Source organism: Esox lucius, chromosome 22 (assembly GCF_011004845.1).
Source record: "Esox lucius isolate fEsoLuc1 chromosome 22, fEsoLuc1.pri, whole genome shotgun sequence".
Classification (NCBI taxonomy): Eukaryota; Metazoa; Chordata; class Actinopteri; order Esociformes; family Esocidae; genus Esox; species Esox lucius.
The window spans coordinates 9,353,737-9,424,085 of NC_047590.1; the positions used below are offsets into that span (position 1 = coordinate 9,353,737).

Below are 70,349 nucleotides of genomic sequence, written 5' to 3' on the forward strand. Positions count from 1 at the left end.
ACTTCCTTATTTTGGTTTGCTGTGTCAACCGAGTATTTATTGAAATGAGCATGCCTTCTGGTTATCCTTTTGGTACTTATTTTTAAACCCCTTTCTGAGCTGTCACTGGTATCTACTGGTTTTCACCCGTACTTACTGGTTTCTATATATATAATTCTAACAGTTTAAATTTTTCTTTTGTCAGAAACATCTTTATTTTCACTCAGTTGTGGTCTCAATGTACCTGTCTTTGATGATAGTATTATTATTATTGAGGTCTGCTGATATCTTGTTTGATATGCCTCAGGAAGCTACCCTCCTGCTACTACCCCCTGGTCTGTCTAGTCCCCAGCTACTACCCCCTGGTTTCTCTAGTCCCCAGCTACTACCCCCTGGTCTCTATAGTCCCTAGCTACTACCCCCTGGTCTCTCTAGTCCCCAGCTACTACCCCCTGGTCTCTCTAGTCCCCAGCTACTACCCCCTGGTCTCTCTAGTCCCCAGCTACTACCCCCTGGTCTCACTAGTCCCCAGCTACTACCCCCTGGTCCCTCTTGTCCCCAGCTACTACCCCCTGGTCTCACTAGTCCCCAGCTACTACCCCCTGGTCCCTCTTGTCCCCAGCTACTACCCTGCTGCTTTGAGATGTGACCTTGCATGCAACTACTCATCCTGGTACCATCTCACCCAAACAGACACAATATTAATTCAGGGGGGCAGCATTACTACTGTAGACTCTGGGCAAAACAAGGAATTATCTCTGTTTTTCCGGAATTTGATTTTATGAATGTGTTCCATGGTTTTACAGTTTATTCCATTTTATAGCTTGTATGACCTCAGCTTTTTCTTCTGAGTGACATCTTGGCATTCTTTACTTCCCTTTTCAGACCTAGTCAGTGTTTTAACTGGAACTCCAACATCAACAACGTTCAGGGATTCTATACTATGCTTTTCTAAGTTACAGCAATTAGTATATGCAACCAGTGCGGAACAGCGCAAGCTGGTTACATTGCGCTGCTGCAAGATGGACTTTTACACAACTGTAGCATTTTTTAAATTGTTAACCTTGTCTATCAATGATTTATTTGCATAGCAGACCTGAGCTTTTGAGAAGAGCTGGTGGGCAGGTGCCAACTGAAACAATAACATGACAGATGGTGGAAGGGACATGGAGAAGACCTGACTGTGTTGTTATATTGTGTCTACTCCTGGGGCTGCAGTTGGCCAGTTGTCTTGCAGCAGATGTGGACTATCTCAGTCTCATTCCTCACATCCTTTCTCCTTCCTTCTCAGCCACATTAGAGAAGGACTTATATGGGACCTTGTAGCTCTCAGCAATAGCAACTAGCAAAGGGCATTGGATGAAAAGTGGAATTTCGCACCTGTGTCCAAGATTAACCAACGGGCAAACTGTACAGTCGGTACTACTGCATCATTTTGATTATCGTTTGTGCTTCTGGGAAGAAGGAGAAAAAAAAACAATGTAGCTTTTATTTGATCCCGATTTCTGGGTACTATGTCATTTACTGTCCTTTTTATTTTTTTTCAGCTACTTCCATAGATCTAATTTCACTGTACAGATGTTCATTAATCCCCAAACACTGTACAGTCTCCTTAGATTATTAGCTCTTGGCCTTGTTGTAAGGTTATTTCTTTCACCAAACTAGAAAGCTCAACATCCTTTGACACAGTGACTGGAATATTGAAACGTGCATATGTAAATATACATGTCGTTTTTAGATTGTGGATGATGGACACAGCGTAAGGTTCTGTTTTCTATTATATCACCAAGAAGCAGGAAAAGAAAATTCATGATAAATGATTTACTCCAAACTAAGATAATGGAGTTGAATGTGTTTATTTTATCTATATTATTAAATTGTATTAATTTGTGCCCATTGGCCCAAAACAAAGTTGCTCTCCCTTCCCTGAACAGTAATCCCCCTTGCATCTGATATCCTGAATCAGGTTTTTCACCATACTGAGCCGAGCCAAATTATGCCAAACCAATGTGCTCCTGACGGGGCATCTACCATAATTGCTGGAAATGATTATTTGAATATTAGAGACAGCAAAATGTGGAGGGGATAGGATGTGTCAGAAGGGTACATTCAATCTCCAGCGTCCCCATTGAGACACTACACTAGAGCAATGAGATACCATTGCAACAATATTCCAGCAGTGTTGCAAGAATGTTGTCTGTGATGCGTGGCCAGTGGAGTCGTTTTGTGTAATACATTTCCTCTTAAAACAAGCCCCAGCGCTCTTGACAAAGGTTGTTCTGGGCTCAGAGTCCACCTCTGACTATGACTTTCTTTCCAGGTGGACTTGCCAATAATGTTTATGCTTTGCAAGTTATTTCAAAGACTTTCAGATGCCTGTTTTGAAGCGGATGTTAAATATTGTACAGAGAAATTGTATGCTATTCCCCCCCGAAATAAAGTATAGTGACTGCTCACTGATCTGTCATTATTCCAGCCATCTGAATTTTTATTTTGTAATGTCAGTTGTAGCTCAAACCTCTACTGTAGATGGCAGCATTTATCGATTAATGATTCCTCTGATGAATTAATCAGTACCATAAGCATGAAAAAAACATTGCTTGTCTTTATTAAGTAACGCCAAATCTTTCTATTTACACCCATTGGAAATATAGACATGGGAGAAGCACTGAGATGAGTTCAGTCACTGATGGCTTAATTCAAGGTCTCTCGTCTTTTACTGGTTGTCCAAAGCAACCAGTTCTGGATCCATACTGCAAACGTATTACAGTCAACCAAATGCAGACAAGGCCCATTGTTTGACATCTGTGGGGCACTGGGGGTATTTCTGCAGTGCCTCCATTATCTGGTTGTGGTCTAGCATGAGTTTCATCAACTGGTACTCCTTATGGATCTTCCCTGTTGAACCGTCAACAGATTTAATTAACTCCAACTGCTGAAGGTGTTCAAATGCCTAGAAAAGAGAAAGCAATAACCTTATGGACTAGAACTCAACAACAGGGTAATGAAGTTTAGGATTTTTGAGTCAGTAAATTAGACTTGGAATTACAAGGTTGATGACCCATTTTAAAACATTTCTAGTAGTTTTTTTTTCCTGCAGTCTTGAATGCATTGGAGTCAGATGACCAAAAGAGAGAGATTTTGAACACAGCATTTGTAAGTACCGTTAAATAGAAACAATAACCATCATTATATGCAGAACAGAATAAAAAATGTTCAGTAACCACGGACTCAAGGAGTACTCTTTATCGTGGGCAACCAACAGCTCCAAATTAATTCTTCCAGCATAGGCAATGATGTCACCCAGACCCACCTTCATGACGACCGGCTTGTCAAAGTTATAGATGGACTGAGATTTCCTCTGGAGGAACTTTTTAAACTCTGAAAAGAACAGACGTGCATATGAATCAAATATTGTGACTCCACGCATCATACCCAAAAATCAAAGGACCACTCTCCTTACCATTGTGAACCATTTGGAAGTTAAACGGTTCTCCTTCATAGATGTCACTCAAGTGTTTCATCGCAATTATCAAGCACAATTCAAGAACAGACAGACCTGGAATGAAAGAACACAAATTGTAACTAGAGTTATGTTGTAAAATATTTTTAAAAAATTCCTCTGAATGACCTGTCTACTTTGCTACACAGGTCAATTCCAGAACTGCCAAAGGTGTGGTTCATGATCCCAAAACTATTTCTTAGCGAACCCATTAATAGCTTTATAATCACCATGAAGTATGTTTGCTTTGGAATCCGCCACACAGACTCTGCTGGCTTCCAGAAGGTCAGTGGGTTTGATGGAAGGTTTACATACGCTTACTTGGCTCAAAACCAACATCTGAAAACAGGGCCGCACAGAATCATTTCTTCATTTCTTTCCCCCTCTATTTTGCTGTAAAACTTCAGATACATTCTACAATCAGAATACTACTGACCAACAACAGGTGCAAGGATCGGAAGTCTTTGCTCGAGTTATAATGTTTTTCTAAGACATCGACCACCGATTTGTCTTTGCATAGTCTCTGAAAGAGATAAAGAGATGACAAAAATCTGGAACCTGCACAGTCATCTGCGTAAAAAGATCTCATCCTCTGCCGATACCCTAGTGGGGTTCCTGGCTCAAATCTTTGGGCCGAAGGTAGAACATCTGTCATTTGGCCCTTGAGCAAGATACTTAACAACTTTTTAAAATAAAATTGACTATTAAACTATTATAAACCATTATAAATCCGTTTTCTGTTATGAACACCTTAATGCTGTCATTCCACTCCTCAAAGAACTTGGCATCGGCAAAGTCCGGAGGCAGGCTGAGCTGTAAGATGACATTGTCCAGATACTGCCTGAAGCTCAGTGAGCTGAGCAGGTGGATCTGTCTGTGAGAGAACCTGGACTTGACCCTCTTCTCCAACAGCTCCAAAACATCCTAAAAACAAGTATAATAGAATTTGATTAACATCGAGCCACTTGACATCAAAATAAATTCATTAATTACCGTAAACTCTAGAAAGAACAAGACTCAAACTGAGGTTGAAGACAACGTACCAGTCTGCAGGTGAGGCCGATCACAGCGACCGGAGCTTGAGCAGACTGGGAGACGTCGAGGAGGTTGTAAAGCAGAGTTTGGTTCTTATGGTGGGCAAACAGGTCAAACTCATCCAGAATAAAGAGGACAGGCCGACTGCTGCTGCGATCACCTGAAACAGAAAAGAACAGGTATAGATGCACTGTCCTTCTCAAATGAGAGGCGCTGTGATTAAACCATCACCTTTCTTCAATGCCTCAAGAAGGAAGGCCAGGTTTTCAGCAAAACTACCCTGAAATAACAATGAGACAAAATAAAGGTCATTTACTGGCAGAAAGACAACGGTTCTGACGCTGTGCAATTGGACATTCACATGCCAGTAGACAAGAGGCTGCCTGCAATACTTACAAACACCTTGTCCCCTACTACATTCTCAAGATTGAGCTGGCGGGTGATTTCTTTAAGGGCTATTCTGTCATCAGTCTGTAGAAGCCCTGTAGATATAGACTTTCTATTAGAGAAGTAGGCCAGATGAGCAGTGAAGAAATCCTACTGTACAGGGGACAGAAGTACATATTTCTTACCATTCAGGTGGACCTGTAACACATTCTTGTTGACATCCTTCACTTCCAGTAAATCCCTCAAGACACACTTCAGAAGCTGAAAAGCGGAAGTCTGTCATCAGTTGATTTCAAATACAATGGTTGACTTCAGTGTAGCCCACTGGCTGGTAAAGTAGGGCTAGGATCTGCCAAGGACCACACAACGCCATATTAGTGCCATCCTTAGGTGACGTTGTTATACGCATTGCAATTCTCACAATGCTGTATGGATTTCCAATTCAATGTCTCAAGATGTTATGAGTCATGGAAATAAGTCCTGAAAAGGAATTGGCTAAAAACATAAATGGAGAATAAGCAATGAAAGAAAGGTATTTCTGTTTTTTCTGTCCAGGTACTGCCACCTAGCAAAAATAATTATTATTGTGATCGTGTCAAAACTAGTTATGGATGGACAGTAAAATAATTGATACTATTTGAACAGTACCATACAAAATAAATATATTTATTCTCATTAATGGTACATTTTTAACTTGAGCTAAGCACTTCTGCAAGGGAGACCGAGATACAATTGGGAGAAAATCAGGGTGGTTCCTCATCGGTTTGTTCTTTTACAAAACATTTCGCAAACAGCAGAAAGGTGGGGAGGCAGGGAACATAGTTGTTCTCAGGCATTCAGAACCTAACTACCATAATAGCATTACCATACCATTGTTTTCCCAGACCCCCTGGGTCCCACAATGAGTACAGAGTTACTCTCTCCATGAACAGCTGTCCTCCTCAGCAGCTCCAACAGGTGTCTGGAACATTGACACAAGGACTATTACCCACAATGCCTCCACTATATGCAGCTCAGTATACAACCTGGCCAGTGGCCGCCTGCCACTTTGTAACACAATATGACAAAGGCACAGAGGCAACAGATGGGGACAGGTGCAGGTGATGCTTCTTAGACAAATGAAGCCAAAAACTGCCCTTGAATTAATTCTGGTATATGTTGCAGAATGATGGCCCACAATCAAAATGAACAAATTTCAGTAGGCACCCAACCGACAAAAGATATTAGATGTGGATGTTGTCTATGACATCTTAAACACAAAGGCATATGACGTGTATACATACTTGTGTTGTGATTCAATCCCCATTGGCTTTTCCGGGAGCCTCTGGTGACAAAATCTCTGCCTCAATATCGTCTGAACCTACAAAACAGTTATAGTAAAAGGTGTACTCTTTGAAAGTCAGGTTGTCCACCAGACATTACACTGTACATGTTGAATATGTAATGTATAATGTTACCGCAGTAAAGGATTTCGATCAGATCTTGAATGTTGCCTAAAAGTAATGTTAGATAAACATTCAGTAAACACAAATGAATACCAACCTGAGAAATACATTCGCCAACGGTCATGTGTGTTTCTTTTACTTTTCGTTTACTCATGGTGCGAGCGGTCTGGAGACAAAACACGGGACACACTGACTTAGCAAAAGCTAACTGACCAGCTAGCTGTAACTAGAAAGCAATGACATACAATGCACACAAAGCTATTTATACGTTATACTATTAACGAACTACTGACTCGACTTGTAAATGAAGGTTCTGGATTTTACATATAACTGCGTGATATTTACAAGTTTAGTTGAGTTTTGAGAATAATTATTCACTTCTCACTCAGTGACAGCGGTCTTCGCGCGAAATTAGAATCTTTATGCAAATTTCCAGATTCACTTCCGGGTTATCTGTTGGTTGACGATCATGACTAAAAATTCTGGGCGTTTTTGTACTGTAGATAGCCTGAACGTGTTTTCTAATTAATTAATTAATTCCACTTCGTTTATATTCATTATATCCCTACGGAATACATACAGTTCTTATTTTTTTTTAACTGAAGTAAAGTAGTTATTGGACCTCGTAGGAAGCTGGCCAGCGCTCCTCCAGTAACACACTTGAATAATGTTTTGCTCTGCATGACTGCATATAATTAACATTAAAAGCTAAAGGGTTCTTTTTTTGTTTGTCAATGAAGTCCTAAAAGGACATATATCAGATATATCATATATCAGATATCATATGAACTTGTGGATATGTCATAAACTTCTGGGATATGATCAGTTAATCAATCAAATGTATTTATGAAGCCCTTTTTACATTTGCAATTCACAAAGTGATTATACAGATCTGTTATACAGTTTAAAACTCTTCAGTCTGAAAGAGCAAGCAAAGCAGATGTTTCAGCACTGTAGGAGAAACTAGAGCCAGGTTCTATGGTTGACAAGTCCTCTTTCCGTGCTGGGTGGAGATCATAAGACTAGTGTCAGTACCTGGATACAATGTCTATGTATCAGTGCATCCAATATGAGGGATGTTAAGAAAGTTGTTACTTGTTTCAAAGGACTTCCAAAACATCACTGCACTATACAGCAATGTTTTTTTCTTAGTTGGAAAAAGGGCAACATCTCGGAAATAACTCTTTGCATGGACCTTGTCATTTTGTTTTATTGATCTTTTTTAAAACATGAGAGGCTAAGGATGGTAGCGCTACTAACTGTTATAAGGTACAGTAATGTTTAACAATGATTATCCATTTCAAACTGGTTGGGAATTCAAACTTTAATAGTTGATCCCCCCGATGATTAGGAGTGATCAGCCAAATATGAAAAATAAAGCAGGCTAATTAAAAACCTAGGCCCATATTGAACCATTTAGCAGATGGCTTTGTCCAAAGCGTTGTATAGTCATGGGTGCATACAATTTTGTGGGTGGCCCAGAGTAACGTGCAAACCCACAATGCAGGGATAAGCAAGAGTCACACTTAAATGACAAAGCCATACAGGACCAAATAGACTAAGTGGTACTGTTGATGCACTCATAAATCCATAACCGGACAAATTATTAATGTAATTAATATTTTTTTCCATAGGGAAGATGTAAGACAAGATACAAGGCTATTTCCACCTATATGGGATTCCTCTAACACTGTCAATGTAGTATTTTCATGATGGAAGAGATGTAATTTCACATGATGTACAACTTCCAGATTCCAGACTTCTGGGTAGCCAGGAGTCCAGTTATGTTCTCAGTCTTGGAGACCCGTTTGTTGTGTTAATTCAGGCCAGCTTACCCATATGCACGTGCAGCATACAATATAAGTCCAAACTCGGCTATACTCGGTTTAGTGTTTGTTTTATAAACCAATGACCATGAACATGAATGGCAGAATATAATTGATATCCACTTACGGATATTTTAGGTTACAGAACTTGGTAAAATTATGGGAATCTTGATTTTGCTCTTTGCTTTTGTCCTGTCAGAGCGACACATCTGCCTCGCTGAGCCGTTGTTCTGTGCTGTCTGGCTCTCTCCTTTCAGCTCTATGCGGCGCAGGCGCAGTCAAACACTCCATCTTTATCCCAAGTCCAGGGAGAACCAGCCGAGGCATTTGATGGGTAGGCTTTTTATTTTTATTTTTAAAGGGCCAGAAGTGAATTGGATGGAGTTTAAACCTAGTATTTTAGCAACCATGGACTATCGAGAAACCATCTGATGATTGAAAATATGGAGAAAACGATTTTGGAGGTTTATGATTGGAATCTGAAAAGCTCCTGTCTCGCTATCTCATAAACGCAACCATCTGCACTGCTCAGCTCTCCTATCCCTGCTGGCCTGGCTGTGTGTCTCTGCCTCGGCCCTAGCTAGAGACGTTACACATACATAGGACATAGGAAATACGCTCAACCCTTTCCAGTTATGATAAAAAACTTCGGCATTTGGATTCTGGATATAATCGTTTCGTAATGTTGAATATTGTTAAAGGTATGTTGATGTTTTGGGGTTTATTACACGGTAATGTTTATTTCCAATTCATTGTGGTGAGTCTTAGCTACTTGCTAGCGTTAGCATTACGGTAGTTAGCCTTGCTAGCTTCCTAGCTTGCCATCGAAAAAAAGAATGTTGTTTGGCTACCTTCGTCTAGCTAACTGTAGTTAGTCAATGTCGGGGCTAAATAGGGCCCGCTAATAGTGTAATCTTAGATTAGTTGTTTTTCTTCGGTAACAACCGTTTATTGTTGACTTTGGTTAATGTTAGACTGAAGCGTTGGGTAACTTTTTGTAAGTAAAATTAAACTAGATAACTGTACCACCCATCTAACAAAACTAGTTTGCTAACAAATATTTTGAATCTTTGTATGCTAACTATCGTTAGCTAACTAGCTAGGCCAAGTTACGTTATCAGCTGACAGACTAGCCTAGTAGCTAACTAGTTAGCAAGTATTAGCCAGTTAACTTATCTTCCTCATCTATAAATAGATAGAATATTGCATGCCCTCAAAGCTATGTAACATTATCTGGTTAGTTCTGGTAATACCTCAGTTCACTAGTTATCTGCACATTTAGTATTATATTCTTCAAAATACCAAATTAGTACTACAATAGTAGCTATTTTGTGGTGCATTAGTCGGAGTAATTTCAAAAAGCCATTTGGCATTTCAGGCTTCGTTGGTGCAGTACAGGAGCTTGCCATCACATGACAATTGGACTAGTTTTGCAGCTTTATAGATGTCAGTCTGTTTTTTCCCTTACTGCATGTGGTTGTCACTTTGAGTTAGCCAGCTAGCTACCTGCTGTCAACCCGAAAACATGTTGGTAAATGCGCCACTTGACTCACATAGAGCCGTACTGTGCCTGACAAATATGTACTTACTTTACTGTAACCAAAATATGTGCTTTCTGATGTGTAAGCCCTATAAAACTCCAAAGGTACTGCCAGTGGATCTTTCATCAAATCCTCTCACAGGAGATTTATCAAAGATGCATTAGTCCGGTTACTCCTCAGGATTCTGATTCAGTGGTTTTTGGCATGACAATTTCCGTTAAGCAGATGAGACATTCTGTGACAGTGTTACATAATCAACTATCTTAGCAAACACACATATTAGCTAGATCATATAGTTCAATACATATTCTCCTGCTGCAATCTGACCATTCCTTGACTCCAAATAAAACCGGTGCTTATGTACTCTTTTGCGCTCCCCCTCCATCCCTACACTAGGACAGTAATGATTCAGCACAATGGATAAGTAGCCTGTGACAGGGGCAGCCCTGAGCCCCTGACGGTCAAGGCCAGTGCAAGCCTCTCAACAACAGCATGATCCTGGGTCTTTAGAAAAAAACTCACACACGTCCGTGTAGCGCCTGTCCTGCGTCATTCCCTCCCCCGGATTGTAGACATTGTGTAATGAATCTTTCACTTTGTTGTGGCAAGTAGTTTTGTGTAAAGGCTGGACTTGCATTGGGCTTCACAGGGATGATCTTCCGTTTGTCCGCTTTCATGATGTCACGGTTCTCTGAATCGTCAGTTTTCTAACATCCTTTGTCTTTGTTATTTCTCCTGTTCAGATGCCATGGGAACTCCGCCAATGACCTGCCCCAGAAGGAAAACCTAGTGTGCTTGTCTACGTGAGCCATCTATGTTTCCCAGGAGCCCCTCTGATTCAGTGTCTATGGCTCTGAATGACAGAGACCATTATTATGGAAATGTTGTTGGTGTTCAGTAGTAAAACCATGAAGGATCTCAAAGGTTAGGATCGCCTCACATCCCAGCCGTTAGGCTACTTCAGTCATCGGACCCCAGCCAATAGGCTACTTCAAGCATCCAACTTTGATGGTGAAGTTGTAGTGCTCTTTATTGGAAGACAACAATGCCATGCACTCTGAAGTCTCTTGTTGATGTGTGATAGCCTCTGAGGGTGTTGTGTGCTAAGCCAACCAGAAGAATGAACGGAGGAAAGGACTGTGAGGGAGGGGGTGTGGCAGTGGAGGGGGTGGGGGCGGAGCATACCACCACTGTCCAGGTCCCTATTGGCTGGCAGCGGAAGGTAGATCCTAAAAATGGAGTCTTCTACATCAGGTAGGACCAATCACAGTGCTGTGTTTTGTTACGATGCCACAATAATGTACTTCTGTTTGATTGTAAACCTACACGATACGAGTGCATATTATAGTGTTTTGTAAGCTGTTACATTATTCGTGGCGAGTGTCATGTCTCTAAACTAAGTCTTTCAATGGAGAGGCCATTTTGAAGAAGTCTCTTCTGATATATTTTCTTTGGCTAGCAGTGTACATTGGGCAATAAATTGTTTCTTTATCTTCTTAATTAAATGTTCTCCTTTGTTTATTAGTCCCAGCGGGTTGCTGCTCTCCTGCCTGGATCAGGTGAAACGCTACCTGCTCACGGACGGGACATGCAAGTGTGGCCTGGAGTGCCCTCTCATTCTCCCAAAGGCAAGTTCCACTCTTTGACCACCCTTCTGTCTTAGCTGTAGCTAACCTCAGTTGACCCTAAATGCGAAGCTGGCAAAGAAACGCAGCGAGGAACACGATGAGTCCTGCATGAACCAAAGAACAGAGATTGTTACACAGGTATTACATGGTGCTTGTCCTTTCCACATCCTCATTAATGAATTCGTTTTTTTTGTGTTATGTGTAATAATGAAACCCAGACAGGCAAGACATTGTGTGGAAATGCAAGGTCAAAGACAATATGTTTGGTTATGCAAATGTAATGTGTTGTTTAAAATGAATGGGAGACTAGGAAGAGGATATGGCAAGACTGGACAAGTATCACTTTGTCCTGTTTGGGATTTGGTTGCGCATGAAATCCCCTCCTTTCACCAAGAACGACCGGTAACACGTCTTTCTTCCCGGTTCTCCTTTAATCAGGTGTTTAACTTTGATCCGGGGGCCGCTGTCAAACAGAGGACTGCAGAGGATGTGCGTGCAGATGAAAACGTCACCAAGCTGTGTATCCACAAGAGAAAGCTTCTGGCTGTGGCAACTCTACACAGGAGTTTGGAGCTTCCCCATCCTGCGCTAACTCTCAGCAGCTCTGCTGGAGGTACAAGTGTGTATCTAAATGTTTTTTCACAGCTATTATTGCTCATGATTAACATCTGGAATGTTCCATCCTGTTTCACTGAAGTGACTAGAAAAGGGTTTGAGAAAACATTGCGTTGGCTGTTACAGAGGCACTAAACCCTTTCCCACCCCCTACTGCCAGGTTCAACTGCTGTGCTCTCGTCACATTCCACAAACCAACGAGCAATAAGGAATAAATCCCAGGAGTCTCTGCTGCCCGGCTCAGTGGCTCCAGACTGCAAGATCCCTTTCAAGATGATGATGATGGTGGGTCCGCGGCGTTATCCCCAGGACCAGGGAGGACCGGCCCAGGAGCTATACCATGGATACGCCCAGAGACCTCACAGGCTGAGTGGGGAGCCCGGGCCCCGGTCTCCATATCGCTCTGGCTACGGCGTCATGCTGAGTCCCAGCTCCCAGATCTACGGACCTGGGGATGGATCACCCCTCTCACCCAGCCCCCGGACTGACCCCCTGGGGAGCCCAGATGGGTTTAGGAGCAATCCCTGTGGCTTCCCTGGAGCCAGCAGCTCTAGCCCGATCCACGGTGGCAACCGGACCCCTCTCTCCCCACCCGGGATGCTCCATCACGGGCACGGCTCTCCCGCTGGTGCTCAGTTGCCCTGTGCTATGGTAGGAAGGACTAGCACACCCCTTTCCCCTACTGCCACTGCCAAAAGCCCAGTCGTAATGATGAAGAAGCCCATGTGTAACTTCCCTGGGCAGCCCGGTATGGATATTCCAATACGAGCACCGTTCAACCCCAAAACGCAGCCTGGCGCGCCTCACCCTGGCCCCCCTCCAGCCCTACCTCCCTCCTGTGCCATCCAGAAAAAGCAGATGACCTCAGAAAAGGACCCTTTAGGAATCCTAGACCCCATCCCCAGCAAGCCTAGCGTCAGTGTCGGCCAGAACTTCCAACCTAGTATCCACTCCTCTCAGGTACCAATGATGAATGTAACCGTTAACAACCACCCTCCTCCTGCCATTGTTCCGTTGCCAAGCAACCTCCCCCTCCCAACTGTCAAATCGGGCCTAGTGGGCCACGGCCACGTGCAGAGGACTCAGCAGACCTCCGTAGCCTCCTCCATGCCTCCCTCTCCTGTCACCTCCCCGGTCCACATGGCAGGCCCTGTCTTAAGCAGCAGGGTGGAGGCTTCCCCACAGCGCTCGCGCACCTCCTCCACCTCCTCAGACCACGGGAGTTTTGCCATGCCCTCAGGGCCTAGTCAAGGTCTGTGCGGTGGGATGAAAGCTCCTCCTCGCTCTCCCCTGTCCTCCATGGGCTCCCCACGTCCCGCTATGCCCTCCAACATGCCATCCAGCCCGTCTTCTGCCAAGCCGGACTCGCACACACTCCACCAGTACAAGGATCTACCCAGTCAGCTGTTGGTGGGCATCGGTAACCAGAACGCCATCAGCACGCAGCACAACAGCCCCGGCGTGTACCCGTCTGCCACCTCCTCTGGCTCCTCCGTCAGCGCTCCCCCCCCAGCCCCGAACCAGAAGGCCCAGCACCCAGGGCTCCTGGGTATGCCCCTGAACCAGATACTGGACCAGCAGAATGCTGCTTCCTTCCCTGCCAGCACCCTCCTGTCGGCAGCGGCCAAAGCACAGCTAGCGAATCAAAACAAACATGGCGGCGACAGCGGTGACCCCGCCGGTAGAGGCTGTGCGATGGATAGTAACGCCGGGGGAGGAGTTGGAGGCGGGCTTCCAGCAGGTCCCCTCGGTGGCGTCGGCGGCACCAGGGGCGCTGCGGACAGGCCCGGCAGCGGCACTTTAAACCCCATGCTGCCGCCTAACTCAGCCATGCTGATGCCCACGGCGACGGAGGCCTCGGTGGGGGGGCAGAGCGGCCGGGCGGCCCTCCGAGACAAGCTCATGGCCCAGCAGAGGGACCGCGGGGAGCCAGTCGTCCGCAAGCGCAAGCAGCCAACGGCCCCGGCCCCGCTCAACAGCAGCGTCCTCATCCACCACGACGGCATGGTGTTCAACATGCTCAGCAAGCCCTCTAACGCGGGAGGCCCGGTTCCCAGGCTTCCACCGCCGAGCTCCGCGGAGCAGCTGAGGAAAGTGGCTCGGCTCGGTGGCCTCACGCCCAACACCTCTATGGCCCAGCTTCTTCAGTCCATGAGCAACCAGAACAGGCACGCCCTGCCCGCCGGCCCAGTCGGTCCGGGTCACATGCACTATGGTGACGGGGGAGCGTCACAGCAAAACATGCTCGCCCAGCAGAGGATGCTGAGTCAGGTGGAGGGTCAGGGAATGCGATGCCAGGGTATGGATGCTGGAGGTCACGGAGCCCCTCGTCCGCACGCACCTCAGTTCCCGGGTTTGATGAACCACATCCAGGCAAATTCATTGGGGGCCTGTGGCCCGCTGGGGCCCGGTGGACAAGTGGGTCCCGGCCTGGGGAATATGCCTCTGAGCCACCACCCCGGGGCGCTCCCCCCACCTCTGTCCCACCCGCCTCACCCCAGTCAACATCACCAGCAGCACAACCACCTTCATGCAACGCTGGGCAGGACTAACATGTCAGCCATGACACTCAGCAACAACGACGGGAGCTGTGGCCAAGCTGCCTCTGAGCCTGGTGAGACACCGCTACACACAGAACAACACACACACACACACGCACACACACGCTCGGTTCAGTTATCCTGCAATGTCGGTAAGTTTGTTTAGATGGCCTTTGAGTTAAACGACAGTCATAAACTCCAGTGGAGAGAGTAGATGGAGAGGCTGTTTCTCATATTTGTTTTATCGTTGAACCTGCTCCTTGTTTTTTTTTATAAGCATTCGAGCAGCAAGTTCGATTTTGAGCTCAGTGGCAGAATGACGTGAAAACAGGATTTCTTTAAGGAAAAAGAAGAAAAGTCCAGGGTAGATACTAAAGAGCCAGTAGGTGCTGGCGGTGGTAGCTATAGTAACGCTGGGATCTGAATGGGTGCCTGGTTTTATTCCTTCATTAGACCTGTGTGTGTGTGGGGTCTAAGCTTGCGTAACAGCATAGCATTATAGTCACTATGCTGTTTAGCAGATGCTTTAATCCCGATGTAACTCCCAGGCATACATTTGTCTTACGGGTGGCCCCCAGGGAAATCGAACCCCCAGCCCAAAATGATCTATTGTCAAAACCACACGGAAATGTGGCAGGATGATGGTACCATGTTGAGAGGGTGCGTAGGGGATAATCCTTTCCCACTGACTGTCACTTAATATTCCCTTTTATTTGGTTTAGGCAGACAAGGCTGTAGTTATGTCTTTCTGTGTTGCTAGCTTATACGGTGGTTACTTCTGGCACCTGTCTTACCTCGTGTAGCCCCGCGCCCCCTCCCTAGCCCCGCGCCCCCTCCCTAGCCCCGCGCCCCCTCCCTAGCCCCGCGCCCCCTCCATAGCCCCGCGCCCCCTCCATAGCCACCACCATCCAGACATCAAGCTCTGCCTCTGACCGCATCCCCATCCCCCGACTAGGCCATTAAATCACGTCCCTCCCCTTCCTCAGTCCCCAGCCTCATCCTGACTGCAGCCTTTTCGTAAACCAGCCACACGGCTTGGACAGCACCACAAATCATCATGCCGTTGCCCTAGCAACATTCACGGCAACTACCATAGAGGAGTGGCCGCACTGGCTGTGAGGAGGAGGAGGTGGGGAAGACAGGGAAAACAGGGAAGGAGATGCTTTGGGGAGCAATGCTACCGAGGGGAGGGATGGGGCTAGTTAGAGGCTAGTGTGAGTGAAAGGGGGGAGGCTAGTGTGAGTAAATGGGAGGGGGTTGTGAGAAGTAAGGGCACCCCAGTCATTGGTTGCCTCCAAACGTTAACAATCATCCAGAAAAGAGTTACTGCTACGTTTGCCCTGTTTAATATCTTATATATCTTAATATCTGTATTTTACATTACTACTTTAAAGAATGATGTCATCATTTTTAATTAACATATAGACAAAAATTTGACATTTTTAATTTACACTAAATTATCAAGCTAGCTAGATTGTTACATCTACTGGGTTTCACATGGTGACCGCATGGTTTGGTCGATCTTTGCCGGACTGTGTAAGCGGAGCCGGCCAAGAAGAGCGAATACCTCTTACTGGGTCCCTGACTGACTGACTACCCACCCATTGTTAAATAGCGTTGTGGATAGAGACTGAGATGCAGTCGACCGCGGTTCGATCCTCGCCACGCGCCAAAAAAAGTAGGCGTTAGAATTTGTTCAGGATAGGCTAAAACTTTGTTGGCTACACGCTTCAGTAGCTACATTATTGTAAACCTGTTCACTGTTATATTGCGATGGATGAACTGCACCTACAAGAACCGTTTTGATTTACATAGTGTAGTTCACATGCTGTCACTGTTTTCTAAAGCAACAAACCAGCCAATGGAGTGATTGGAGTCATTGTTTTCAATATAGGTACTGTACAGCTGTTAGCTTGCCATCTACTGTAATATCGTTCTCATTTAATGCTTTTAATCTTAGTGTTGCTGTTTTTGGTTATGATGTTAATAGGTAATGTAGGGAACTTGTTTCGAGAACCATGGGAGTTTGAACTAATTGGTTTGACAATGCCGGTAAACAGACACCACATCTCTACACACGTATAACATGCAACAACACCCTCTGTTTAAATAGCGTGGTGGTTAAAGACAGTCAGTCACATAGGACACTGTGGATCGAATCCAGCCAGGTCAACAACAATCATTCCTTCTAATCGCTTCACTGAACTAGGCTTCCTGTTTTTACAACACCCTAACATTTTAAACAACTCTGTTTTTGATTAATAAAACAGCCGAGATTTCTAATTCATACTGACCTATTTCGGCCCTCTTTCTCCCACAGTTTTTCTGTGTGGAAGCATTGAATGTCCAGAGAGATGTCAACAAATCAGCAGCATTTTCCCTTCATCCTGACAGTAGGAAACAGAGGGCTGCACAGGCAGGTTTGAGAAAAGGGAGAATGCTGGGATTAAACCCCGGTCTCCGGTTGGGAGCTCTTAGTAGTATTCGTCTTTCTGTATTTTATTAATTTACCATTGTGAAATCAAATTTGATTTTTATTAGGAGTTTTTGCCCCTGATCAACACTGTATTTGGTAGAGGCACCATTGGCTGCAATTACAGTTTTCTATCAGCTTCGCACATTTGGGCACTGCAATTTTTTCCCATTCTTCTTGGCAAAATTGTTCAAGCACTGTCAAGTTGGAAGGGAACCTTTGTTGAACAGCAGTTTTCTTGGTTTTACAACTCTTTCCACATAATCTCAATGGGATTGATTTGTGGGCTTTGACTCTCCCACTCCAGGACATTGACCTTTTTGTTTTTAACCCACTCCAGTGTGTCTTCAGCAGTATGTTGAGGGTCATTGTCCTTCTAGAACAGGCATGGGCAACTGGCGGCCCCCACCCCCTCTTTGTGTGGCCCTCAGATTAATTTAGAAAGGAGAAATATACACAAAAATATATGTATCATGTTGACCTTAAATTTGTTGGAACCAAAACATGAAATAGACTTCAATTTTTTTTTTGCCTGTTTACATATAAAACAGTAATTTCAGAGTCTCAGAAAGCTGTTGTGATGACTTTCTGAGAGTGTAGCTGAGAGTGTGCTGATGTTTGAGTCATAAAACACTTGATGATACCTATTGCAGGAGTCTCCGTACAAGCCAAAATATCATGGTGAAAACAGCCGAAAAACATATAGTGTTCAAATAGTTAATAATTACATACAAACATAGACATGTGTGTATTCCGAGTTTATCTACGGCCCTCAGGTGACCATTACATAAATTCTGTGGCCCCCACCACCACCCAAGTTGCCTATCCCTGTTAGAAGATGAATCATCTCCCAAATCTCTTGCAGATTTCAGCAGGTTGTTATTGTTTCCGTATGCACACTGGAAGTCTCATCCCTGGAAGTCTGACTCCTTTACAGTTGCCAAAGGGCTCTTGGTAGCCTCCTGACTTGTGACCTTCCCGTCCAGGTACTCGGTTTTTGAAGGCCTGTTCTTGAAAATGTACGTAGGGTATGCTCCGGGGTATTTTCAATGCCTCAGGAAATGTTGTTTTATCCTGCCCCTGGTTGTTGCATTTGAAGAACCTTATTCAGGATTTGCTTCGATCGTTCCCTCGTCTTAATGATGTAGTTTTTCTTAGGAGTTATTCCTCAGCAACTGTGGGACCTCCCAGAGGTCCTAAAATCATGTATGTTTCCGGTCCGTTTGCAGATTACATAGATACTGGAATTCTTATTTTTGCCTGTAAGTATCCTGACATACTTTTCCAAGTAGAACTTAATCTATGCCACTTGTTCTTCTTCCCTCTATGCAGTTAAGCCACATTTCTGAGTTTTGAAAATGAATGTGCGTTGTTCTTCTTCCACCCCAGCAGGAGACTCATCGACCGCAGTGAACTGCAGTATGGGCAGCATGGTTAGTCTCCAGCCCCACATCATCGACAACAGCAGCTCAGGCGCTGGTGGAGGTACCCAGGTGTTTCAGCATCATCATGCCCAGCAGCAGCTCCACCAGGGCATGCAGCAGGTCATGCAAGGCCTCCCTGGGCCTGGGTACCAGGGTTCCTCACAGCAGCCGGGCTTCCCTGAGAACTCCTTCCCAGACAACTCCTCCAGCTCCAACCCTATGGCCGGTCTGTTCCAGAACTTCCAGGTTAGGCCTCAAAGTTGCTGAGCTAAATTCCGTTAATCGAGCTGGCAGTTGTCCGGTTTGGTTCTGATAGGCATTTTCACTGAAGTCTTTCAGCGTACGCTAATCAAGAAGGGCCTACAGATGTGAGTCCATATATATACAGGTGCTGGTCATAAAATTTGATTATCATCAAAATGTTGATTTAGTTTTGTAATTCCATTCAAAAAGTGAAACTTGTATAATTTATACATTCATTCCACAAAGACTGCTATATTTCAAGTGTTTATTTCTTTTAATTTTGATGATTATAACTGACAACTAATGAAAACCCCAAATTCAGTATCTCAGAAAATTTGAATATTGTGAAAAGGTTCAATATTGAAGACACCTGGTGCCACTGTAATCAGCTAATTAATCCAAAACACCTGCAAATGCCTTTAAATGGTCTCTCAGTCTAGTTCTGTAGGCAACACAATCATGGGGAAGACTGCTGACTTGACAGATGTCCAAAAGATGACCATTGACACCTTGCACAAGGAAGGCAAGACACAAAAGGTCATAGCTAAAGAGGCTGGCTGTTCACAGAGCTCTGTGTCCAAGCACATTAATAGAGAGGCGAAGGGAAGGAGAAGATGTCGTAGAAATAAGTGAACAAGCAATAGGGATAACCGCACCCTGGAGAGGATTGTGAAACAAAACTCTTTCAAAAATGTGGGGGAGATTCACAAAGAGTGGACTGCAGCTGGAGTCCGTGATTCAAGAACCACCACGCTCAGACATGCGCAAGACATGGGTTTCAGCTGTCGCATTCCTTGTGTTAAGCCACTGTTGAACAAGACACAGCGTCAGAAGCGTCTCGCCTGGGCTAAAGACAAAAAGGACTGGACTGCTGCTGAGTTATGTTCTCTGATGAAAGTAAATTTTGCATTTCCTTTGGAAATCAAGGTCCCAGAGTCTGGAGGAAGAGAGAAGAGGTACAAAATCCAGGTTGCTTGAAGTCCAGTGTAAAGGTTTCCACAGTCAGTGATGGTTTGGGGTGCCATGTCATCTGCTGGTGTTGGTCCACTGTGTTTTCTGAGGTCCAATGTCAACGCAGCCGTCTACCAGGAAGTTTTAGAGCACTTCATGCTTCCTGCTGCTGACCAACTTTATGGAGATGCAGATTTTATTTTCCAACAGGACTTGGCACCTGCACACGGTGCCAAAGCTACCAGTACCTGGTTTAAGGACCATGGTATCCCAGCAAACTCGCCTGACCTTAACCCTATAGAAGATCTATGGGGTATTGTGAAGAGGAAGATGCAATACTCCAGACCCAACAATGCAGAAGAGCTGAAGGCCACTATCAGAGCAACCTGGGCTCTCATAACATCTGAGCAGTGCCACAGACTAATTGACTCCATGCCATGCTGCATTGCTGCAGTAATTCAGGCAAAAGGAGCCCCAACTAAGTATTGAGTGCTGTACATGCTCATACTTTTCATGTTCATACTTTTCAGTTGGCCAACATTTCGAAAAATCTTTTTTTTGTATTGGTCTTAAGTATTCTAATTTTCAGAGATACTGATTTTGGGATTTTCATTAGTTGTCAGTTATAATCATCACAATTAAATGAAATAAACATTTGAAATATATCAGTCTGTGTGTAATGCATGAATATAATATACAAGTAAAATTTTTTGAATGGAATTACTGAAATTACTAAACTTTTTGATGATATTCAAATTTTATGACCAGCACCTGTACATGTTTTTGTCCTCCTGCCATTGGAGGTGTTATGCTCTACCAACTGAGCAAACATGGGGGCGGGAATTATATCTACCTTTGATACATCTGAACATTCTGTAACATGATGTCCTCTGCAACATTGCAGTCGTTGTTCATGATTTAATATCCCTGACATGTTTGGATGGGTAATGCAACTTGTTGTTTTCACTCTCTGTCCATTTTGGTTCTCGTCTGATTCCAGGGGTGTTTGCCAGACACCAATATTTCAGTACCCCGCTTGAAGATGAGCTCTCAGTCTGGGATGATGTCTCTTCCTGAGTCCCAGGGAATGCTCTCTCACTCCCAGTTTGGAGACAGCCAACGGGAGATGCAGCAGACGCAAGGGGCTGGGCTAACCCCTGGGATGCATGTACCTGATAGGCTACCTGGCGTAGAGGTGGAGTCCATAGACGCCATCTACAGAGCGGTGGTGGACGCTGCCAGTAAAGGCATGCACGTGGTCATCACCACCACAGTGAGTGGCACGACCCAGTCCAGCCCGGTGCCCGCTCTCAGCGCAATGAGTGCCTTCACCAACTCCATAGGGGAACCAGTCAGCGTCAACCACAACCTTCAGCACAGCCAGGCTGCAGTCACCCATAGCGGCCACAGGGGGGCGCACCAGGAAGGGGAGCAGACCCTGAGCCAACAGTCCAGACCTAGGCAGGCCAGAGCTGGACGTCCCCGGAAAAACTCTGGGCAGGGTAAGGGAAATGTTAGTATCCCAGAGGTCCAGGGAGCCCTGGCCGAGGCCCCTCACCAAGACTACTACCGGTCCCCGGGCCATGGTGTCCCCAGGGTCCAGTGGGAGGCGGAGGTGACAGGACAGCCCGCTGGTCCGGATGGGGGCCACCCTGTGTGGGCTGGGGAGGAGTTCCTGGAGTGCTCCACGCATGTGAGGTCCAGTCCATGCATGGAGAGGCCGGGGAGCCTAGCCCCCGCTCCCCCCTGTCCGACCGACGGTGCCCCGCGTGAAGGTCACCACCACCATGCCCTGGCCGTCGCCACGGAACAGGCCTATCTGGAGGAGGGCTTCAGCCGCTTCGGCAGCACCTGCAATCGGACGTCCGCGAACGTCGTCAACTACAAGGACCGGCTGGAGCAAACTGTGGAGCGATGCGCCCACATGAATGGCGGGAGCCTGCCCCAGGTCCAGTTCTCTCTCCGCGGATATGGGGACCCCCTCGGCCCTCCCAGACAGGGGGACCTGACCGGGGATGACCAGTCTCCTAGCTCCTCCACCAGCCTGGAGGGTTCGTTGGCCAGAGAGTACGTGGGCCACTACAACGGTCACTTTAACGGCGGCTCCGCCCCCAGCCCCTCCGACACCAAGTCCCTGAGCAGCGAGGAGGACCTACGGCACCCGGACAGCCCCTCGTCGGAGATGCTCCACTACAGACCCAGGACGTTCAACATGGGGGACCTGGTCTGGGGCCAGGGCTTTAAAGGGTTCCCGTCATGGCCTGGCAAGCTGGCGGGAGAGGAGGCGGTGCTGAACCGTCGCGGCGCGGGCGTGCAGCTCAGAGAGCAGGGCAAGGTATCAGGACCCCCGCTCATATGCAATAGAACTGTAGAGAATCCCTGGCATCAGAGATTGGAAAGGTCAGACTGGTCTTGATAGGACAGGTTGGGCCATTTTGTTCATTAAACCAATTTGGTCAATTTTTTTTATCCCATTTGGTATGTTTTTTTTATGCCATTTGGCCCGTTTCTATTTGGTACTATATTTAACCCCACTTTTGGTCCTATTTATCCCATTCAAACCTTTTCCATTTGGTCTTTTTTAATCCCATTTGGTCCATTTAATCCTGTTCAGTTCTTTGTAATCCCATTTTGTCCTAATCATTCTATTTGGTCCATAGAAAACAATTTGATATTTTTTTATATATTACAGTTGGTCTTTTTCAATTTGGTCCTTTTAAACCCTGTTTTGGTCCATGTGAATCAAGTTAGGTCCTTTTTAATCACATTTTGTCTTGCTAGCGAACGAGTCATTTTCTGTAATAATGTTTCTTATTAACTCAGGTGGAGCCAGAGACGTTGAAAACACTAACACATGACCTGGAAGCCCTCGACAGAGCTACGAAGCGGAACAGGAAGTACGTTCCGTTTATGTTGGAAGGTGTACTGTATTCATGGATTGAATGAGATAGAGTATAATATTAACTAGCTAGTTAATATTAAGGGGAGTCCACTGACTTTTAGCTAGCTAACGTTAGCATTGCTGGCTATTCTACACATTGCCATGTGTCAAAGTATATTTCATAATATCAAATGATGATGGCAACGTTGTGTTCAACTAAATCCTAATCCGCTTTAGCTGTGTTGTTGTCTTTCCAAGCCCTTATATTATCATTTAAACGAAAAAGGGAATTTCCCCCGATTTAAAGTCATTAGCCCGAGTTCATCTTGTCATCAATGAGTACGCCGTATACAAAATGTTAGTTACCATGGCAATTAAGTGACCAAGTGACAGAGGTGTAATCCATGAATATGCTACTTTGATTATGTACATCAGAATTAAGTCAGTCAGATGAACTGAATTACGGAATTTTCCAGAGCTGGTCTGGTTCCATGTTCCAGTGTGGCTGGCTGTGACATGTGATGATAGTGACCACAAGCAACTTTCCCGCTCAGTGTCTGTTCTAGTGTCTAGCCATATCATAATGTTCATATCATGTAATGTCCAAAATGGCCCCCGTATTCCTCATTTAGGGCACTACATTGGGCCCTAATCCAAATGGTGCCATTTGGGATGTCGCCCGTGTGAGTGTTGCCGCGCTGGTTGGCGTGTCATTAATCCATGGCGACACTCTTCTACTGCACCTGTGAACACGAACACACACACCCACCCACACACAGTCCATATACATGTGGATCTCTTCTCACACTTAAATTGGATGTAACTGTATCACCTGATTTCTCACTGCCTACAGCACATTGTCTTTGCTGCCTTGTGTTTCCATTGTTGATAGGTTTGTGGCCAAGTCATTATGGATACTGTCAAAGGTACAAAGGCAATAGTCCTGTTGATGTTTATGGCAAACGTTTTCTGATGTCATTTCTCCAGCAGAGCTGGGAAACTGAATAATCATTTAGAAGCTGCTATACACGAGGCCATGAGCGAGCTGGACAAGATGTCAGGAACTGTGAGTATCCATGTCTGCCCTTTTAGAAATAGAATCATCTTCTCCCACAAATGCAGCGCCGTTGGAAAATGTTTCTTTCAACCCTTCCTTTTCTTCACATTTTGTTGTGTTATAGACTTGATTAATAATTGATTACATTTATTAACAATACCCCAAAGGGATAAAGCGAAAACTTTTTTCTGGGAATTTGTGACAATTTATTGAGGATAACAAACTGAAATATCTCACACAAGCATATGTTGTAGAAGTGTCTTTGGCCGTGATCACAGCTTCATGTCTTCTTGGGTATGCCTCTACCAGCTTTGCATACCTGGGTTTGGGCATAGTCTACCGTTCCTCCTTCCAGATCCTCTCAAGCTCTGTCAGATTGGATGGGGAACGTCTGGGAACGGATCTTCAGATGTTCAGTGGGGTTCAGGTGCCGTCTTTGGCTGGGCCACTTAGACATTTACAGACTTGTCCTCTACCAGCTCTACCACTGTGGTAGGCCTGATTGATGGAGTGCTGCAGAGATAGTTGTCCTTCAAGCAGGTTCTTCCATCTCTGCAGAGATATTCCTTGTTCTGATTGCCATCACTTGGTGGTTCCAAATGTCTTCCATTTCCCAATGATGGAACCCACTGTGCTCCTGAGAGCTTTAGTAATTATTTTCATAAACACACCCTAGTCAATGCCTCCACACAAGTCTCTCAGGTCCAAGGAGTTTGCCTAGAAGTTCTTGGCTTAGTTATTGCTCTGACATATGGGACTTTATATAGACAGGTATTTGCCTTTCTAAATCATATTGACCCTAGTGAAGTTCTGGAGGCATCTCAAGGATGATGAAAAGAAACAGGGTGCCTTTGAGATTCATTTGGAGTGTCATAGTAATGGGTGTGAATACTTAGGTTTGTGTAATGTTTCAGTTTATCACTTTCAATAATATGACTCATTTCAACAGAAGTATTTTTGCTTGGATATTATGGGGTATTGCGTGCAGAGACATGGCAAAAAAGCTTACATTTTAAATTAAAGAAGCCGTAACGAGTTGTAGCACTGGTGCTTTTGAGTCTCAAAGGGGCCCAAAAATGCAGTGCTCTGTCATGTCTGTGCCCATTTGTGCTCCATGTCATCAAAGCTGAAGTATGATAGAGATTCTACTTAAATTACGCCCATATAAACTACGTATTATACTACCCAAAAATGACGACGCAGTCTTTAAATCTAACACAACAAAATGTGGAGAAAGTGAAGGCATCTGAATATTTCACAAACGACACTGTACCCCTCCTCCCTCTGATCCTCTCCAGCTTAGCTCTCCCTGCCTCTCCTGTCCTGTCTGCCTTCCTCCTCTCTGTTCTGTCTCTGTCCCTCTACTTCTCATCTTGTTCTGCCCCTCCTCCCTCTCAACACTGTCCCACAAGCTTAGTTTAGCAGTGCTGCCGCTCGAGTGACTGGATCAAAGTGCCATCCCTGTCATCCCGGGAGACACGGCACCACGGATCACAAACGCACACCCGTCACAGCCTCAGCACAGCACCACGGATCACAAACGCACACCCGTCACAGCCTCAGCACAGCTCCACGGATCACAAACGCACACCAGTCACAGCCTCAGCACAGCACCACGGATCACAAACGCACACCCGTCACAGCCTCTGCACAGCACCACGGATCACAAATGCACACCAGTCACAGCCTCAGCACAGCACCACGGATCACAAATGCACACCAGTCACAGCCTCTGCACAGCACCACGGATCACAAACGCACACCAGTCACAGCCTCTGCACAGCACCACGGATCACCAGTAACAGGATCACATGAACAACCCAACAACCAGTGCCACATTTCCATTTGAAAGGAAATCACTGGGCTCTTAATGCATCTCCCTTCCCCTTTAACTCTGTCTAAATCCGCCGTCACACACTTTCAGGAAATGTGGGAACATGGTGAGAGCTTTGTACAATGAGGATGATGGCTTAGGTGGTGTTATGTCTGAACTTATGGAGCCACTGTAACATAAGCATGTTTGGCACTATCATGTTATCTATGGCTTACTACTTGAAATATTCACTTTGTTTACTTACTGAAATGGTTTTGACCCCATTTCAACACAGCTAGTTGCATGAGCTTTTGTGAAAGATGGTGTGACAGCGACGTGGTCTTTGCCCTCAGGTTCATCAGATCCCTTCGAGGGACAGACAGGTGAAGCTGCCGAAGCCCAAGAGGAGAAAGATCTCCAGATAACATTGAATGTGTTTGGTCACCTAGAAACAGTCCAGTACCTACTCAGTACCCAGCCTTGGAACGGTTCAGACGGCCTCGCTGCAACCTTTGAACTTCAACCAGGTGCTACAATATGGACAGTAGTGGTACATTATCGTCCCATGACCTCCCTAACTGACATTTTTAAAGGTGCTGGAAAAGCCAATCAAAAATATTAAGGTTTTGAATTCAAACTGTAAAAAAATGACAGTTGCAATTTGTCTACTGCTCGCTGATAACTATTTTTTTTTTCTAGAGTAACATATTTAAAAGAAAAAAATGTAAAAACAACAGAAAAAAAAAACTACATTTAAAGAAAATAGACAGTCCAAATATTTCTGATACATTTTCAATTTGTATATAGGTAGTATGGAAAAATTTCATGATGAATATTAAGAAACTTATGTAAATATTGTACAATAATGGTCATTACAAGCGTACTTAATAATGCACATTGTATCTTTTATTGTACAAAACAAGCAGAAGTGTACCAATGTCTTGGTTGTTATTCAATACATACACAGTCATAATTACTGTATGCATAGGATAAATGAAGAACAGTTACAGCCTAAAGCTTTTATATGGTGATGTTATAGACCTTCTGTTAAATGTGTTCAACAACATGGCCCATATTTACCAAGCATGTTAGGCTAGCACTGCTAATCTCGGATCAGTTGATCTTGGATTGTTTTTTTTCTTTCAGATCATAACGAGTAAGAATAATTTGACAGGGGGAACCTGATCCAAGATTAGCACTGAAAGGCACATTGGCTATGTTTACACTGACAACCCAATATATTTTTTTTCCCCACTAATTAGTCTTTCGACCAAGCCCGTCTGGTCCAAAAATATCAGGTGTGAAAATACCTGATGTGGTTGGTCAATAGACTAATTAGACAAATTAGAGGAGTAAATCCCACCATTAGGCTACCTGTGTAATGCAGCCTTGGAGAATTCAGGCCCAGGAGAAACAGGCATGACTATATAACCCCATTGAAATAGCCCACTTCAACACCAATGTGTTCATTCATCGATCTGTCTAAAACAGGATTAACTTTACCAGCTGAAAGGCTTTCTGTGCTTTTAATATACATCTGAATCATAGGAATATATGATTAGAATGTCATTCTAGTTCTGATCTCAACCAAACAAAATCATAGGCTATGTTACGTTATTTAAGTCCAATGCCGTTTTCTTTTTACAATTTCTTTTTTACTAATGTTTTTTAAATAGTGTTGTCATTTATGTCACACAGATACTATAGCTTTAGATAGTCACCGACCTCAAAGCAAAAAGACAATATATTATTATGACCTATGCGTGGATTGTAAAAATAACACTAACTGCCTAAAGTTTAACGGTGGAAGAGTTACTCTTACAATTAGGGGCCTTATGTTTTGTTTGTTATAAATTATTTATGTACAGTATTTCATATTTATTTTAAGCTTTACAATATGCTAGATGGCAATAATACTACCACGAGTTAAAAACTCACAGCCTTATTATGTGTTTTAATGTATGTTCCTTTTACACTATTTCGTTTATACATGAACCCATTTTCTCGTTTCATTTTTAAAACCTCTACATTTTGGTACACAGCACACAGACTGGTGTACTATGCTGGTGTATTTCAGTTATTCTAGCTATTTCTTGTGTTTTGCCTCGCCATGTCCTGAATTACTGTTGCATATCCCCATATCATCTGCTTCACTAGGACCATACTATTTATTAACAACTGCATGTCTTGAAAAAAGGCTTCACCATTGATGTACACCTTCTTTTAAATTTCTGAGTAAACTTGTAAGTTAGGAGTCACAATAAGGGCAGTTAATGAGTTAATAGTTCAAGAAATAGTCATAAATATTGTTTACAGTCAATGTGCAGTATCATATCTTAGTTGGGGAAGGAATATGTCATAATTCGGCCCTTCAGGCTTGACTTTGCTTTGACAGGGTTTGTTACATTGAATTGAATGTGAATGAGTTAGTTGCTTCACTATATTTGCATTGTTGAGATTATGATGCCGACTGTGGCCCCATGGGGGGAAAAAAAGTATTCCATTCACTACAGTTTTATGTGCAATACAAACAAGTTACATCACAAATCAGTAAATTTACTTTATATTGTTAAAAAATGTCATTTTGTTGCAAAACATGTCGAACGTTCAGCTGTAATTCCCAACCGTAGCAAGAGGTATTACACTTTAAAGAATTTCCTTGCTTTTAATTAAGCTTTTTCAAAATGTATGTCAGCAAATTATGGACACAAGCTCTTTTGGTAAAGTTAATTCTGCCCTTGTGCAATGACATGGAGACCAAGTCGGTCTCTTTCAGTCCCGATGATGGATCTTTCGCTTTTACTTTCCGTTATCGCTGATCAGTCAATGCATTCTGTTTTCAAACGGTCAGTGCCGTTCTTTTTTTTTTTTCTCTGTGTGTGTTTTTTCTTAATGTGTGTGTTATGTTCTTGTTAACCCTGCTTGCTCTTCGAATCGTATTTGTTTATTATCAACATTTTGTTGTTGTCAGTGTTGGTTTTTCAACATGTAACTAACTATATATTTTCTCACTAATATACAGTGTACTTTACAAAGGTCGACTACTTTGGAAAGTATCTTGTGCACTTGATTTCATTTGTTGCATTGATGTGGGTGCTAGGAAAAAATAGTGTTTGAAGTCCATAATTTCTCATTGTTTGGAATTGTTTATGATTTCATGTATGCAGAAGTTTTTATTTTGTAAATATTGTGAACATTACAGTTAATGCAGTGATGTAACATTTGAACAATGTTGCACAGATGTTTAAGATATTAAAAACTGGTCACTCATACTTGAATTATTTGGCAGTTATGTGCACTTTTATTACACCAGTTATGTCCAGGTTTTTACTTAAGTACAAGATACTGGTTCAAAGTTTGTCCACAATTATCATGTGCTATTTATGGCATTGAAATACAGTGCCCTCAGTAAGTATGGGGGCAGTGAAAATAATTATTTTGCTCTGTTCTCCAAACATTTGAATTTAAACTCAAAGATTTTACACATAGATCGGTCTGCTATTGGCGTCATCTATCAGCAGTCAATGAGTGTCTAGGTAACCTTTTATGATGCTGACCTATTAGGAAATATCATAAACATTATCCAATCTTAGGCTTACCACAAACAGAAGTTATGGATATATATTTATTTTTAAGTAATATATTAGTGCGCTCATCAATTGCAAACAACCTGGTAGGTCAAGGATGACCTACAGTGACACGTAAGAAACATGCTCCAGGAGATGATGTTAATGTACCCGTCGCTACCAACGACTGCACAACGCTCAACTGAAAGGTATTTGTGTACAGGTGATACAAAGATCAACATTTACTCTGATGATTGCAAGAGGAAAGTGGAGAGGTTCTTAGCATGTCTCCTCGTCTATGGATTACGGTGCATGGTTTGTTATTGCTGCCACTGGAACTGTATATCACTTGTCTTGTAGAGGCAAAAGACAAAAATATTCACTCGCTGCACTATACCGATGGTGTTGAGGTCCGAAAGGTATTCGTGTAATCTTTTTTTGTTGATAGGCAATTCATATTCGACGGCTTTCTCAGTACTGACCTCGTGTGGTTGTTGTGGGGGGAAGGCAGCTGTTCTAGGCCTTAGCCCGAGGGGAGGGAGGAGTGGTACTGATGCTGATCTAGGTTGGAAGAACAGCGCAACGCACAGGACGTGGGACGATGCGGAGGTTCCTCAACTCCGTGGAACACGTCTCTTTCGAAGGATCCGCTTTACCGATCACACTGTAATTTTTTATTTTATTATTGTGATTTAATTTAATCGTCGAAACAGTTTAGTCTTTTTTTTTTTGTTGGAGTGAATGACTACAGTCTCCTTCACTGTAGGCCCATGGCGTAGCGTAAGAAGCGAACGGTAGAGGCACTTTGGGTGAAAGACGCTTTTTTTGCAGTCGTTCAACAGATAAATACAATCTCCAGGTCAAAGTGTATCTGGAAATCTGTGCTTGCCTGGATAAACCTCAACGATGGCGGATGCTGCAGCCGAATGCGGCGTGAAAGTAATGTGCCGATTCAGGCCACTGAATGAATCTGAAATAACAAGGGGAGACAAATACATCCCTAAATTTAAAGACGACGACACTGTTGTTATAACTGTAAGTGTTGCATGTAATAGTTAAATGTTCTGATGAATATAACCTTGCTTGAAAATTCGAACACGTAAGGGTGGCGGAAATTGCGCATTTTCTAGAGAAGCAAAGTGTATCGAGTGAAAATCTCTATACGCAGCAAATGTCACGGTTTAATGGAACCGTATAGTTTTGTAACACCAGCACACCTAATAATTAACGAGTTTCCGTTTGATATCTGTTTTTATTGAGCGGTTATACGAGTTATGGCATGGCCTCGGGTGATGGAAGCTTTATGGAACTGTTTTGTTGTCAGGGACAGCAGAGACGGCCAGGTCCATTGCCAGAGAGGCAGATTTTGCTTTGACATTGATGCGGTATTCACTGTGCTGACATAGCAGATTCCGCGTGGCAGCCAAGCTATCCATTCGGTTCTGCACTGTCACCTGTGGTGAATGAAAGCGTGCCACTGTAGACGGGTGCATTTCATTCATATTCATTTTCAGTTGGATGCGGTGAGGTAGGTAAAATAGTTCACTGGCCTTAGAAATAATTTTCAGTTGGTGACATGAGGGAAAGCTGCTCTTCGCCCCTAAGTTGTGTGGCGGTAATTTGCCTAAGCAAGATATTGTGGTCGTAGTCCGGAACAGTTGTAAGAATCTGAAGGCCTTACACGCTCCAATGCACCATTTTATTAGAATGAGGTGCCTGGTTGTCACAATAGCTTGTCTGTTCTGTAAACAGTAGGCTATCTTTTTGCCCCCTCGCGCAACACCCGTCCAGGCTTCATGTATTATGTATGGGTTTCCATGCCGTCATAAAGCCACATTGTATACGTTGTCATAAACGATGCATATTTAACTGTTATAATAAAATTAGCATTAAGGCCAAATCAGGTTTGGTATTATGAAGGCCGGCATGTGGCTGTGCTGCATCACCCGTCAAGAGCTTTAGTTCCATAGGAAACAAAAAAACAAAAACCTCTGTGGGAAGGAAGTACTTGCTGGTACAGACCTTATTTTCTCGCCTGAAGGCAGACAGAGGACTGCTTGTCATTGTGCAGTACTTTTCCCCCATCCTCCACCTCAGCCCTGTTGTTATTGATGAACGTTCACATACAGTTTATGGTCAAACAAATAACCCTGTACTGAAGTCCTAATGATACCTAATTACCCATTATCTCTTATAATAAAGTAAAGAAGTGGTTCTCAAAGTGGTTCTCACATCCCAAAACCAAGTAACCAGTCAAGACTGACCTTAGTAAGGGAGGTGACTATAAGAACCCAATAACCAGACTAATAGTGCTTAGAAGCCACCCCTGATTAAAATACATATGACATACTGCCAAAAAAACAGTAAGGACTCAGAGAGCATGAGGAAAAAGAGTATCTATTCTAATCCGAAAAAGAGTGTACTATTAGGTCAAATGGTATATCTGGAACGGTAAGGCCCAAAAGGTATATCTGGCAAAAACAAGGTACCGCCTATCGCCTGGCTAATATTATCCCTTCACTAATGCCTGGCGTCATGCTATGGGTTCTCAGTAGCAGGGACTGGGAGACTGGTCAGGATTGAAGTAAGGATGAGCAGAGGTCTTTGGAGTTTCCCCCCCAGAGGACTCCAAACTGTGCTCAATGCCAAAGGCGCTTCTACAAATTATTGCGTGAAGTGTCTGAATTCATTTGTTTATTTAATTATTAATTTAGTCTGTAGCACAACAAATGTTGGGAGAGTGAAAGGGTCTGAAAACTTTTCGGATGTACTCCAATCGCTACATTTAGCGTCAGTAAAGCGTCATAGAACATCCGGATAACGTGTCAGCCCAAGTGGTTTTGTGATTCAGATGTCCGTTTACACCTGAGACCAAGTTGTCCATTTTTCTTCACTGTAAACCTATTTCAGGACCAGTAGAGCTATTCATTCCCGTTGATATTGTACATGTATGTTTCTGTTTTGAACAGGGCAAACCGTATGTCTTTGACCGCGTTCTGCCTCCCAACACAGCCCAGGAGCAGGTCTATGATGCCTGCGCCAAACAGATTGTCAAAGGTAGGCTAAACCTACCGACTGGGCTGTCCACTGTTCCTCTCAGTCATTCCTTTTGGGATAGAAGTGTTATTATGACTGATAAATGTACTCCTTGTACGTGTGGTGTTCTGGGATTGGGAAGAAGCATTGGACATTTTACAAGGTCAACGTTTTGTATTTCCGCAGACGTCCTGGGTGGTTACAATGGAACCATCTTCGCCTATGGACAGACCTCCTCTGGAAAGACCCACACGATGGAGGTAGGCCGATCAAAACTGATTAAATACCATCAAGCCTTTGAACAAAACAATGTGATTAAGGCCAGGAACATGGAGACTAAAGTCTCACTTAAGGAGATTCAAATGATATTGTGCAAAATAATGTATATTTTGTGTCCTAATGTATATTGCCAAGTCTGTAGCAGATCTACAGATTATGTGACAAAAAAATCTAGTTTTGTGTGACAGAATAGTTATAGTATTGAACAAAACCCAAATGAGCTGAACAAGCTGAACTGCTCTGAACACATATGAGCCAAACCAAGCTGTACCCATCTGAACCCTAGTAGCTGGAATCAAATTCTGATTGGTTTGGGTCAGCGTAGTGCAGAAAAAGCTATACAGTCTTGTTTCTCCTGGCAGGGCAAACTCCATGACCCTCAGCTGATGGGGATCATCCCCCGGATCGCTCACGACATCTTCGATCACATCTACTCCATGGACGAGAACCTGGAGTTTCACATCAAGGTAAGCATATCTGAACACACCGTATTCATTACTGAGGAGTACCTACAGCAGAGTATTCGTTATAGCGAGTGCATTGAACACCCTCGATCTGTCGTCTCGGTCTTCATTTATTGATTCATATTTTCTGGCACAGGTCTCTTATTTTGAAATCTACCTGGATAAAATAAGAGACTTACTTGATGGTAAGAAGACCCTCATGCTTCGTCTGATGTGGAATTCATAAAGAGAAATCTTTTAAAAGATTCGTTTATAGCGGAGGGATCCTAACTCGTTGTATACATGTTCTCAGTGTCAAAGACCAACCTGGCTGTACACGAAGACAAGAACAGGGTGCCCTATGTCAAGGTAATCAATACAGTTTAGCAACATAATGAAATACAGCAGGGATAATCCTTTAGGTATGCGCTTACCTACAGCGTTACTAAAAGGCTTTTATTTTATAGAGATCAGAAAAGGTTAAACTGTGATTACGTAACCCAGGGTTGTACGGAGCGCTTCGTGTCCAGTCCCGAGGAGGTCATGGACGTCATTGATGAAGGGAAGACCAACCGGCACGTGGCTGTGACAAGTACGTTCTCCTCCCAGTCAGTAGGGCAGTCATGTGTCTCTGTCACTTCAGATGTGTGTTTCGGTTTGAAGACCTGGGCTACGCAAACAACTTCAAATGTAATCAGAATGGATGGGGAATTTCTTTTTATCAAATGGTAGTAACAAGAAGAAAGATATGCCATAGACAATGGAAAATGCAAGTACAGATAATCACAAAATAAAGAATTGTGAACGGTATGTTATGAGTAGTTGTTGTTGTGTGGTCAGGCTTCCCATAGGCTCGGAGACTTATAAGACATTCAGCTAGGAAACTAGGTTGATCAGAACTGCCAGGACCTCGCTGTTCCGTGACGCTGTGCAGGTTAAGGTGTAGGACAGAGCTAAGGTGGAGTATTCTAAGATCCACACCCAAACTGGCATAGGTGTTGTAGAACCCAGTTCCTCCTCCCATTCAGCTTTCCAAGACCCTGTGGAGGAGGGTTGACAGATTGAAATGTATCATATACATAAAGGTGTGCTTGATGTTGGGTACATTTTGATGCAGTCTTCCAACAGAGGGACTGCTATTTTCAAATGCGGGTAGGTCTTTACTTAAATAGTCTATTATTTCCGGATAGATTAATAAGTTATTTCTAAGTTAGGAAAAATACTTCTCAAGTCTACAGCAATCCCAAACGTTTTCTAGGTTAGAACAGTTAAAGAAGGAATACCTTGTTATCAGGAATGGAAAATACAGTGGTCCAAGATAAAAAATGTAAGTTATTGTAGCCAGATAAGGTACTAAACAAATTAATCAGCTTTACATAGCTGGGATACTGTAGGGGTTAATTACATAGAGAAATATGTAGTTTTTATATAGAACTATTTATATATATATAGGGTATCTTAGATAATATTACCATTTTATTTCTGCAGATTACAGGATGTTTTGGGCAAGAGGCTGGATGGCTAAAGCATAGAATAACAATGTGAATCCCTGCCGAATGCTAAATTAAAGCCATTGTGTCCCTCTATGGATGCTAAATTAATTTGTAAATGCTAAATTATTTTGTAAATATTCTGTGAATGGGCTCTTATATAAAAGTTGGATCAATTAACAGAAGGCCTGCTTCACACATAAGTATGATGGCAAGCTCCACATTGCAAGCTCCCCTGTGGAAAAAATGAAGAGATTCTTGATCTAAGAAACTTAAGAGTTTTAAAGAAGAGTTATTATTTGTGTAGTATTTACATAAAGTGGGGAGAACAAGTATTTGATACACTGCCGATTTTGCAGGTTTTCCTACTAACAAAGCATGTAGAGGTCTGTAATTTTTTATCAAAGGTACACTTCAACTGTGAGAGACGGAATCTAAAACAATAATCCAGAAAATCACATTGTATGATTTTTAATCATTAATTTGCATTTTATTGCATGACAAGTATTTGATCCCCTACCAACCAGTAAGAATTCCGGCTATCACAGGCCTGTTCGTTTTTCTTTAAGAATCCCTCCTGTTCTCCACTCATTACCTGTATTAACTGCACCTGTTTGAACTTGTTACCTGTATAAAAGACACCTGTCCACACACTCAATCAAACAGACTCCAACCTCTCCACAATGGCCAAGACCAGAGAGCTGTGTAAGGACACTAAGGATAAAATTGTAGACCTGGTACTACACGGCAGGACCTGGTAAATGACCTGGAGAGAGCTGGGACCACAGTCTCAAAGAAAACCATTAGTAACACACTACGCCGTCATGGATTAAAATCCTGCAGCGCACACAAGGTCCCCCTGCTCAAGCCAGTGCATGTCCAGGCCCGTCTGAAGTTTGCCATTGACCATCTGGATGATCCAGAGGAGGAATGGGAGAAGGTCATGTGGTCTGATGAGACAAAAATAGAGCTTTTTGGTCTAAACTCCACTCGCCGTGTTTGGAGGAAGAAGGATGAGTACAACCCCAAGAACACCATCCCAACTGTGAAGCATGGAGGTGGAAACATCATTCTTTGGGGATGCTTTTAAGCAAAGGGGCAGGATGACTGCACCATATTGAGGGGAGGATGGATGGGGCCATGTATCGCGAGATCTTGGCCAACAACCTAAGAGCATTGAAGATGGGTCGTGGCAGGGTCTTCCAGCATGACAACGACCCAAAACACACAGCCAGGGCAACTAAGGAGTGGCTCCATAAGAAGCATCTCAAGGTCCTGGAGTGGCCTAGCCAGTCTCCAGACCTGAACCCAATAGAAAATCTTTGGAGGAAGCTGAAAGTCTGTATTGCCCAGCGAAAGCCCCGAAACCTGAAGGATCTGGAGAAGGTCTGTATGGAGGAGTGGGCCAAAATCCCTGCTGCAGTGTGCGCAAACCTGGTCAAGAACTACAGGAAACATATTATCTCTGTAATTGCAAACAAAGGTTTCCATACCAAATATTAAGTTCTGCTTTTCTGATGTATCAAATACTTATGTCATGCAATAAAATGCAAATTAATTACTTGACAAAAATGCCATGATAAAAATGACAGACTTCTACATGCTTTGTATGTGGGACAACCTGCTAAATTGGCAGTATATCAATTACTTGTTCTCCACACTGTAAACTCTCTCAGGTCAACAAATCATTATCAGTGTTTCAGCGTTATAGGCCCTAAATAATTATGTAATATATATATTTTTTAATTCACTGGTTTTGTCTTTTGTGTAGACATGAATGAGCACAGCTCAAGAAGCCACAGTATTTTTCTGATCAACATCAAGCAGGAGAATGTGGAAACAGAGAAGAAACTATCGGGAAAGTTGTACCTGGTGGATCTGGCTGGCAGTGAGAAGGTAAGCCAGTCAGTCTGGGGAAAACTTACCGTATGTTTAAGTCCATGCTGGTCAGTTATGATATGCCGTATGTCCTCTTTCACCTGCTGACTTCTAAAGACGACTCACAGCAAACCGTAACTTTTTTGTAACTTTGCACTACATAAAATTAATTAACATATTTCACCTAAAGTCCTGTCAGTTATGAGATGCTGAAGCCTTTCTGGTCTACTTGCAGTTTCTGACATTCTGAGTATTTTCTCGCTTTCTCTCACTGTCTCTCTCCTTTCCACGGTCTCTTTAAGGTCAGTAAAACAGGTGCTGAAGGTGCCGTGTTGGACGAAGCAAAAAATATTAATAAGTCTCTCTCAGCACTGGGGAATGTCATCTCTGCTCTGGCCGAGGGGACAGTGAGTTTTTTTTATATGTATTTATATACAGTGGATATAAAAAGTCTACCCACCCCTGTTAAAATGGCAAGTTTTTGTGATGTAAAAGAATGAGACAAAGATAAATCATGTCAGAACTTTTTCCACTTTTAATGTGACCTATAATGTGAACAATTCAATTGAAAAACAAACTGAAATCGTTGAGGGGGAAAGATTCAAAATAAAAAGCTTACAATAACTTGGTTGCATAAGTGTGCACACTCTTTCATAACTGGGGATGTGGCTGTGTTCAAACTCATATTAAAAAGAAGTCATTACACACCTGCCATCATTTAAAGTGACTCTGATTAATCACAAATAAAGATAAACTGTTCTAGTAGGATTTTCCTGACATTTTCTTAGTTGCATCTCAGAGAAAAGGCCATGGTGTGCAGAGAGCTTCCAAAGCATCAGAGGGATCTCATTGTTGAAAGATATCAGTCAGGAGAAGGGTACAAAATAATTTCCAAAGCATTAGATATACCATGGAACACAGTGAAGACAGTCCTCATCCAGTGGAGAAAATATGGCACAAAGGAGACATTACCAAGAACTGGACGTCCCTCCAAAATTGGCGAAAAGACAAGAAGAAAACTGGTCAGGGAGGCTTCCAAGAGGCCTACAGCAACATTAAAGGAACTGCAGGAATTTCAGGCAAGTACTTGCTGTGTGCTACATGTGACAACAATCTCCCGTATTCTTCATATCTTACAAAGAAAAACATCCAAGCCCAGCTGAAGTTTGCAAAAACAAACATCAAGTCTCCCAAAAGCATGTGGGAAATGTGTTATGTTCTGATGAAACCAAGGTTGACATTTTTGGCCATAATTGAACTTTTTGGCCAAAACAACACATCACCCAAAGAACACCATACCCACAGTGATGTGGCAGCATGGTGGCAGCATCATGCTTTGGGGCTGTTTTTCTTCAGCTGGAACCGGGCCTTAATCAGGATGGAGGGAATTATGAACAGTTCCAAATACCAGGCAATTTTGGCGCCAAACCTTCAGGTGTCTATTAGAAAGCTGAAGATGAAATTTACCTTTCAGCACAACAACGACCCAAAGCACACATCCAGATCCACAAAAGCATGGCTTCACCAGAAGAAGATTAACATTTTGGAATGGCCCAGCCAGAGCCCAGACCTGAATCCAGTTGTGAACGTCTGTGGGGTGATCTGAAGAGGGCTGTGCACAGGAGATGTCTTCGCAATCTGACAGATTTGGAGCACTTTTGAAAAGAAGAGTGGGCAAATATTGCCAAGTCAAGATGTGCCATTCTAATAGACACCTAACCAAAAAGTGCTTTAAAAGAGTTTATTAAACACAAGAGTGCTTTAATAAAATCAAAAGGTGCTTTTGTCATCTGGCTCTGATGTAGTCAATTACCTTTCTGCTGATTGGTTGTCTATGAAGCTGTGAAAGAAACACACAAGCATGTACTCAAAGACACACTCAGACACACGCAGTGACACGTAGACAGACACACACACACACACACACTAACACATTTTCAGTCTGATGGCTGAAATATATGTTGTTGTTTCAGAAAACACATGTCCCGTACAGAGACAGCAAGATGACCCGTATCCTGCAGGACTCCCTGGGGGGTAACTGTCGCACCACCATCATCATCTGTGCCTCCCCCTCCATCTACAACGAGTGTGAGACCAAGTCCACCCTGATGTTTGGACAGAGGTGAGCTGAGACACTTCACTTCCATCACCTGTTTCTAGATTATTCCAATTTGAATCATGCACAGGCATTGTTGTCGTATTCCATTACATTCTACTCATCACTTCCTTATACAACATAGTATTAGTGGATGGAGAGGTAATCCAATAACAGGCCAGCTTCAAGGGTGTTTATTTTCCTGGTTTGCCTCCTCTGAAGGTGGTTTATTTTCCTGGTTTGTCTCATCTGAAGGTGGTTTATTTTCCTGGTTTGTCTCATCTGAAGGGGGTATATTTCCCTTCTTTGTCTCCTTTGAAGGGGGTTTATTTTCCTGGTTGTCGTCTCTGAAGGGTGTTTATTTTCCTGGTTTGTCTCACCTGAAGGTGCTTTATTTTCCTGGTCTGGTGGTTTCTCATCTGAAAGTGGTTGGAGCCCCAATTAGGCAGGGGAAGCCACACACCTCCACTCACAGCAGTGCCATGTGGTCCCAGGGGTTCAGATAGTTCAGATCCCCTAGTCCTCCCACCTCCTCTGCCTCCATCGACTACATCTTGTTAGAGTGACACAACCCAAATGTGCTGGATGTCCCCAGTGTTCTCTGGCACACAAAGAGTGGCCTAGGCCAACGCCCACTGTTTTTGTGGTTGCCATGTAGCCAGGAGGGATGACACATTTTGAAAATGTTTATTTATTGAACATACAAAAGGGCATAAACAGGCATTCCCCATAAAACAACCATGTGTTTTTTCCTTTTTTTTTCATGAAAAAGTTAATGGAACTAAAAGAGACTGGTCTTTTAGTCCCATTTACTTTACATACACACTAAAAACACCTGACAAATTTAAATTCTCCCCCCTCCCAGTTACAAATATCCCCCAAAGAGCAAGCAACAAGAGTTAATGTTGTTTGCTCTGTGCTTAGTCAGAATAACCCTCACTAAGCACAAAGCAAACAGGAATCTGAGAATTATGGGAATTAATATGCTAGGCAATCACCAACTTAGTCAATCTATCTGTGGTGGTACGGATGGGCAAAGGAGGGCACCTCATCTAGGCACACGTACAGTACAAGGCAAGGGGTCTGAATCTGAGAGTTTTTCCTCAAGTGTACAATACATCTTGGTTTTTGCTTCTGGCCGTTACTGTCATTATGGCTAACAGAACAGAATACTAACAAACTACATATCAGATATAAATTGTTAAATTGTTGTTTATTCCTAATCCCGTGTAGAGCGAAGACCATCAAAAACACAGTGTCCGTTAACCTGGAGCTGACTGCCGAGGAGTGGAAAAAGAAGTACGAGAAGGAGAAGGAGAAGAACAAGAGTCTGAAGAATGTCATCCAGAGGCTGGAGATGGAGCTGAATCGCTGGAGGAATGGTGAGGGACACTGCTTGGGGAGAGTCAAAGGCAGAGAGAAATGTCTGCATGTTCGAGTAATACCTCAGACACGGTTGTAACCACAGAAATACAGTCAATAGAACAACCGTCCCCATTGAAGTCAGTTATGGTCTGGTGGAACAAAGAAATTAGTAAAAGTAGGAAGTGAACACATGAAACTGTTTTCTGTTTCGTCGACTCGACTGAAATGACTTTACGACGTGAATTACTCCACATGCGTGTTTGTAAGCTGTGCCCTCCATGTCCCAGGCGAAAATGTCCCCGAGGAGGAGCAGCTGAGCGCCAAAGAGCAAAAGCACCTTGAACCGTGCGACAACACACCCATCATAGATAACCTAGCCCCAGCCAATGGCCTGCCATTGGTCTCCACGGCGGAGAAGAGCCAGTACGAAGAGGATATCATCAACCTGTACAAACAGCTGGATGACAAGGTGAACAGGGACATCCAGAAAATCACATTTTCCCTCAACCAAGTATTTTATTAAAATCGTTAGCTAGACTGTGCCAGAGTAGGAAATGTTTGGATTTTACGGGCAAACGCAAACTGTGAAATGTTTCTGTTGTATATGTGTCACAGGACGATGAGATCAACCAACAGAGTCAGTTGGTTGAGAAGCTGAAGGAGCAGATGCTGGACCAGGATGAGGTGATGAAAGGCAACTGTCATTACAACCTGAGCTAAATAAAAAAGCATTATACAGCACACCACTGAGGGTGTCTTTTACGCCCCCTACTGGTCACACATGGGTAATACATGAGACAGTAATTTTTTTCTTCGTGTCCAGCTGCTGGCGTCGACGCGTAGGGACTACGAGAAGATCCACGAGGAACTGTCTCGTCTGCAGACAGAGAACGAGGCGGCCAAGGAGGAGGTAAGTTGTCATTACCATTGTCCTTACTGTCATTAAAATAATCACTGCCGTTGTTGTTTTTATCCAATATTGTCATTACCATTGTCCTTACTGTCATCAAAATAATCACTGCCGTTGTTGTTTTTATCAAATATTGTCATTATCATTATTATGATTCTCATTATTCATATTTTCATTATTATCATTTTCATTAACATAACTGCCGTTATCGTTATAATTATTGTTACCGTCGTTATTTTAAGGATGTCATCGTTGTTGTCGTCGTCGTTGTTGTTGCTGTGTTTCAGGTGAAGGAGGTGCTTCAAGCGTTGGAGGAGCTAGCGGTGAACTATGACCAGAAGAGTCAACTGGTGGAGGAGAGGAGCCAGGCAAACGAACAGCTGCAGGAGGAGCTGCAGGACAAGACTGTCAGTTGGATTTGTAATTCTTTATAGTGGTCTGTCCTTAGTAACATACGGCATCAGATATTAAATAGAAGTGTAACGGGCCTGAAAGAGGTTCATATCAGGCACAAGATAGACAGAGTGTAGTGTAAAGAATACACAGTACTGTAGAATGTACAACTGACCTTTCCCCTAGACTTATCATGTCCGTTGACTAAAGCCTGACGCTGTTTGCTTTATGTGTTTTCTAGATGTATTTGTTGGCGGTGCAGAGAGAATTGACCCAGCTTCAGGAGCTGAGTGGACACCAGAAGAAGAGAGCTGCTGAGATCCTCAATCTGCTGCTCAGGGATCTTAGTGAAATAGGAGCCATCATTGGAACCAGTGATATCAAGACGGTAAGAGGGATTACATAGTTATTAAGGTTTAATTAAAAATATGTTCATTTTATATCAGCAGTTGTCATAAATTGCCAATACAAATAACCATCCTAAAACCCAAAAGAGCACACACTGAGATTTGGGCTGGCGAGTGTAGATTAGAGTACATTATTATGGACAACTAGATTATCAAGACATCACATTCGGTCTCTACAGTGGATATAAAAAGTCTGCACACCCCTGTTAAAATGCCAGGTTCTTGTGATTTAAAAGAATGAGACAAAGATAAATCATGTCAGAACTTTTTTCACCTTTAATGTGACCTATAATATGAACAATTCATTTGAAAAACAAACTGAAATCTTTGAGAGGGAAAGATATATAAAATATTTAAAAAAACTCACAATAACCTGGTTGCATAAGTGTGCTCACCCTTAAACTAATACTTTGTTGAAGCACCTTTTGATTTTATTACAGCATTCTTACTCTTTGCAAAAGGGTTCCAAATCTGTCAGATTGTGAAGACATCTCCTGTGCACAGCCCTCTTAAGATCACCCCACAGATGTTCAATTGAATTCAGGTCTGGGCTCTGGCTGGGCCATTCCAAAACGCTTCTGGTGAAGCCATGCTTTTGTGGATTTGGATGTGTGCTTTGGGTCATTGTCATGCTGAAAGGCGAACTTCCTCTTCATCTTCAGCTTTTTAACAGATGCCTGAAAGTTTGGTGCCAAAATTGCCTGGTATTTGGAACTGTTCATAATTCCTTCCACCCTGACTAAGTCCCTGATTCCAGCTGAGGAAAAACAGCCCCAAAGCATGATGCTGCCACCACCATGCTTCACTGTGGGTATGGTGTTCTTTGGGTGATGTGCAGTGTTGTTTTGGCCTTGGTTTCATCAGACCATGACACATTTTCCCATGTGCTTTTGGGAGACTTCAGCCAGGCTTGGATGTTTTTCTTTGTAAGAAAAGGCTTCTGTCTTGCCACTCTACCCCATAGCCCATTCATATGAAGAATAAGGGAAATTGTTGTCACATGTAGCACACAGCCAGTACTTGCCAGACATTCCTGCAATTCCTTTAATGTTGCTGTAGGCCACTTGGAAGCCTCCCTGACCAGTTTTCTTCTCATCTTTTCATCAATTTTGGAGGGACGTCCAGTACTTGCTAATGTCTCTGTTGTGCCATATTTTCTCCACTTGATGATGACTGTCTTCACTGTGTTCCATGGTATATCTGATGCTTTGGAACAGATACCCTTCTCCTGACTGATATCTTTCAACAATGAGATACCTCTGATGCTTTGGAAGCTTTCTGCGGACCTTGGCTTTTGCTCTGAGATGCAACTAAGAAAATGTCAGGAAAATACTATTAGAACAGCTGATCTTTATTTTTGATTAATCAGAGTCACTTTAAATGATGGCAGGTGTGTAATGACTTCTATGTAACATGAGTCTGAATGTGATTGCTTAATTCTGAAAACAGTTATAAGGGGATTATTGTAATTTTTCCCCCTTGAAGATTTCAGTTTGTTTTTCAATTGAATTGTTCACATTATAGGTCACATTAAAAGTGGAAAAAGGTCCGACATGATTTATCTTGGTCTCATTCTTTTACATCACAAAAACCTGGCATTTTAACCGTGGTCTTTCAACTTTTTTTATCCACTGTTTATCTACACAGAAGGGCATGGCAATAGTCAAATCAAGAAAATAAAATATGCAGTGGACTCCAAAATTATTTGGACAGTGCCACACATTTTTAACAGAATATGTGCTGTAACACTTATAGACGATAGTCTTTAAAGTGGGGCTGTGAAAAAAAACTATTTAAGAGTTTCTCAGTCCACTATGTAGCTACAAAGCATTCTTTAACATTTTAACCTTTTCATTAACATGCCCACATCAATCCCATTCCTGTTGCCTAGTTTGTTGACAGTATGTCTTCCCCCTGATGACAGATGGCGGAGGGCAACGGGAATGGTGGCGTGATTGAGGAGGAGTTCACCATGGCCCGTCTCTATATCAGCAAGTTGAAGTCAGAGGTGAAATCTCTGGTGAACCGCTCCAAGCAGCTGGATAGCGCCCAGGCCGAGACCTCTCGCAAGATGGCCGCCAACGAGAAGGAACTGGCTTCATGTCAACTGCTTATCTCCCAGGTAACAGGGGTGACAGCAAGTCTGGGGTTTCACCTCAGATTGAATTCAGTCCAACTCCCGTGGTCCTTTGAAATGATTATAACCACGGGGGTTGGCAAAACGGCACAAACAAGTCATGGACCAGGCTAGGAATAAGGAGAGGATGATAGCCGTTGCTGGGTCTCATCGTATGCTTTTGTGTGGTTTTGACCATGTGACACTGCGTGTTGCGCCACAGCACCAGGCCAAGATCAAGTCCCTGACAGACTACATGCAGAACATGGAGCAGAAGAAGCGACAGCTGGAGGAGAGTCAGGACGTTCTCACCGAAGAACTGGCCAAGCTACACGCACAGGGTAAGGCCAGCGTTCTCACAGCAGACCTTCCCTCTATTGTCACATGACCCTGAGTAACATGGCAAACGTTGTTGTTCTCCAGAGAGAATGCATGAGGTGTCGGTGGTGGACACGGAGAAGGAGCACATGAGCCGACTGCAAGGAGAAGAGGAGATTAAGGTAAGATGTTCGGTGGCAGAAGAGTCCATGAGGTGGATCTGGGATTATTACCAGGTTGACTGTTCTGATAGATTTGTGCAATCGGAGGCGTGTTTGTTTAAGTTGTCAGTGACGTGTGTGGGTGTGTGCTTGTGTCATCTGACACCAGAAGACCCTTGAGGAGCAGATGGAGAGTCACAGAGAGGCCCATCAGCGGCAGCTGGGCCGGCTGAGGGATGAGATGGAGGACAAACAGAGAGTTCTAGACCAACTCACCGAGTGAGAAACTGACTCTACTTAATAATCTTTACAAAACACCTTCCTTCAACAAAGTACTGTCTATTTAAAGTTGATTAATTCTTCCTTAGCACTACATAAGTACTTTGACAATCATTTACACTCACCTAAAGGATTATTAGGAACACCTGTTCAATTTCTCATTAATGCAATTATCTAATCAACCAATCACATGGCAGTTGCTTCAATGCATTTAGGGGTTTGGTCCTGGTCAAGACTCCTGAACTCCAAACTGAATGTCAGAATGGGAAAGAAAGGTGATTTATGCAATTTTGAGTATGGCATGGTTGTTGGTGCCAGACGGGCCTGAGTATTTCACAATCTGCTCAGTTACTGGGAATTTCACGCACAACCATTTCTAGGGTTTACAAGGAATGGTGTGAAAAGGGAAAAACATCCAGTATGCGGCAGTCCTGTGGGCGACAATGCCTTGTTGATGCTAGAGGTCAGAGGTGAATGGGCCGACTGATTCAAGTTGATAGATGAGCAACTTTGACTGAAATAGCCACTTGTTACAACCGAGGTATGCAGCAAAGCATTTGTGAAGCCACAACACGCACAACCTTGAGGCGGATGGGCTACAACAGCAGAAGACCCCACCGGGTACCACCCATCTCCACTACAAATAGGAAAAAGAGGCTACAATTTGTACAAGCTCACCAAAATTGGACAGTTGAAGACTGGAAGAATGTTGCCTGGTCTGATGAGTGTCGATTTCTGTTGAGACATTCAGATGGTCAGAATTTGTGGTCAGAATTTGGCATAAACAGAATGAGAACATGGATCCATCATGTCTTGTTACCACTGTGCAGGCTGGTGGTGGTGGTGTAATGGTGTGGGGGATGTTTTCTTGGCACACTTTAGGCCCCTTAGTGCCAATTGGGCATCGTTTAAATGCCACGGCCTACCTGAGCATTGTTTATGACCATGTCCATCCCTTTATGACCACCATGTACCCATCCTTTGATGGCTACTTCCAGCAGGATAATGCACCATGTCACAAAGCTCGAATCATTTCAAATTGGTTTCTTGAACATGACAATGAGTTCACTGTACTGAAATGGCCCCCACAGTCACCAGATCTCAACCCAATAGAGCATCTTTGGGATGTGGTGGAACGGGAGCTTCGTGCCCTGGATGTGCATCCCACAAATCTCCATCAACTGCAAGATGCTATCCTATCAATATGGGCCAACATTTCTAAAGAATGCTTTCAGCACCTTGTTGAATCAATGCCAAGTAGAATTAAGGCAGTTCTGAAGGCAAAAGGGGGTCAAACACAGTATTAGTATGCTGTTCCTAATAATCCTTTAGGTGAGTGTATATGACACATTTTTAAAGCTTCTACATGGTCCTTTAACAGGGTTTATGAATCCCCTTTAAAGCCTTTAAAAGTTGTAGCTAGTTTCTATTTTTTTCTAATTTATTTTCTCTCTTCCCTCACATCCGCCCCCCACCCCCTTTCTCTCCTCGTCACCTCCCGCATCTATCTCCCTCATCGCCCCCCCGGCCCCTCCCTGCCCAGTCTAAACCAGGGCCTGATGTTGGAGCAGGAGAGGCTGAGGTCGGACTATGAGAAGCTCAAGGTGGAGGAGCAGGAGAAGGACACGAGGCTTCAGAAGCTGGTCTTCCTCAATGAGCAGAGAGAACAGGCCAGACAAGACCTCAAAGGACTGGAGGAGACTGTTGTAAGTAAAGATTCTACTGTTATAGTGAAGTAGAATACACTAATTACTTTGGTTAGAGCTTTTGGTTAGGATATAATTGCCAGACCTATATGCTTACTTACAGCACTTTGGAATGCCATGGAAGTAGGTTCTATACCTACTGCTTGCACATGTATAGATATGTGTTTGGGTCAATTTCGTCATTTTTTCTCACAGGCCAAAGAGCTGCAGACTCTTCATAACCTGCGCAAACTCTTTGTTCAAGACCTCACAACACGTGTGAAGAAGGTACGACGGTATTTTGATCTTCATCGTCGTTAACACGTTCTGAAGAAGTGACAGAAACGTTTGTCTTAGAAGAAAGGCTGTTTGTCAGAATGCAGAACACCAGCAGAACACACGTGCCTGTGAAATATAAGAGCTGTGGCGTTTCATGAAGGGAACTGTAATCTCAAATGGTGTCTGAGTGTTGTATTTTCCCTGTCTGTTGGGTCCAGAGTGCAGAGCTGGACTGTGAGGACGGAGTGGGCAGCGCTGCCCAGAAACAGAAGATATCCTTCCTGGAGAATAACCTGGAGCAACTCACCAAAGTCCACAAGCAGGTGGTGCACTGGGACATTACACACAGCTTATTCACCATTATACACCATAATACACCCCGTAACCCAGCCAACGCATTGAACACATCTTTGTAAAACAGCTGATGGTTTCACGGTTTTCTGAATGATTTTCTTCCACCTTCCGGCTGTGTCTAGCTTGTGCGTGACAACGCAGACCTGCGCTGCGAGCTTCCCAAGCTAGAGAAGCGTCTCCGGGCCACAGCAGAGCGGGTCAAGGCCCTGGAGAATGCCCTGAAGGAGGCCAAGGAGAACGCAATGAGGGACAGGAAACGCTACCAGCTGGAGGTGGACCGCATCAAAGAGGCTGTCAGGGCCAAGAACATGGCCAGGAAAGGACACTCGGCTCAGATTGGTGAGGACAGGGAGGGAGGGAGACGGGCCAGGGACGGAGGGCAGATGTTGTGGCTTAGGGGTGTGTGTGTGTGTATTGATGGCCTGGTTCTGTCTTACAGCTAAGCCCATCCGGCCAGGACAGCATCCCCTGTCTTCACCCACAGTCATCCGAGGAGGAAGCATGTACAGCCACAGCTACAACCACAAGTAGAACGCTGAATATACTGAATGTACTGAGTGTACCGAATGTAGCCCCTGAAGTGCATGTATGGTAATGATACAGACTCACCACCTCCTGGTAAGACCACTCCACGCTCTCCTTTCATTAGGTCTAGGAATAGTACCACCCTGACCCCTGACCTTGTCCGTTCACTAGGTTTAGGATTAAGACCACACTGACCCCTGACCTTGTCCATTCACTAGGTCTAAGAATAGTACCACTCTGACCCCTGACCTTGTCCATTCACTAGGTCTAGGAATAGTACCACTCTGACCCCTGACCTTGTCCATTCACTAGGTCTAAGAATAGTACAACTCTGACCCCTGACCTTGTCCATTCACTAGGTCTAGGAATAGTACCACTCTGACCCCTGACCTTGTCCATTCACTAGGTCTAGGATTAAGTGCATTCTATCATCTTCTATTTATGCTATTCTCTTAATTTTTTTCATATCCCCATCATAAATATCTTTCACATTCTCTTTGTCTACTGCACATTGTACATTTACATATATATATTGCATTGTAATTTTACTGCCTTTTACATTGACAAGGTATTTTGTGCTTTGAGAGTGATTTGATATCCAGGCTAAATACAGAAGTTAGTTTTGGAGAGGACAGTGTGTTGTGGTAGATGGTCAGATGTATATTACGGAGAGTGATATGCTGTCCCTGAGAAACGTGTTGTATGTATAGTATAAGACGAAGTAATGTAAACAGGATCTTTACTCCTTGTTATGAAATCCTTTGCTTTAGCAGTTGCAGATGAGGACATAATGATAGGTTCTCCAAAAGCAGTATGAAATGCAGTATGAAACCACCTGCACTGTGTTCTGCAGTATATTCATTTATTTCAGTTATTATTTGCACATTATATTTGGTAATCATAATGGTAATTGTTTACCGATGCTTTTAAGACACTTTATGCTCAAAATCAGCCAATTGTAAATTAATTCTTTAATTTTCTCTTTTCTAAGTCATGCAATTAATTATGTAATTACCATTGCACACAACTTTATGGTGTGTAGACCAAAAAAGCTAGTTGTGAAGTTGATTTAGATTAACCGAATGGACAACCAGTAGGGGGCAGTGTTCAGCTGTGGAGTCTAGTGCACTGTGCATATTGCTACTGCAGTGATGCTGATCAGCCAATCAGAAAGTTCACACGTAGTCTAAGGATACAGTGCAATATTCTCTATTGTCTAAACACTAATAGAAAAGCTTATGACCAAACTTGCCTCTCACCACTTGCTAGGGCATCTTTTGTAATCAAACAAAAGTCTTTACAAATGTATTTGTAAGTGATTCCCCTAACAGAAAAACTACAAAGCAAGCTAATGTCGACATAATGGTGACTCTGCTAACTCTGACTGAGGGTACCTTTCCTAAAGCAGGTTTATTTGTATTTCTGTTATGCTTTTCATGGTGTCTTCTAAAAACATGATTTGATATATTTACGTCATGTTTTAAAACGTGTGATCCATTTGTAAATGTATACATTATTGCAGCTTTCACAGCTACAGACATACGCTTATTGTAAAGTGATATATTATAAGAGCAACACCATGGGACAGTTGTTCTTTTGAACTCTGCCGTTAAACTTGTGGATGGCTCGGGAATGAAAGAATGACTGAATGTAAATGATCGATTGATTAATAGAAATAAAGAGTATGGTACGGCAATTGTATCTGCATGGGTGTATTATTACTTTAGTGTTAAAAGCAAAGCAAATAAAGATATTTACCTTAAACTGCTTGTTCTTCCCTGGAACTTTAGTGTCTTGGTTTGCTGATAGATTAAACATGACTCATCACCGTCAAGCTAAGCTGTGTCCAGGTGTTGCAACGTCTGCTACATAACCCGGGATTATTCACTCAGTAGAGGGGATGTGTTACATATTAACGGATTACTGTATACTTCATGATTATGTACACCTTTTTCTATTTTTGTATTGACACCAGCCACAAAGCTGATCCAAACTGTGTAATGTTATGTGTTCCTTTCAGCGCTTCTGTCCCTGTGTTATTCCCCTCACAAGTTCATGCAAGCCGCAAACCACAAATAATGGGACAGCCGAATGAACTGGTGTTGGTGGAGCTCAAACCTGTCAGGCTTTGAAAGGTGGTGGAATGACTTCCTTCTGTGGTGCCACTGCTGTGCATACAAAATGGCATTGTTCTGCATACAACCTCTCATTGATCTGACCCACCTGCACAGGATCTATAGGCTTTAATCTTAATGAACAATGTATTAAAGGTGCCGTCCCGTCACATGATCAGCCCATTGAAAGTACCAAGCTCCTTCAAAAACACACTGGAACAGCTTGGTACTGCCAATCACAATCAAAATGAGGTTCAGGTGTGCAGCGGTTTGTGTTGATAGAGGGATGCACTTCTCTCCCTGTTTTAATTGGCTAGAAGATGTAGTCACGGTCATTTTGTCTTGTAAACTGTTGATTGGTCGGGATTAAGTATTCATAGAAAGTATTCAATTAAGGAAGTATTCATAGGTAGTATTCATAAAATAATGATTTACATTTATTTTTGAATGACAACCCCTTGTTCTGTCCCCCCATCTGTAAGGTCCTTCAGTCAAGTATAATAATTCAGTGACATACATCATTAAATCTATAAAGATCACATAGCTGAAATGGTCCTGGGTTTTGCGGACAAAGACTAAATCTAGTCCTGCACTTAAAAATCAAGGCTTTTGATTCTGTGTGAGTTTGGGAAAATACCACAACAACACATTATTGAGTAACTGCATGTTGGTATCTGTGTGATGGTTTAGGTGTGCTTTACATTGAGAAAAACTGGGGAGTTTTTCTGAAGAAAAAAAAAAAGAATCAGGGTGCAGTCAACGACAGATAAAATCCTAGAACAAAACCTGCTTCAGTGTTACACCAGACCTTGGAGAGGAATACACCTTTCAGCAGGACAGAAACCAGTGGGATGAGGGCAGATCTATTGTACACTGGAATTACATACCAAAGATACACTGAATGTTTCTTTGTGGCAGTTTAAATTTAAATCTAAATCTATTTTAAAATAGAATAAAACTTCCTCGATAGAGCCTGAAGAATATAATAAAAAGAAAGATATTGCAAACTCCAGGTGTTTTACAGCTTTTGGAAACTAACCTAAGAAGACTGAAATGTAATCACCAGAAGTGTTTCTAACATTACGACTTAGAAAGGAAGGGTGGGGTGTGATGGCAAACGATGCAACATAGACTAAAATTTTAGATTTCAAAATAATTAATAAATACACAATGATGACATAAGTTAAGTGTAATAAAACATTTATAAAGCATTGTAAAAAATATGTTATAATGTATGTTTATAAAGTACAAGTTTAATGTTGTAATGTCAATTAATGTGTGTTGTAAGGTCAATTAAAAGATAATGTGTGTTTTACCCGACTCCAATCAGAGAGTCGTTCAGTGTTTCGCGTGCCAAATCCACTGGTTCAGAGTTGTGTGGGATCAGTTTTTGGACATTTCTGACACTGTTTTTCAGTCCTCATGCACTGTGGCATCCAACCTTACATTGCAGTTGCCTTTCCATTTTTAGCTAGTCTGACACATTTTGGGAACTATTCACAGATCCCTGTCAATATTGTCTGTACAGCCAATAGGCATTCTACTTTTCAAATATATGAAACATGTCGCATGATTATCAGTAGTTCATCTCATTTTTGGTCAATTTAATTCTGTAATGCAGGCCAATTGAGTTGTTAACTGTGTGGACATTTTCTTGGCATTGAAATCAGAAATGTATTCTGGGCTTTTGTTGCAAACCACTGAGACGTTACAGACACACAATAAATACATTGATGCTTTTATATAGATGCCGCATTTTAATTTACATTTTCCTGGAGTTGCAGAAAGGTTCTTGCACAGAAAGTTTTCTATTTCGAATTCTGAATTGAAGACTTAAACTGGCCTGGGAAAAAAGTCCTAACCCGCTGAGAACAATATTCCATTAATTAAAATCCAAACAATAAAGTCAATTTAATTATAAGCCTGCACCAACAAACTGTCTCGAAAGATAAAGCATGCAAACATCTCCCATGAACTACAAGCCTATTTATGCTAGCGTATTTCTGTCTCTATTTTCCATATAAAACATGAGACCGTTTTCTGTTACATGTCATTTGGAAAGCCCCATAACCGATGACTCACCCCGACCTGAGATGAATACGACTGTAGCCTGCAGAACGATGCTAGTAGCCTTGTGTGTCATGACATGCCATGGATCAACCGAAGACAAATGAGTTGTACGGTACTGCACCACATGTTCGAAGCTCAGCGAGTAGTAACTCAGCACAGGCATTAGAGCTGGTGAGCAAACATATACATCAAAGTTTATTATGAACATCCGAAGAGTGCATTCCCTGGGTGTGTTCTGCAGGATGCTGTTGAAAGTCTTTACATGACACGTCGCTAGCTGTCAGACTATTATATACTGGTCCATGTGCTCCTGAAATACCTCAATTCGTCAAGAGGTTGTCAGTACAGTCATCATTATTCTCCGTCCCTGTGTTTCTCACATATGAGAGATTTGGGAGGTATTTCAGGAACTTCAGATGGCCAGGCTTGTGACATTAATGCTTCTTGGGAATCATATTCTCTCTCCATATTTTAAAATACATATGTTGCACTCAGGGATTTTCAATGATCAACTGCCTGATGTTTTCTGTTATGACAAACATATATACTCTGCTCTTCTAAAATCCAATTGTCAGTATATTCCTTACTTATTGATGATGCTGAAAGGCTATAGCAGCATTTTTGGATTGTTTTATGATTATTATTGGGTATTGTTTTATTTCTTCTACAAGAAACACAGTGTACGAAAATGTACTCTCGTACTGTCTCCTTCTAGTTCTGCGAAGTTCAATTTACAACACTGCCCCTTCCTCATTGCAGCAACTACACAGGGGGTTCAGGAGAGTCCAAGATCGAGACATGCTCCTCCTGCTTCGCACGTCCAGGAAGTATTTGGCTTGAAGGAGAGCATATTCTCCTGCGAAAACAATACGACTGGGCATGCGGGCGGCCAACCTACCACAAGGAGTCGCCAGAGTGCAATGAGACAAGCCCCGTCCGACATCATACCAACCACCCTAGACGGCCTTCAGCCCCTGGTCACTGACGGTATGCTGTGGCCAGAGTTTGAACTCCTGGCTGTTATGTGTGTATTGTTAATACGATATTACTTACAGCATTATTTGTAAACCCCAAACGTCAGTGGGCTACACTAGTGCCAATCCGGGGTTATTGTGCACTGTGTGTATTCCAGGCCTGGTGGTGTTATTGTGTCCATCGTAATCGCTCTACATCTGCCAGGATTAACATTCCACCAGCAGCCTGAGGTCAGCGCACTAATTGTTCACAATGTCACAGAGGGATTCCAGCACTTTCTTCGGTCTATACTACGGCCGTTGTGCTCTCCAGGTTCTGGTCAGCCCAGTTAAGCAGGCTAAGTTGATGCCTTATAGGCCGCCTTTACCCGAAAAAAAGGGCACTAACTAAGACTAGCAAAGCCTTAGAGGTAACTCACAGTTCATGTGGCCAGAAGGTTAGAAAAACATGTATTGATTTAGTAAGTTATATTAATAAAAAGGGGCAATCATTATGACTATATTAAGAGGGAAATATATGTGTATGACTGGATAGGCCATCTATATTTCCTATGTATTTGCATCACATTTGTTGAGCTGAGCATGGCCATAACATGAGTGGATGACTTGAATGACTAACTCTGCATTCCACTGTGTTGCTGATGACAGACCGCTGAAGGTTCTGTGCATGTGTTGGGGCAGGCAGTATGAGTAGCCTTCTGACAAATTGTCCCACCTATTTGTGGTGCAGCAGAAATGTAAAATCTGAGACGGGGTCATTTAATTGATCCAACTGTTGAATGAGAGCCCCTGTGCAAGAATCATCATCAACCATTGCCTTGATTTATCCTCCACTGAGGGGAGGGGACAGAATAGTGCATTATAGACGTCACTGGTTGATCAGAACATCAGACCAAATTCTAAAATACATGGTTACATTACAAAATACATCCTCAATACAATGCCTATATCTGCAGATTGCATTCTTATCAATATAAATAACCTTTAATCCACTTTCCCATCTATAAACGCTTCATCGATCAGTTTAGTGTATTATTTATATCTGCTTATCCAGCAGCAATATACGCTAGGTGCCTGTATGATTCATTGGTTAGAACATCTCTAGTTTAAGACAAACTTAAAACAAGAATACATTTTTGAGATCCATACAAATTTGCATGCTGGGAAGAGTCGCTATCATTGACAGAGTTTAATTTTTATTTTGTGCTGTCTGTACTTTGTTTTCATGTCTTTATTTTATATCTGTCTAGTTATAAAACCCTTTGTTTTCTTTCATGTACAAAATCTAAGTGCCCAATCTGACTACATTTGTACATGTTTCCTTTTTTCATGGCTTCTGTTAAATAATAATGTGATTATATGAGCAGCCTTGTGGACAGCATAGAGTGGGTCACTGAAGAGATAAAATGTAATCACAGGGTCAAAGCCCACCCAGGCAGAGCAAGAGTAACACACACACACACACACCACATGAATGTAAGTGGCATGCACACAACCACCGACACAAACATACACACATACACACACACACACACCAACATTCTTAACTATTTCAATAGGCAACATATCCAACATAACCTCTTTTTGATATAGAATGTGAAACCTCACAACACTGTCATATAATTTAGGAAGGTAAACACTAAACTATGAGAAGCTCTGTAGAAGCTCCAGGGCCAATTCAGTTGTCAAGGGACGAGATGTGTGTTTACTGTGGTGATGTACTTACTCAGCATACTAGAAAGCCTATATTATATTATTCACAGCATGTCAATTGTCATAATGGAATTGTTTCTACACCCATTACATAGCTGATATCAAACCATTCCTCCCTCAATGAGTAAAAATATATTACGACATTCTTGAACCATGTCAATATTCAGCATCATTTATCTCTGTACTGTGTTTATGATAGTAACCCCCTAAGGGCTGATGTCTCCCTGGCATTCCAGGCATTGTTCATATAGCTCATAGACCGTGTTCACTTTTGGCCCCAGTGAAAAGATTTCTCAATGAGAGGCTTCACTCGGCTCAGCTGACATTACGGGTCGTTCTGTACATTGTCCCGGTGTCCATCACGTTTATGTTTCCTGTGGTTTCTTCCCAACAGCTTTCTAATGGATGGGCAGTCACACTGTGTCCTGCATGAATCCAACCCAGTTAACCATAGTAGCCTCAGGAATGTTGGTTTGGAACGAAGCCATCGAGGAACTGATGACCAAGTCATCCTTTTGTCATGTGTACCTCGAGTCACTCTCTCTCGCTCCCCCATTCCCTTTCTCTCTCTTTCACTCTCTCTCCCACTTTATTTGTAAACTGCCTACAGATTATAAAATCTATTAGATTAAAATAACAAAGGTCACTGAGTTAACTTGAATTATGTATCTATCAACATGGATCTGACCTAAAAATCACATTTATACATTTATGGCACTTAAGAAAGTACTTTCTATAAACTGTGTCATGACCCATAAGCTTAGTTAAAGGTATGTAACATTTGGCAGTATGTAGTCAGGTGAGAGAAGGGCAAGCACAGTCTAAGACATGTATGTAATATTAATGTAATTAAACCAAAGACCATTCAGCTAAGTAAATGGAAAATTCCCTGTGTTTCTTTGCATTATGTTGAAAAGTTCTGTTCACAAACATGATAAACCAGCAGCGTGTTAAAGGGTGTATTTTCAACACCAGCTATGAACTTTTGCGCAGTCAGGCCAATAGTAGGTCACCCTCTTAACACACTGTTTGATGAGTTCATAAATCCTTCACATTTCACTGCAAATAACAAAGCAGTCATGTATTACCTCTCCTCATTTTCCACTTATTGTTATTATATATCGCTCCTAAGGACTCTGCCAATCTATTTTTATGCAAACCTTGTTTATGTTCAGGCATTCATCTTCGGGTATGTCCTTGAATTATTTATGTATTTGTTAAATTAATGTGTCACTCTGAACTTGTAATAAGCAAATTAAATATTTGTATTTACACACAACACACACAACCATTTATCAAAATTAAATTTGTGGTGGTACATTTTGCTAGTGGAAATAGATTACTGGAAATCATTGTGTGTGGTCAGGGTCTGAATGGGCCTTCTAAGAATAACATTTATAATGATGTTCATCAATTGGGTGTTTTTTATCTTGAATGTACAAGACTGACCCACGAGAGGGCAGTCATTTAAATAGGATAAATATAGGGTCTACTCAATGTTACGGTCCTCCTCATACAGTATGCTTTTATATTTTGTTGAAATTGTTTTAATCTTAGGCGATGGTGTTGTGCTGTATTTAATTATTAAGCAAAAGAATAACAATGTGACACAACAGAAAAATAAATACAAATCACTTATATCTTAAAAGCTACCAATTAATCTGTCGAAACATTTCCTGTCGCATTTGTGAATTTCACAAGATGACAATCGGCAGCAGTCACCCTGAGTTTCCTACATCTCTACTGAAGGGACGTTCTGCGGTTGGTTACGGAGGTCAGGCTACATTCTTAATTTGTCGATTGTAATTGGCTACATAGCAGCCTAATAAAATAACTTGGTCTGGGCGAACTGGTCCCGGTTTCCCAAAAACGTCACGTCTTGGTTAATCTTTAGAAGCTTCGGAGGAGCTTAATTAAATCGAGCTGTTTCTCAAAGCTATACGTAATTTCACTAGAAAACGCTCTTTTATTTAACGAATGTCCCAGACCACTCAAACAACGTACTTTAATGGGAAAAATTCTATCTGGTAAATATTTAATCAATACCCGTATCCTAATCTGTCTCACTTATGTTAAAGCTGTGAATTTGACAAAAAATGTAAAGTTCCTATTTGTGGCTGGAATTCCTGTATTACCCAGTTTTTTGTGTTCAAAAAAATTAATTCAAAATGACTTTGCAGTTGTTAAAATCAATAGATGGAAAAATAGATTGTTATACAAGAATTGCAAACTGCATACACATTTGCAGTCGTAGGTGAACAAAGTGTTATTTTTACGGCCGATCTGTCGTCATAGCCTAAATCTTAAAGGTAAGATTTGAATCGAGAAAGTTGATCCGAGACCAGCGTTGCCTTTGTTTCAATACCATTACTATCGAGACATGGTCTAACTACGACGTAGTTAAGGGAACGCTCCTTTTGCGTGTGGTTTGGGGAAAACCTCTAACCTACATTTCGACCGTTGCAGGACAGACGCACATTTTAAATACTTAATAGAAAAAATATATATCGCTTTTGGGAAACCGGGCCCTGGAATTACTCTTCAGTTAATTTTCACGCACGGCGTTTGGAAGGGTATATTGGGTAAGTGTGCCAATATTTTTTCAGAAATTACCTTTAGATTTGACTTACTATTCTTCTGTTTTCATGAACAATGACGAAATATTCTATGACGTATTTAAAACCAGATATGAAAACAACTTCAAACGAAGAACGATTGTTTCTCCCTGCGTGTTTACCCTTGTCCGGAATATCTAAAATGTATTGGGCTTCATGAGTTATTTAATTTTTTATTTTAGGGTATCGTGTGTTTCTGCGCCGACTGTACTAAATAAAACATTACTGTAGCTTACTCTCTCTTTGAACAACTTTATTGGGAATTCTCTGAATTCAAGATGATTAAGAATTGTGAACATTCCATTCTTTTAAGTGATCCTCATTCAGAATGGCTAAGATTGCAGAGCTGTCAGACTGATTTAGAGAATATGTTAAGTAGGAGCAGGTGCGCAGTAGCACAGTTCCAGTACTGCCATATGTGCCTGGGAATAAATCCATGGAGTTCACTTATAGCAGCCTCAGCACAATTCAATACAATTTCTGACACTTTTCAGGCGACTGATTTCAGATATAACTGTTGGGCAAACATTGTATTCTATGGTATGGTATTCTGTGAGTGTATTTGGAAACAGCTGTGTGTTCTATTGAGATAGCCTGGCGTGTGTTTTTTGGCTCTATGAATGGCAGTACTTCAAACACCGCAGTCTCCCCTTAGGCTTCAGCCATCACCTGATTCACTTGAATCATACTTTAGAATGACCATTGTCCAGGTCTCCAGGCCTCTCACTGCTGTCACTGTACACTAACAGTCAATAAAGACTTACTGCCTTGATGTGTTAGGCATGATCGTTGGACGTCTGTCTGGCCATTTCTAGAAATACAGGAACTCTGACACAAAAACTTCTTCTTGCATGTTTTCGTGTGATGTTATTTTACTTTCAAATAGATAATGGGATAATGTGTTTGGTCGTTGCAGTGGAGAGTGGAGGGTAGTGTGAGTATGGCTGGGGCAGGTCTCATGATTCTCATTTGTCTCCTTTTATTTAATATTTAGAAGTCAGAGATCTCTTCCTCTCTCTTTGTGTAAAAGCCATGGTTCTGAAATCCCATTTTTACCCCACCTTAAGTACCCCTGAACCCAAAAAACGGCCTCTCTTGGAAGTAACCTTTACCTGCATATTAAAATGACAGGTGCCCTGAGCCACAGGGCCAGGACGGAGAAATTGCAAGAAGCAGAGAATCAAATTCTGTTATTGCGAAGCTGCAGAGGCCTGGTGAGTCCCAAACTACCGGCTCATTTCTCCACACCCTAAAACACCAGCTGTCTGCCTGTTGGTGCCCAGACCACAATCATCTAGAAGATTTATTAAGACTGTCACAAGAAACCTGTCCATTCTCTGACCGACATAGGACCTTGATGGTTCAGTTCAAGGGCCCGGATAGGTTGGGATAGTCAAGAATACGTCCGTGTTCTAAGGAACGGACAGGACATGATACTACAGCACACGACTGCACAGTATGTAAAAGAGGACGGTCATGTCAGACGATATAATTCAACATTTCCATCGAAATATCAAAGAAGGTTCCATGACATCAAATTAATCAAATTATTAACGAAAGGTTTTATGTCATCATACCAATCCAGCTACAAAGGAATGTTGTAAGTCATCGTACTGTTCAGGTCAGAGACAGACTGGCACCATCACAGAACCAACGGGACGTCCGGACACTCTTGGACAGCAGAGACCTTTATCTCAGCAACTACAAGCATCTCACCAGCTGCCACCCACGCAGCTGTACTGATAGAGAAGGAAACAGAGACAGGCTCTTGACGTTACATGGTGACACTGAGGGGAGCTCGGCCACAACACCTCAGAGCCTTTCTCTCCCCCTCTGTCCATCTTCCCTGCACAGGACTTCAACTAGAAGGCCTATGATCGCAAAACACACGTGACCAAATGGCTTGAGGGCTTAATAATAATTTGAGCTGCACAAAAGTTACTGACTGGAAAGCTCCATCAGCGAAAACATTTAAAGCTAGCTGTGGAGTAAGCTTTTGGTGCATTGACTACGTCACACGTTTCTCTGAGGTTTATACAACTACTTCAACTGCGTTCTTTCCCTGACAGTCAGTTCTACTGTGGGATGTACAGAACTGTAGAGGCTCGGAGTGAATTCACAGAACATTCTAAGGTACGTGGGTTCCAGTGGGACATACAGAGAAGTCACACAATTAGGGCTTTATTCAGTACTTATTTCTTGTACAATGGATAGCAGGAGGGTCTTAACCAAGCCTGGCCTTGGTGACCAGAAACGTTATTTAATTCCCTCTGACAATATATCCCTGTATATGGAGTTACCCAAAGATTACGATCATTTACAGTTGATTTACAGCACCTCAAAGTGGTGCAAGAATCTGTGCACTATACGCTTGAGTTGATCTTATATGTCAACGGAGTGGATATTGATTCAAAGCTTAACTGCCTTAACGGCTGAATGATTCTGTCTCTGGAATCCAAATCAAACGATTTTGTTACATGAGACATATACAGCTCCAGAAGAAATTAAGACACCACTGCACCTTTTTCTTTCTTTTCCAAAGAAGTCGAAAAGGAAGGTTTTGAGTGAGGAACAGAAGGGGTTAAAATTAAGAAAACACTGCAAATTGAACGCTTCTGTTCCTCACTCAAAACCTTCCTTCTCAACTTTTTTGGAAAGGAAAGAAAAAGGTGCAGTGGCCTCTAAAATTCTTCCTGAGCTGTAGTATGTTGCTGAAAGGTTGTTGTATTAAGTCAGACACAATTGAATATGAAAATCAAGAGAGGCACTTATATATTTGAACATGAAGTGTGAATTTGTGGAACAAATCCTTTCAAAGTCATTAACAAAAATGTGCAAAATAAATCCAAGGAATGATTGCTCCCAAATCTCACCTATAGCCTGCTTACAAGTTAACAAACCAAAAGTGTTTATAGGATGAAATGTAACCCTAATCTCTTTTATGAATGTACTTACACAGAGGCTCTGATATTTATTTATATATTTTACCTGTTGCAGCTGCTGCTATTCCCACAAAACAAACATAACAAAACCCTAACACACTGATGCTACAGAATACAACGAAATAGTGATAGAATATGTGTGTGTGTGTTTCTGTGTTTCATCACAATCCTTGTTGTTCCATGGGATGTTGTTTTATCCACTTAATGAGGTATTTTTCCTGTATTCTTGAATAATAACAATGGAATGGTAATCCATGCAGTCATGGCTCTCTACAATCCTGTGTTGCCATACAGTTTATTTAAGACGTGGGGATTGGGAGGAGTCGTGGGGAATGTAAAGGTGTATGAGCTATATGTTCTTTGATTAAGTAGACAATTAGGCTTCTTCCTTTTACTGATATAAATATTGAAAATAAAACTAGAAGTCAACCCTAAACCAATGAAGCCAAGCATGTAGTTAAGACTAGCTCGCTCTCCTGATAAGGCTCTGTGAATGGTCTACATAGTCAGGACTCCATAGGGATGTGTTCACAAAGGATATTTATTTTGTGATTCAAATGACCCTATTTTCTAGTAAAGACAATATACAGTCACCTAAAGGATTATTAGGAACAACATACTAATACTGTGTTTGACCCCCTTTCGCCTTCAGGACTGCCTTAATTCTATGTGGCATTGATTCAACAAGGTGCTGAAAGCATTCTTTAGAAAAGTGTGTCAAGAAAACATCCCCCACACCATTACACCACCACCACCAGCCTGCACAGTGGTAACAAGACATGATGGATTCATGTTCTCATTCTGTTTACGCCAAATTCTGACTCTACCATCTGAATGTCTCAACAGAAATCGAGACTCATCAGACCAGGCATCATTCTTCCAGTCTTCAACTGTCCAATTTTGGTGAGCTCGTGCAAATTGTAGCCTCTTTTTCCTATTTGTAGTGGAGATGAATGGTACCCGGTGGGGTCTTCTGCTGTTGTAGCCCATCCACCTCAAGGTTGTGCGTGTTGTGGCTTCAGAAATGCTTTGCTGCATACCTCGGTTGTAACAAGTGGCTATTTCAGTCAAAGTTGCTCATCTATCAGCTTGAATCAGTCGGCCCATTCTCCTCTGACCTCTAGCATCAACAAGGCATTTTCGCCCCCACAGGACTGCCGCATACTGGATGTTTTTCCCTTTTCACACCATTCTTTGTAAACCCTAGAAATGGTTGTGTGTGAAAATCCCAGTAACTGAGCAGATTGTGAAATACTCAGACCGGCCCGTCTGGCACCAACAACCATGCCACGCTCAAAATTGCTTAAATCACCTTTCTTTCCCATTCTGACATTCAGTTTGGAGTTCAGGAGATTTTCTTGACCAGGACCACACCCCTAAATGCATTGAAGCAACTGCCATGTGATTGGTTGATTAGATAATTGCATTAATGAGAAATTGAACAGGTGTTCCTAATAATCCTTTAGGTGAGTGTATATTATCTTATTATAATTGTTGTTTCTGTCCCTGACCTGGGTAACTTTGGCTTGATCATCCTGAGTCAAGGTGATCAGGATGTACATAACACGTGTGTTTTTGTATCACTGTGCTAAGTAGATGTGGTGGGGAAGGCATTAGAGGTGAAGGAGAGCTGTGTTTGAGAGCTCTCTACATCTCCCTGTCTCCCCCTCTCAGTCTCCCCTTTCTGCATCTCCTCTGTCTCCCCTCTTTCTCCAAATATTCATTTATAGGTAATTTACATGCTTTGGAAATTTGAATGGAAACGACATCATCATGCTCAGGATGATATGCATAAATATATAATATGTATAAATATGTAATATGTATAAATATGTAATATGTATAAATATATAATGCGTATATTTTTGTTGATGGGACTGACATCAAGGCAATACGATACTTAACCGTATCAAGGCAATACGATACTTTTTTAGAGGATTTTAAAAACAAAAAACAAAACATTTACAACGGTCAACACAGAGAAACAATAACATCAACTAATTAAAGTGGAATTAAGGTAATTCAGAATCTAAGCCATCTGATCTCTATTATAAATCTCACTTCAAACTGAACCCAATGCTGGCTAGACCTGATAATCCCAGAGGTTTTTGCTAGTGTGTGTATTCAAGCTTTCTAAATGCATAATGACGCAAGCCGAGGTTTGTTTGAACTTTAATCAATGCAAATAATTGATACCCTTGCTTATTATAGGATGAATGGGATAAGACCAAAATAAATTAAGTGAGGAAGTCCATTATTTAAGGAAAGCTCACAAATTATAAGCCATTTAATAGAGTATAGCAATAACTAAAGTTTTCGGTTTGTCAGAAAGGGAGCTATTTTAGCAGTCTACTCCTGTAAGTAATAACATTCTGTGTTATCTCATAATTGCTTTTCACTACCCCAGGTAATGATGACACAAAAGTTGGCGGAGTCCTTTTTATTCAGGTTCATGGAGAAGATGAAGCTGATCATCTGTCCTTAGTGAGCCCACCATTGGGGGTGTTCACTCACGGGGGTAGTGGTCGCATTTACCAGGGTCACTGGTATGGAAGTGATGAGACTTATTTCAGTAAAATCATGTTCTCCCTCCAGGCAAAACTACCATTATACTCTGGACCAGTGAAGTCAGGGGAAACAACCTGAACATCACATCATCTGAATTTGGTTATTTAGTTTGGTAATTTAGTTTAGTTTTGTACAAACACGATTCCAAAAAAGTTGGGACACTGTACAATTGTGGATTAAAACAGAATGCAATGATGTGGAAGATTCAAATTTCAATATTTTATTCATGTGGCATCCCCTCTTCTTTTTATAACAGACTGCAAACATCTGGGGACTGAGGAGACAAGTTGCTCAAGTTTATGAATAGGAATGTTGTCCCATTCTTGTCTAATACAGGCTTCTAGTTGCTCAACTGTCTTAGGTCTTCTTTGTCGCACCTTCCTCTTTATGATGCACCAAATGTTTTCTATGGGTGAAAGATCTGGACTGCAGGCTGGCCATTTCAGTACCTGGATCCTTCTTCTAGGCAGCCATGACATTGTAATTGATGCAGTATGTGGTCTGGCATTGTCATGTTGGAAAATGCAAGGTCTTCCCTGAAAGAGACGACGTCTGGATGGGAGCATATGTGTTACTAGAACTTGGATATAAATGTCAGCATTGATGGTGCCTTTCCAGATGTGTAGGCTGCCCATGCCACACGCACACATGCAACCCCATACCATCAGAGATGCAGGCTTCTGAACTGAGCGTTGATAACAACTTGGGTTGTCCTTGTCCTCTTTAGTCCGGATGACATGGTGTCGCAGTTTTCCAAAATGAAATTCAAATTTTGATTTGTCTGACCACAGAACACTTTTCCACTTTGCCACAGTCCATTTTAAATGATCCTTGGCCCAGAGAAAACGCCTGCGCTTCTGGATCCTGTTTAGATACGGCTTCTTTTTTGACCTATAGCGTTTTAGCCGGCAACGGCGAATGGCACAGTGGATTGTGTTCACCGACAATGTTTTCTGGAAGTATTCCTGAGCCCATGTTGTGATTTCCATTACAGTATCATTCCTGTATGTGATGCAGTGCCATCTGAGGGCTCGAAGATCACGGGCATCCAGTATGGTTTTCCGGCCTTGACCCTTACGCACAGAGATTGTTCCAGATTCTCTGAATCTTTGGATGATATTATGCACTGTAGATGATGATAACTTCAAACTAAATTTTTCTCTGAGAAACTCCTTTCTGATATTGCTCCACTATTTTTCGCTCCAGCATTGGGGGAATTGGTGATCCTCTGCCCATCTTGACTTCTGAGAGACACTGCCACTCTGAGAGTCTCTTTTTATACCCAATCATGTTGCCAATTGACATAATAAGTTGCAAATTGGTCCTCCAGCTGTTACTTATCTGTACATTTAACTTTTCCGGCTTCTTATTGCTACCTGTCCAAACTTCTTTGGAATGTGTAGCTCTCATGAAATCCACAATGAGCCAATATTTGGCATGACATTACAACACGTCTCACTTTCAACATTCGATATGTTATCTATATTCTATTGTGAATTAAATATAAGTTTAAGAGATTTGTAAATTATTCCATTCCTTTTTTACTCACAATTTGTACAGTGTCCCAACTTTTTTTGGAATCGGGTTTGTAAGTTAGTGATTTAGTCAGAGAGCTTTGGTGTAGTTCACATGGCGTTCCTGTGATCCATCTTCACATGGCGTCCCTGTGATCCATCTTCACTTGGTCACTAATACTGCTGGACACAAATTATTTATGTTTCTCTCTATTCCTTACTTTGAGTCTGTCTTGGAAGATGTTTAAGTGATTCCCTCTCTTTCCCTCTCTTCTTTCCACAGTGTCCCAGACTGGTTTCATCTAAGCAGGTATTGGCCAGTCAGTTTACTGCATGTGGACGGTCTCAGCCAATGATGGCTCACTGGCCAAAAGTGGCCTGGGTCCTACTGTTAACGGTCATTGCTGATTGGCTGGAAGCTGCTCAGTCACGGGACTTCACAGTGAAAGACATCATCTTCCTACACCCGTCAAGTATAAATACCAACCATTCCATTGAATAATGCATTGTGTTTTTTAAGTCAGATTTCAGGGTCAAAGTTTGACAGCCACGTTTCATTGTTTGAGCCTACTGACAATTACTTCCGAGACACAACTCCACATCAACTCCATCAATGTTTAATGTGCAGCTATTAAAACAATCCAGAGAAAGGGCATCTACCGGTACATGAACATTTGATTCTTAGCCAGATGTGACATAGCCCCAGCTCAGAATGTTCATATCATAATCCAACCCACCTCCCTCTTTAAAGGAGCCCTTGTGAAATCTCTCCAAAGTGGCTCTGTGAGGATGTTTTCATCTGAGACTAGTTCCCTGGCAGTTCATCCACCAGTAAATGGCTTCCTCACTGACCTTGTGCCTGGCCTACACCGCTAGAGGTGTGTGAGTTTATAGACGTGACTTGCTGCTCTCCATTCACCTTACGGTCTCAGTGCTCGACCCAATTCATTCCCTCTTTGGACAACACAATACTGATCCCAATACTGAGCGCTCTGCTTAACGGCCCGTCAGAGTTTTGTAAACTTGTAGATAAGGGGCTCAGAAAATCAGACACTTCTAAGAGACGGGCATGTACAAGGTCGGACAAATGGCGCTGCCAGTCAGACACTGAAATGACCTCCAAGATATTTTGTTTAAACCTTGGGACAATCTGACTCCAACATCTGAGAACCCAAGAGCACCAAGGATCAAGTTTTATGTTGTTTATTTCATATGGATTTAGGAGCTTCATTCCCTGTCAAATGTTTGTCTAGCCCACGCCTCCCCTAGTACAAGGAGGATGTTCATACAGTGAACAACACTGGGAGCTTGGAAATTGACTGTGGATTAGGGGGTCTTGTGTGTGTGTGTGTGTGTGTTTTTGTGTGTGTGTAGTGTGTGTGTGTAGATGCGTCTTTAGCACGCAAAAGCTGGCAGGCTTTTGTTCGTTGAGTGAAGTTTGGATGACCCTGAGACCTGTAGCTGTCATAGCCAATGGCGAAGCCCGTTTGTCATTCTCAGTTTTAATGTAATCGTTTGCAACCAGTGGGACAAACCAAACAGGCCTTGTCTGACTGCAGCAGATGGTCGTCAGGTTTCAACACTATTCTCTGTTCTATAATCAGTAAACAGTTCGACGAAATTGGTCGGCCTTTCTGTCTGGTGTCTGCAGTGCTAAATCATTTGAAAAATACATTAATTTAAATCAGATGTTATTGTGTCGGCCCTGTATGACACAAATAGACATTACAAACAATGGGTCTGTATGATCACATCAATGATAAAAATAGAAATATACCCGCCCATTACTGTAGTTTAGTTTTTAAACGACACAGTAAGCGTTTTCTTTTCCCCATTATTTTTCAAAAATGAAATCAAATTGTGTTATTTTTTTTAAATTATATTTTATTATATCACATTGAGAAACAGACCTCTGTCTCCTTTTCTCCGTACAGCCACTCCTCACCCAGGAGGGTTCAAATGCTTCACATGTAAAGACGCACCAGACAACTATGAATGCAATCGCTGGGCACCAGATGTTTACTGCCCACGAGGTAATAAAACGTAAAGAATTAACGTCGAAAATATTTTGGAGCTGTCTGTTGCCTTAAAGTTATCAAATAAAATGTTTTTTTTTTTTTACACGGTTCGAGGTATTTTTGGAATCTGTGCGTTTTATAGGTCACGTCTTTGTCTCCAACAGACAGCAGGTACTGCTACACCTTCCACATGATGGACACCTTGGGAGGCAGTGTGTCTGTTACAAAACGCTGCGTCACCCTGGATGACTGTCAGTCCATTGGATGCACAGATGCCAGCCATGAAGGATACAAGGTTGGGAAGGAAAACAGTACTTTATTAAGTAGTACTTTTTAGAAGCTAAATGTTATGTTTAGTTATTTGGCAAATCTTTTTGTTCAGAGTGAATTTAAGTAATGGGTTCATACATTTCTTTGAAAACTTTCTCTTACTGTTATTTTTTTGTTAACTACTGAAACAACTGCAAAATATGACAGCATTTCATTTACAAGGTGACCTACCAGAAGCAGTCATCAATAAGGACACAGAGTAAATATTTTTACTCAAGAATTTTTCCACGTCCAAATGTGTCCTCTATTTCGTTTCTCTTCCACAATTTTGTTATTCCCCAGCCCTTGTTTAAGAATGATGTCACCTTTTGCTCTCAGCGGACCTACTTCAGGTCAGGCAGGCCTGTGACAAATAAAGGTGATTCTGATTTCTACTTCTGATGTCAGGTCTGCACTGCTTGCTGCGAAGGAAACATCTGTAATATGCAGTTGCCAAGAAACAAGACAAGTGCCATCTTTTCTACCACCTCCCCCCTCCACAGTACAAACGGTCAAGTCAACACTAACTGGCTGCTTATTGGCTGTCTCAGCACTGCTGTCGTAAGTGCCACGCTGGCCAGCGGTGTATGACATCTAACACCAAGACTTATGGAAGGAGATGGACGTTTGGGGGGGGGGGGGGGGGGGGGGGGCATGACTCCCCCAATATTACAGACAGGTCAATGTGACCCCCCTGGAAAATAGTTCAGTCACCAGACATTTTCTTTGAGGACTTTGTAGTTGCTCTTCTATTGTTTAATGTGTTTTCGGCCCCTTACTTTTTTTTTACCATGGCAGTATTCACGCAATCTTCCATTTTCATGGTTATACCCAGACAATTTATGCACTGATATTTTTATTTGTATTAGACAGAAGGGCTGTACTATGAAGGGAGTTGAACCTACGCAGATATAACTCCGGGTTATCTAGGGACGTCACGGTTGACGAACTGTGATTTGCTAAATTGGTGTTAAAGCGTACTACCACGGCGATTAAGATGTCAGTTAGTTGATTCGGCGTTAATTTGATTGGACTTTGTGCGCAGGGCAACAATGCAGGCTAAGTTTTGGACAGTGGGCAACGCAGGCTCGTGCTCCGTTTTTTCCCCCAGAGGAATGCACGTTGATAACGTCAGGATATGAGTAGTTTAAATAAAGGTTAACGGCTAAATCTAACACCGTTGCGGCCAACATAGCCAGGGTGGCTTGTTGGCAGCGCACTGTCGACAGAGAAAATGCGTAATAACAGTGTTGTGGTCATATGTTCTCTATTTTGTCTTACGGACTCATTTTTATTTGTAATATAATTGAGATGTAAGGGCAATATGTGAAAGCAATTAGGATAATTCAATTATAGCCTACGCATGGACTACATCAATGAAATTGGCCCGTTACTCACTTAATGAATTAAGATCTACGCCTTAAGGCACCTAGGCTGTAGGGCTACCTGTATGAATTTAATGCTATTGTGTTAAGAAAAACTTCATTCTTACAATAATTTCAGCTGCAACCCCAGTAGAAAGCGTCCCTGGCAACAAGTCAGGATGAAATATAAAAATATTCTATCAAGTGGTGTATTAATTGTTCTTATCATTAATACACAGTACAGATGGAGTGTGTAGCCTACACTTACAATTGCCTATACATGTGTTCACCGCAAACAGAAAAAAGGCTGAGATACTGGAGGGAAAAAAAAACGATCAACCTTTTATAGTACGGGTTTGTCGGGAAGTTACACCCGACGTCACCAAGTTACTCCTGAAGTTACCTGGATAACCCAGTTACCTTGCTTCGTAATACACCCCTCTGCAGTATGTGATGTATGTATATAGTATTTATTTTTATATTACAAAAACATCTTAAAAACATGTTCAAATTAACATCAGATCCAGATAAAAAGTAAGGTTGATTAGATCTGATAATTGGGTGATTTATACTGTCAACGCATTATGGGATTTTTTACAGTCCACCTGTCTCTAAAACGCATCTTTCATTCTGATCCTAACCTCATCTATTTACTGTTAATATCTAATCCCAATAACAATGGAATGCATAATTTATGAAATGTCTACACCTATCTAAAATGTGGGCACGATCAGAACAATGATCACAGTGTGGACACCATCAGAACAGCGATCACAGCGTGGACACCATCAGAACAATGTTCACAATGTGGACACCATCAGAACAGCGATCACAGCGTGGACACCATCAAAACAGCGATCACAGCGTGGACACCATCAGAACAGCGATCACAGCGTGGACACCATCAGAACAGCGATCACAGCGTGGACACCATCAGAACAGCGATCACAGCGTGGACACCATCAGAACAGCGATCACAGCGTGGACACCATCAGAACAACGATCACAGCGTGGACACCATCAGAACAGCAATCACAGCGTGGACACCATCAGAACAGCGATCACAGCATGGACACCATCAGAACAATGATCACATTAAAATCAGCAGTAAATGGGATAATTTCCTCTCAGCCTGTTAGGTGTATCTCGTCTCTTCACTACTGATTTTATACCTGGTGCTAATGCGTCTTTTGCCCTGGTGCACATTTTTATTTTATTGCAATCTATTTATTTTCGGGTGTTATACTGCTTTATTTGACAGGAAAGTGTGCCTACAAGTTGGCAGCAGCCTACATTGCTGTACCAGTCGGGAACCCCTGTCCCCATTCTGAAGGTACCCATGTTTATACTAGGGTTGATTATTGGGACCCCGCATGAGCTAACAGCTGAATTTGTTCATATCTCATAAGTGTAAACAAGACAAGATCAGGATGGAGGATGCATGTCAGAACTCAGTATAAATGGGGAACCCATCTGTGTGGAAGATATGGAGTATAGCCTGTCCTCTTTAAGATGGCTTATTGTAAAATGTAGACTGCATACCAGGTTTTGTACATCTTGTGTTCAGCAATTAATGTATACCTTAAACATTTTGTTACAGTATAAACGCTATCCAAAAGCAGATAAATGTAGTTTGTGGACTCGAAAACAGGAAGTTTCACAGTTAATCCTGCATTTGGCAGAATATTAACCAGAGGTGTTGAAGCATAAGGTTTCAGGAAAAAAAAGACCATTATAACACCTCTCCCTTTCCCCTGCTCTGTATTCCCTAGAGGCAGTTAAAAGGTAATTCCTTTCTCAGGACCCCTAGAGGTCCAAGACAGGTTGTTGATAGCCTTGTATAGGGGGTTATTTCTGTAGACCTGCTGGGTGTAAATTTAAAAAGGGTTTATCTGATTTTAGGTAGATTTTAAAGCTAGAATGGTGTCAGCTTGAAATTAAAACCCATCAATCTTTAGATAAAATTCCAGGGATTAGTTTTAAATTGTAACACCGGGGGGCTGTGACTGGTGTTTCCGTTACTCAAGCAGCTTACTCTTTGTCTGGTCATGAAATCCAAACCCATAAATTACATCAAGGCTGGGCTATTCGATTCTATTTCTAAAAGTATGCTCAAGGATATCACCAAAGACTTTGTGAAAAAGCAGTGTCTACATTTTTAGTCTTGTCAAAAGTGGGTGACAGTGGATGAGCACAAAAGCAAATTCAACCCTTATTTGAGAAGTGTGTTGTGTTGCCTCAAGTCACTCGGTACTTCCTTACATCCATTTCAAAGTTGAATAATATAATGCAATGACTGAATGATATCAAACATTGATGTGTATGTGAAAACACTAGTCACTGTTAACCTGGTTCTGTGGATACTTTCCCATATACAGAGTTTGGACCAATTTTATACTGACAGACATTTAAATTTAAATACAGCTACAACAGACTCTAGCCAGAGGCCTTATTTCTATTCATATTGAGCAAGTGAAGGGAAATACTAAAGAGTAGCTTTAATCTCAAAACATTAGTTTAAAATTGTTGACTGTAGAGTATGTTAGGTAAAGGTCACAAGGTGGTTATTGGGTTAAGCATAGCTGCCTTCATAGCTGCCATAACCTAAGTCAAGTCTTCAAGTGGTCAACAACCAATCATAGCATTACTCTTCACAACCTATGAATAACTTAAAGCAAGTGTATAGTCGCCGGGTCCAGATCAGTTTTGATCAGTGTTGCGAACTTTGGGAAGCCAGAACAAACAGATTTGGAAGCAGGCTAACATAGTTAGGACTCTACTGTGTTTCAAGACAACCTTAAGACACAAACCTATGATCAGTCTCTCAGTGCTAGTCTGGATGTATACCAAGTATTTTGGTTTTACTATCCAAAGAAACAAAGAAAAAAATTCAGTACAGTCTTTTTGATGAGACACATTGAGCATCATTGCATCACTGAGCATGACATTTTTTTTTTTTAATCTAGTCCCCATCTTCAAATGCACTTGATTGTCCTTGAAGTCTTCCAATAACGTGACTATTGGGAGGTGCAGTTGTGAAAACTGTTCCAACAAATATAGGAGTTCCTCTGAGGACGTGACGAATAACTGTGCAGGATCCGGAGGTCTCGATATGGAAACCCAAATGTCCCCACTGCTCATCGGTTGTCGAAAGTGTGTGGCTGGCGTTTGATCCAAAAAACTGTAAAAGAAAAAGGAGAAGTGGATATAATGTCTCCAAGATTAATGC

The 70,349-nt window shown here is 42.4% G+C and overlaps 5 protein-coding genes and 1 long non-coding RNA gene across 17 annotated transcripts in view; 4 read left to right on the forward strand and 2 right to left on the reverse strand.

The window, feature by feature from the left end:
• Positions 1-2,564: 2,564 nt before the first annotated feature.
• On the reverse strand, positions 2,565-9,856 carry orc4 (origin recognition complex, subunit 4). Of its 4 annotated transcripts, none has more exons than XM_010891074.5 (14): positions 9,764-9,856; positions 6,446-6,514; positions 6,187-6,263; positions 5,774-5,864; positions 5,089-5,164; positions 4,913-4,998; positions 4,748-4,796; positions 4,525-4,676; positions 4,232-4,405; positions 3,918-4,004; positions 3,712-3,820; positions 3,443-3,538; positions 3,293-3,360; positions 2,565-2,932 (listed from the first exon to the last, which is right to left on the reverse strand). In XM_010891074.5, exons 1-14 carry the CDS (start codon positions 9,839-9,841, stop codon positions 2,750-2,752), a joined length of 1,395 nt encoding a protein of 464 aa, XP_010889376.2. In that variant the 5' UTR covers positions 9,842-9,856; the 3' UTR covers positions 2,565-2,749. The 4 variants fall into 4 exon arrangements, with proteins under 4 accessions (XP_010889376.2, XP_010889374.1, XP_010889373.1 ...); XM_010891072.5 differs by lacking the exon at positions 9,764-9,856 and adding an exon at positions 6,694-6,783; XM_010891071.5 differs by lacking the exon at positions 9,764-9,856 and adding an exon at positions 6,734-6,780.
• Positions 8,396-28,618, forward strand: LOC105022547 (methyl-CpG-binding domain protein 5). Of its 5 annotated transcripts, none has more exons than XM_020042293.3 (10): positions 8,396-8,508; positions 10,459-10,969; positions 11,241-11,343; positions 11,782-11,962; positions 12,119-14,572; positions 18,361-18,641; positions 20,590-21,924; positions 22,413-22,486; positions 23,458-23,536; positions 25,694-28,618. In XM_020042293.3, exons 2-10 carry the CDS (start codon positions 10,836-10,838, stop codon positions 25,763-25,765), a joined length of 4,713 nt encoding a protein of 1,570 aa, XP_019897852.2. In that variant the 5' UTR covers positions 8,396-8,508; positions 10,459-10,835; the 3' UTR covers positions 25,766-28,618. The 5 variants fall into 5 exon arrangements, with proteins under 5 accessions (XP_019897852.2, XP_010889370.2, XP_010889371.2 ...); XM_010891068.4 differs by lacking the exon at positions 8,396-8,508 and adding an exon at positions 8,515-8,875; XM_010891069.4 differs by lacking the exon at positions 8,396-8,508 and adding an exon at positions 8,515-8,875 and having other exon boundaries at positions 23,461-23,536.
• Positions 28,619-29,465: 847 nt separating this feature from the next.
• LOC105022551 (kinesin heavy chain) lies at positions 29,466-48,683 on the forward strand. The gene is made up of 25 exons (XM_013139927.3): positions 29,466-29,941; positions 31,876-31,963; positions 32,129-32,202; positions 32,584-32,688; positions 32,822-32,870; positions 32,978-33,033; positions 33,169-33,256; positions 35,926-36,050; positions 36,335-36,439; positions 38,006-38,154; positions 39,361-39,509; positions 39,780-39,961; positions 40,108-40,176; positions 40,316-40,402; positions 40,690-40,809; positions 41,037-41,183; positions 43,127-43,324; positions 43,542-43,659; positions 43,742-43,818; positions 43,967-44,076; positions 45,620-45,782; positions 45,978-46,049; positions 46,259-46,363; positions 46,517-46,733; positions 46,834-48,683. Exons 1-25 carry the CDS (start codon positions 29,813-29,815, stop codon positions 46,923-46,925), a joined length of 2,874 nt encoding a protein of 957 aa, XP_012995381.1. The 5' UTR covers positions 29,466-29,812; the 3' UTR covers positions 46,926-48,683.
• Positions 48,684-51,187: 2,504 nt separating this feature from the next.
• Positions 51,188-54,636, forward strand: LOC117593717. The gene is made up of 3 exons (XR_004575116.1): positions 51,188-51,274; positions 51,863-52,090; positions 54,185-54,636. It is a non-coding gene; the product is annotated as an uncharacterized LOC117593717 (long non-coding RNA).
• An 863-nt stretch (positions 54,637-55,499) lies between these two features.
• On the forward strand, positions 55,500-66,393 carry LOC105022573 (ly6/PLAUR domain-containing protein 6). Of its 4 annotated transcripts, XM_020042060.3 has the most exons (6): positions 56,103-56,372; positions 61,755-61,893; positions 63,713-63,902; positions 65,364-65,462; positions 65,612-65,742; positions 66,165-66,393. In XM_020042060.3, exons 3-6 carry the CDS (start codon positions 63,782-63,784, stop codon positions 66,345-66,347), a joined length of 534 nt encoding a protein of 177 aa, XP_019897619.1. In that variant the 5' UTR covers positions 56,103-56,372; positions 61,755-61,893; positions 63,713-63,781; the 3' UTR covers positions 66,348-66,393. The 4 variants fall into 4 exon arrangements, with proteins under 4 accessions (XP_010889419.1, XP_034145787.1, XP_019897619.1 ...); XM_010891117.4 differs by lacking the exons at positions 56,103-56,372; positions 61,755-61,893 and adding an exon at positions 55,500-55,564; XM_034289896.1 differs by lacking the exons at positions 56,103-56,372; positions 61,755-61,893 and adding an exon at positions 55,672-55,817.
• A 2,871-nt stretch (positions 66,394-69,264) lies between these two features.
• LOC105022552 (methylmalonic aciduria and homocystinuria type D protein, mitochondrial-like) overlaps positions 69,265-70,349 on the reverse strand; it is a 3,967-nt gene continuing 2,882 nt past the window's right edge. Inside the window, exon 8 of one of the 2 annotated variants that reach the window (XM_013139929.3) lies at positions 69,265-70,301. In XM_013139929.3, the coding sequence (XP_012995383.2) occupies positions 70,083-70,301 (219 nt within the window). In that variant the 3' untranslated portion in view covers positions 69,265-70,082. 2 annotated transcript variants of the gene reach the window in all.

Coding starts and splice junctions, on each gene's coding strand:
- orc4 (XM_010891074.5), bottom strand. CDS start 9,841: ATGAAAGATCCACTGGCAGTACCTTTGGAGTTTTATAGGGCTTACACA. Junction 5,165..5,773: donor GGGGGTCTGGGAAAACAATG/GTATGGTAATGC, acceptor TCCGCTTTTCAG/CTTCTGAAGTGTGTCTTGAG. Junction 4,406..4,524: donor TCGGCCTCACCTGCAGACTG/GTACGTTGTCTT, acceptor ACTTGTTTTTAG/GATGTTTTGGAGCTGTTGGA.
- LOC105022547 (XM_020042293.3), top strand. CDS start 10,836: ATGAACGGAGGAAAGGACTGTGAGGGAGGGGGTGTGGCAGTGGAGGGG. Junction 21,925..22,412: donor AGCTCAGAGAGCAGGGCAAG/GTATCAGGACCC, acceptor TTATTAACTCAG/GTGGAGCCAGAGACGTTGAA. Junction 23,537..25,693: donor TGGACAAGATGTCAGGAACT/GTGAGTATCCAT, acceptor CTTTGCCCTCAG/GTTCATCAGATCCCTTCGAG.
- LOC105022551 (XM_013139927.3), top strand. CDS start 29,813: ATGGCGGATGCTGCAGCCGAATGCGGCGTGAAAGTAATGTGCCGATTC. Junction 44,077..45,619: donor GTTCTAGACCAACTCACCGA/GTGAGAAACTGA, acceptor CTCCCTGCCCAG/TCTAAACCAGGGCCTGATGT. Junction 46,734..46,833: donor AGGACACTCGGCTCAGATTG/GTGAGGACAGGG, acceptor TCTGTCTTACAG/CTAAGCCCATCCGGCCAGGA.
- LOC105022573 (XM_010891117.4), top strand. CDS start 63,782: ATGATGGCTCACTGGCCAAAAGTGGCCTGGGTCCTACTGTTAACGGTC. Junction 65,463..65,611: donor AGATGTTTACTGCCCACGAG/GTAATAAAACGT, acceptor TGTCTCCAACAG/ACAGCAGGTACTGCTACACC. Junction 65,743..66,164: donor CCAGCCATGAAGGATACAAG/GTTGGGAAGGAA, acceptor TTCTGATGTCAG/GTCTGCACTGCTTGCTGCGA.